Raw genomic sequence first — 72,089 nt, forward strand, 5'->3', positions numbered from 1 at the left:
AATGAGGCTCTTTCTAACACTTTTAGAATGATTCATGCTGCTAATAACAAGCATTCTGGAGAATTAGTTGTTAAACAATGAGATGAATAGTTCAGAAATATGTGTTAAGAAATGTGGCTACTTTGCCAAAACCGGTTTGGCTCAGTGGATAGAGCATCGGCCTGTGGACTGAAAGGTCCCAGGTTCGATTCCGGTCAAGGGCACATAACTTGGTTGCGGGCACATCCCCAGTAGGAGGTGTGCAGGAGGCAGCTCATCGATGTTTCTCTCTCATCGATGTTTCTAACTCTCTATCCCTCTTCCTTCCTCTCTGTAAAAAAATCAATAAAATATATTTTAAAAAAAAAAAAAAGAAATGTGGCTACAGTGGACCCTTGAATAACATGAGGTCTAGGGGTGCCAACTCCCCACAGTAAAAAACTTCATATAAATTTTGACTCCCCCAAACTTAACTACTAAGAGCCTACTGTGGACTGAAACTTACCAAAAACATAAACAGTCTATTAACACATATTTTATATCTATATATATATAAAACCCTAATATGCAAATAGACCAAATGGCAGAACAATCAAACAACCGGTCACTATGACATGCGCTGACCACCAGGGGGCGCATGCGGAACATGGCAGGCATTGGCCACAGGCAGCAGAGTGCAGAACATGGTGGGCGTCGGCTGCAGCGGGATGGTGGAGCAGGTGAGCGGGGGTGTCAGACCAAGGCAGGGTGCCGGTTGCTGTTATTGGGGTAAGCCTCTGGTGGTTACTGAAAATTCTTTGCTCCCATGCACTGCGGTCCTGCCCAGTGCTTGCACCCACAGCCGGCGCTGGAGCCACAGCTTGCACCTGCTGCCAGCGCCGGTCCCAGTCACTTGGTGCTGTCAGTGGATGTGAGCAGTGGCTGCTGGCCCCAATTGCCCCTCAGGGCTTCTCCACCTCCCCCTGCTCCTGAGGGGTGATCAGGGCCAGCAGCTGCCTCTCACACCCGCTGCCAGCGCTGGCCCCACTCGCACCCGCAGCTGACACCGGAGTTGCCGCTCGCACCCACTGCTGGATCCAATCACCCCTGAGGGCTTCTCCACCTCCCCCTGCTCCTGAGGTGATGGGGGCAGCAGCCACCATTTGCACCCACTGATGGCGCTGGCCCCACTTGCACCCACTGCTGGCGCCAGCCCCAATCGCTCCGCGCTGTCAACACATGGGAGCAGTGGCAGTGGGAGCAGGGCTGCTGGCAGACAAGGGACAGGGTGGGGGGACCACGGCGGGAGGGGCTGGGTGGGGATGTCGAGGATGGGCTGAGATCCGCCCCTGTGCCCACAGCAGCCTCGCGGCCCACAGTTCCTTTCAAGGTGCACGAGTTCATGCACTGGGCCCCTAGTGTTATATATATTATATTAGAGGCCCGATGCACAAAATTCATGCAAGAGTAGGCCTTCCTTCCCCCAGCTGCTGGCACCGGCTTCCCTCTGGCACCCAGGACTGAGGCTTCCCTCTGGCTGCCTGCAGACACCCGGGACCCGGACTTCCCTCTGGCTGCCTGCAGACACCCGGGACCCGGACTTCCCTCGCGGCCCTGGCTTCATCTGGAAGGTCGTCCAGAAGGACTTCCAGAAGGACGTCTGGTCTAATTAGCCTATTACGCTTTTATTATTATAGATAGTGAGTGCATTTATGTTATATATATTATATGGGTTCCCAGGAGGGTTTGGGTCTCTCTTCCCAAATTCTGATGTATCGGCTACACACATCAGTGCATTCTTACAAGTAAGTCATCTATAGAAAAGAAAATGTTAATAAGAAAATCCTAAGAGAAAATACATTTACAGTACTGTATGTATTCACTGAAAAAAATCCACATGTAAGTGGACCCATGCAGGTCACACCACATTGTTCAAGGATCAGCTGTAGTCCCATATTATGAAAGAGGATGGAGAAGCATCAAGCAAGGTGCTAGCAATTACAGGAGACCTCATTTTATTACACTTTGCAGGGGTTGCGTATTTTTTTCAAAACCATCCACTAACAAAAAGATTACAACTTGCTTTATTGCGATATTCACTTTATTATGGTGGCCTGGAATGGAACCTGCAATGTCTCTCAGGTCTGCCTGTATGTATTCAATGTGCCAGGCTCAAGGCAGTCTTTCATATGATGCTCCTCCTTTGACCCTTTCCAGACGCTGTGGTGTAGATCAGTACGTCTCGCATTTTATGTGCACACGAGTCACCCGAACTCAGAATCTGCATTTTTGACAAACTCGTGGTTGATGATGAATTCAAGGATTACACTAGGAGTAGCCAGAGGTATCCCCATTTTTCAGAGGCAAAGTGAGGCCCAGGTGAAGTGGCTTGCCCTATTTCACACAGCCAGTGAGGGTCAGGGCTGGAATGGGCACCAGGATCCGACTGCAGAGTTTTGACAGCTGGGCTTTGTAGAATGCCACCTGGAGTCTGATCAGGAAGGGCCCCTGCACCAGGCAGAAGAACAGCATCTTGTTCTGAAGGCCCTGGACAGGCACTGAAGTGTTTTAAATGGAGCGACAGCAGGGTGAGGTTGGGATTCTAGAAAAAGCCCCTGATGGCCTAAGTAAGAAAGGCTTGGAAGGAGAGATCCTGGTGGCTGTGTGTGTGCTTGTGGGGGGAGCAGGGGAGGATCTAGGAAGGTCTCCCAGAGGAGGCACTTGATTTCTTTGGGTTACATGTTGCCCACTAGGCTCCTCTTTTCAAATGCAGCAGTTGGGGACAGGGGTGACAGGTGTCCCATACATGGATGAGTTTTTAGCCACACCAGACCAAGGGCCCAGAGGATCCCAGTAGAGGTTCAGGCTCCTGGATCCTCCAGCTCCCTTAAACACACAGGGGAAACTATAGCTCTCTCCCACTTGGGGAATGCAGGAAGCCTGCCCAGAAGTGGCATTAGTTACTGAGCTGTCCCATTGTCCTTAAGCTGGACTCCATTGTACCTTCCCACATGACCAAGGGAAATAAATGCACAGGCGGATGGGGGAAGGGGTCTGACCCTGCTCAGCTCTTTATGAAGTAAATGCTGAGTCTGGGTCCAACAGAGCCAGGACCCCAGGGTTAGGCTAAGGGAGAATGGGTTCCCAGGAGGTTTGGGTCTCTCTTCCCAAATTCTGATGTATTAGCTACATACATAAGCTCCATCAGCCCCCAAGTAAGTTTGGTGGTTAAGAGTAGGGGTGCTGGAAGCAGATACCAGAGTTCAAATCCTGACCTTGCACCATTCTAGCCATGTGACCTTGAACAAGTTACTCAACCTCTGAGCTCTGTCTCCTCATCTTCCAATGGGGATGAGAGAGAAGCTGCCTCATTAGGACTGCCTGGAACACAGTAGGCCTGCTCTGCGAGTGTGTTTTAATAAATACAAGCAGGAGTAAATGAGAAACTGTGAACTCTATCCTTCTGCCCTTATTCCTGGGAAGATAATTACATTCTCTTCACACCCGAGGGAAGACAGAACCTGGTGCAAGCTCATTTTGCACATAAGGAAACTGGGGCTCAGAGCTCATGGGCACATGGCTGGTGAGGGCTGGTGCCTCAGAGGGCCAGGCTGGGGCCTGGGGGAAAACTTGGTATATGGCACTTTCTCTGGAGAGCTGCTCTAGGCAAAGCCCAGTGGTGATCAGTGACCAGAGCAGTGGACAGGAACCAAAAGGCCTGGGTTTCAGTCCTGCTACATGACCTTAGGTAAGTCATTTGACCAATCTGGGACTGAGTATCTTATCTGCAAGGTAGAGATCACTCCTACCACAGAGGTCAAGGGTTCAATTAGATAAGGTAGCCTATTTCTGGTTGTCACAACTAGAGGAAACTGGCATCCATCTAGTGGTGGAGTCAGGGATGCTGTAACATTCTACAACCCATAGGACAACCCCACGACAGAGAATTATCTGGCCTCAATGTCAAGAGCATGAGGTAGAGAAGCCCTGGGTTAGAACTTAGTAATTACCTATTCAATGCACTCATTACTATGAGAAAATGAAAGTATCCTGGTGTGTGGTACATATATATTACTCATGACAAATTAACACCTGTCTTTCCAGAACATAGCCCTCTTCACCAAGCAGATCAGACACATCTAACCTGTGATGTCCACTAGAAATATAATGTGCGTCCCATATGCAATTCAAATGTCCAAGTAGCCACGTTCTGCAAAGTACGAAGAAGCAGGTAAAATTAGTTTTAATAATGTGTTTTGTTGAACACAACATATGGAAACTACTGTTTCGACATATGATTAACACAACAAATTATTCATGAAATATTTTAAATTTTTTCATACTAAGTTCTTCAAAAATACACATGGCCCCAACCCTAAAATAAGACATAAACAAGTCATGTACCACAAAAAAAGCCGACTGCTAGGGTTCATCACTAATAATAGCGTAGTAACTGCCACCCTGCCCTAAGTCTACATGCCTATTCTATTGTTAATTATATGTTTGTTTATTTTTTTTTTTTATTTCAGAGAGAAAGAGTGGTGGAGGGAGAGAGAGAGAGAGAGAAACATCAATGATGACAGAGAATCATTGATCAGCTGCCTCCTGCACCCCCCTACTGGGGATCAACCATGCAACCCAAGCATGTACCCTGACCAGGAATCAAACTGTGACCCCCTGGTTCATAGGTCGATGCTCAATGACTGAGTCCCACCAGCCCGGTGCCTCATCATGTTTAATCATCCAATAACCCAATGAGGAGGATATGGTTATTATTACTCTTGTCCCCATTTTACTGAGAGAAAACTGAGGCACCGAGGAGGTAAGGACTTTGCCCAAGGTGACTGAGCTAGCAAGTGGTGGGTCCAGGATTTCAGTCCAGGCAGCCTAACCCCAGAGTCTGCTCTGAGCCACTGAACTACTGGGAGAGTCCTCGAGCATGCATTTCTCCAGGAAGGAGGCCCCTGAGCCTGTCATCCTATGACTTTCATCAGTAGGGTCTAGGATCCCTGGAGGGTACCAGCTGCTGATTTAAGATGTCTTCTTTCTCCAGAGAACTTTTCACCATCCTTCTGTCTCAGAGACTGGGGGTGGGGGGCGCACATCGATTTGCCAAACAGCTTAACTGCACCCTCCACACTGTTCTGAAGGAAACCATGTCTTCCTTTGCCTCTCCCATATTTTGGGTGTTCCCTGGAGGATATCCCTTATGTTTGCCGACACCCCACTCTCTCCTGATAGTTCACACTCATCCATGGACCCTCTGGGGAAACTAGCCCCTTCCTTGACCCCAGGCTGTGAGAAAAAAGGCCTGGCCAAAGGGAACACTGACCCTTCTCTAGGTCTTTGTGGGTACTGGGGAAAAAGAAATGAATAGGACAGACTCTGGGGTCCCTCCCTCAAAGAGGGCAGGCTGATCAGGGAAATCTGATATCGCTGGAAAATACTTACCTATTTCCTTATTGATACCTGAGCCCTGCATTCTGCCAGGAGTGGGTGTGGCTCTCAGGGAGCTGGCCTTTTCAGCTCAAGCCTAAGCTGCTACATGACACTTTAAGGAGGCGGGTGAGCGGACGGATTGCAACTCCCCAGGGGAAGTCTTAGGCCATTGCAGCCCCAGTTTCACTTTCTAAAGCTTAGGTCTGTCCCTGTCACTGGTGACACCATATCCACCTGGCCAGCTCTGACCCCAGGATAACACCTCCATCCTTCCTCACACTCTCACTGCTGGTCACTGAACCTCCCCTGATTTCGTTGTTCTTCTCCCCTCTGCTCCCTAACCCTCCCACAGCTTCAGAATTCTCTGTGCCTGGCCTGCATCACCTCTTGGAACTGCTCCATGTGGCTAACAATAATAAGAAAACTGCCCATTATTTAGCTCTGCTAAATATGGGTTAGTCTCAGTTCTCAGAGCCTATGCACTGGCTGTCCCCTGTGCCCATCCATATGGATCCCTTCTTCACCTTCTTAAGGTCTTTAATTAAATGCCACCTTTTCAGTGAGGCCTTCTCTAACTACTTTAAAACTACAATCCTATGTACAGCATGGTGACTACAGTTAATAATACTATCCTGCCAAAACCGGTTTGGCTCAGTGGATAGAGCGTCGGCCTGCGGACTGAAAGGTACCAGGTTCGATTCTGGTCAAGGGCACGTACCTTGGTTGCGGGCACATCCCCAGTAGGGGGTGTGCAGGAGGCAGCTAATCGATGTTTCTCTCTCATCAATGTTTATAGCTCTCTATCCCTCTCCTTTCTCTTCCTCTCTATAAAAAATTAATAAAATATATTTAAAAAAAATAATAATACTATCCTATCTAATAAAAGAGTAATATGCAAATTAACCATCACTCCGATACGCCCACCAGCCAATCAGGAGCAAGTATGCTAATTAACCCAACCAAAATGGCTGCGGCCACAGAGCGAGCAGGAGGCTTGGGTTTCCCCAGCAATGAAGGAAGCCAAACTTTCCACACACCCTGGCTGGCCTAGGCCTCTACTCAAGGCTACAAAGTTTCAATTACAGAAGATAAATAAATCCCAACAAAAATGGTGGCAGCCACGGAGTTGGAGAGAGCAGGAGGCTTGAGTTGCCCCCGGCAACGGAGGAAGCCAAGCTTTCCGCACACCCTGGCTGGCCTAGGCCTGCAATCAAGGTTACAAAGTTTCAATTATAGAAGATACATAAATCCCAACAAAAATGGCTGCGGCCACGGAGCAAGCAGGAGGCTTGGCTCTGCTCAAGGCTACAGTTTCAATTATAGAAGATAAATAAATTCCAGATACCAGGGCCTCCACTTGGGTCGCCGGGGGGCGTGGCTGGCCTGCAAACCACCACAGGCCCCTCGCCCAGGCTGCCCCATGTCCCAAGGGAACCCCCACCCTGATCTGGGATACCCTTCAGGGCAAACCAGCTGGTGCCCACCCATGCACCAAGCCTCTATCCTATCTAATAAAAGAGTAATATGCAGATTGACCATCACTCCAACACACAAGATGGCTGCCCCTATGTGGACACAAGATGGCTGTCACAAGATGGCCAGCAGGGGAGGACAGTTGGGAGGGACCAGGTCTGCAGGGGAGGGCAGTTGTGGGCGATCAGGCCAGCAGGGGAGGGCAGTTGGGAGGGACCAGGCCTGCAAGGGAGGGCAGTTGGGGGTGATCAAGCCTGCAGGGGAGGGCAGTTAGGGGTGACCAGGACGGCAGAGGAGGGAAGTTGGGGGCGACCGGGCCTGCAGGGAAGGGCATCTGGGGAGGACCCAGGCCTGCAGGGGAGAGCAGTTGGGGAGGACCCAGGCCTGCAGGGGAGGGCAGTTAGGGGTGACCAGGCCTGCAGGGGAGGGCAGTTAGGGGTGACCAGGCTGGCAGGGGAGCAGTTAGGCATCAATCAGGCTGGCAGGGGAGTGGTTAGGGGGTGATCAGGCTGGCAGGCAGAAGAGGTTAGGGGCAATCAGGAAGGCAGGCAGGCGAGCAGTTGGGAGCCAGCAGTCCTGGATTGTGAGAGGGATGTCCGACTGCCCTTTTAGGCCCGATCCTGGTGAAAACAAGGGGCAGAGATTCAGTGAGTCCTGAGGGTGAGATGGATGGGACACTTGAGGCCACTTTCCTAATGTGCCACAACTAAGGAAGCCCTTAGGAAGTGTGGGTTTGTGACTCCTTCATGGTAAAGAGGCTGAGGAGGGGTGGGTGGGGTTGGGTAAGGAACCAAGATTCACAGAAGGTCCGTGCCTGGTACAGAAAAGCTCCCTGTAAACTTCTGTTCAAAGCATTTGAGGGAGAGATGTCCTAGCTCTGTGTTTCTGCTGCCCCCGTGTGTCTCGATTCAGAACTGCATGAACTCAGCAAGTCCAGACCAGCACCAATATCCAGCTCTGAGAACGCCCTCCACCTCCCATGACATCAGGGGTCCATCTGCCTGAAAAGATGGCAGCTAAAAGGATGTTGGTGTGTCAGACAGTCTCTTAGATCCCACATATTTCTGCCCACTAGTATTTATTTCTGTGTATTGCTGTCTCCTCTAATGTGTGATTTGCTTCCAACAAATGGAATACAACAAAAAATAATGTCATTCTGAAATTTAGTTATAAAGAGTATGGCTTTTATCTTATTTGCACCCTCATCCATCTCATTTTCACTCATCCCTTCTTCCATCCTCTGTCTTTCCCTCCCTTCTCTCTCTCCCTCTCTCTCTCTCTCCCTCTCTGTATGTCTCTGTTTCTCCCTTTCCCCATCCCATGGAGAGGCCCAGATGTCCAGGAACTGTTGTCTTTGATCAGCTCAAAGTGAAGTTGGAAACAGAGCCCCTAGTCCCTGTCAAGACTTGGGATGATCACAGTCCCTGTGGACATCTTGATGTTAACCTTATGGGGACTGTAAGCCAGTCATCCGGCTGAGCCATCCCCAGTTTCCGACCGACGGACACTATGAGATAAAAACTGCTGGTTGTTTTAAGCCAAGTTATATGTTGGGTTTATAATGCTTACAGAATTTGGATCCACGATTGAGAAGGGACCAAATGAAACATTTTTTAAACAACTCCTTACTTGAGTGCTGAATTGTTTCTGACTTTGCTTGTGCAGCTCCCTCCTTGCGGCACACTGTTCCCTCTCCTGAAGTTGTGGCCTTAACTTCTAAACACAAAACAAGACAGAGATAGTTTGGCTGACAGAATCTTGAAACTTTTATCGGTGTTAAAGCATCTCTCATTGAATAGTGGAGCAAGGGAGCTAAATAAGTACTTCAGCTCAAGCTGAATACAGAGAGAAAGTTTCTACAAACTTTGATGAGCCCCTAAATTCTAATAATTTCCAAGACTATGGATATTCCAGCTCTCTTCATCAGCACATGGCATGAGAATAAGGAAGAGTGTTGTGGTCAGGTTTCACTCAATTTTTGGTTATTAAACAAAATCCCTTACCAGAATCTGGGGTAGTTACCCCATGGCAAACCCCAATATTCTCAAATTCTGGGTTTTGTTCACCAGAATATCCACTAGAAAGCTTCATATTTTTTCTGTCTACAACAGGGCAAGATCTGAAGGTCTCTTTGTTCAACTGAGAAAGTCTAATTTAATCCTCCCTGGAAGGAAAGTAACATAAGCAAATTAAATGTATGATTATTCATAGTCTTTCTGCTTCAGATGTCACCTCCTTAGTACCATTTGAAAATTTCTGGCCCTATTTACAGTCACTGAACTTTCCATTTTAGTTGTAAATATTCATATGAGTATGAGGATTACTTCACAATAGACATAAATATAATTTACTAGAGGCCCGATGCACGAAATTCATGCAAGAGTAGGCCTTCCTTCCCCCAGCTGCCGGCACCAGCTTCCCTCTGGCACCCAGGACCCGGGCTTCCCTCGCAGCCCCAGCTTTGTCCAAAAGGACATCTGGAAGGACATCCAGTCTAATTAGCATATTACGCTTTTATTATTATAGAAGATTGCCTTCATGGGGACTTTAGGATAAGGAAATGAGATAGTGCAAAGAAACATAATATAGTGTGTGGCACAAGATGCACTCAAAATGAATAGCTCTCATTTCTGTCCTAAGCAGTGCTACTACTTAAATGCATCCCACACAAATATGTAGTGATTGAGACATGCCTCAGCTGCCTTCTTATTTAGAGAATCATGACTCAGTAGATTGGTATCACCCTTCATATCCTTGGCTATGCAGTTACGTGCCATCAGGTGGTGGTTCCTCTGTTTCTTAGTGCATGGTCTGAACCTCTTTCTCCCTATGCCTTCCACAACTTTTCCCCAGCACACTCCATCTCACCTCCCCAGAAGACAGGATAGGAGTGAGGGGGAGGGGGAACATATATCTCATTCACATCCTCCCTGACTTTTGTTTCTGGAAGTCAAATTAATGGCCTGGTTGTTATTGGAAAGACAGAACTCTTGGGTTGATCCTAAAGCTCTTCTTGATGTGGCATTTCCCAAGTCAGCCACCATAACTAGATTTTCCACTTCACAAATGCATCTTCTCTCTCTTTCTCTTGCTCTCTCACATTTCACATACTGTTTCTCTGTCTGAGACACTCTTACCCCTCATATTTGCCTTGAAAATACCATTTTATCCTTTGAGATAAGACCTAACCTTCAGACTTTGCTGGGGAGTTTCTGTTACATCATATCTTTTCCCTCATGTTTGTATTTCATCCTACTATAATTACACGTACAGTGTCTTCTCCTACACTCGCCTACAGGGATCTTCCAAACTATAGGTATCACATTTCGCCTGCTCACCACACTATGGCTAGCATCTACATCAAACCCAGAGGTGGTACTCAATACAGACATACCTTGTTTTGCTGTGCTTTGCTTTATTGTATTTTGCAGATACTGTGTTTTGTTTTGTTTTACAAATTGAAGGTTTGTAGCAACCACCAGAAAAATAATTATGATTAGCTGAAGGCTAACATATGGTTAGCATTTTTAGCAATAAAATATCTTTCATTAATGTGTACATTTTTTTAGACATAATGTTATTGCACACTTAACAGACCACAGTATAGTGTACACATAACTTTTACATGCACTGGGAAACTAAAAAATTCATGTGATTCTCTCTATTGCAATATTTGCTTTAGTGCAAGGGTCTTAAATTCAACCCATCCTATCTCTGAGGTATGCCTGCAAATATTTGTTGAGTGCTAAATGGATTCTGAACCAGGGTAAATCCAATCTGGTAGGACTAGACTGATCCTTCTGGAAATACAGAATGAGATACACCAAAAAGAACTCTAAGTGGTGCCAGTAATTGAGAAAATAGTGACAGGACTATCTTGAGGTTTCCTTTCAAAATTCTGTCATTCAAGTGCCAAACTTGTTACTCTCTCAACCCAATGTCATCCCAATAAGTGTAATGTTTTTAAAATTTTGACTAAATTATAGAACAGCCATCATTGAGAACCGCCTGAAGAGTAGCTGAATAGAATTCCTATACCCACAAAGAGTCCTACAAATGATGGACCTAAAGAAGCCCACACTAATACATATCATAATTGATATGGCAAAGATTAATAACAAATAGGGAATCTTGTTAAGTTGTATGAGTTCTTTATATATTTTGTAAATTAACTTCCCATCAGATGTGTCATTGGCAAACAAGTTCTCCCATATAGTGGGCTCCATTTTCATTTGTTGATAATTTCTTTTGCTGTGCAGAAGCTTTTTATTTTGATGAGTCTCATTGGTTTATTTTCTCCTTTTTTCCCTTGCCCTAAGAAATGTATCGGCAAACATACTGCTATGACAGATGGCTGAGATTTTGCTGCCTATTGTTTCTTCTAAGATTTTTATGGTTTCATGACTTACATTTAAGATTTTTATCCATTTTGAGTTTATTTTTACATATGGTGTACACAAGGAAGACAAAAAAATCCAATTTAAAAAATGGCAAATAGACACTTCTCCAAAGAGGTCATACAGATGGCCAAGAGACATATGGAAAAAACCCTCAAAGTCACTAATCATCAGAGAGATGCAAATTAAGACTACAATGAAGGCCCAGCCAGGTGGCTCAATGCTTGAGAGTTGACCTATGAACCAGAGGGTCACAATTAGATTCCCAGTCAGGGCACATTCCCAGGCTGTAGGCTCAATCCCCAGTATGGGGCATGCAGGAGGCAGCCAATCAATGATTATCATTCATCATTGATGTTTCTATCTCTCTTTCCCCTCTCCTTTCTTCTCTGAAATCAACAATAACAAAACAAAACAAAAAAAAAACTACAATGAGGTATCACCTCATACCTGCTAGAATGGCTACCATCAACAAATGACAAGTGCTGGTGAGGATGTTAAGAAAAGGGAACCTTAGTACACTGTTGGTGGGAATGCAGACTGGTGCAGCCATTATGGAAAACGGAATGGAATTTCCTCAAAAAATTAAAAACTGCCTTTTGACCCAGTGGTCCCACTTCTAGGAATATATCCTAAGAAACCCAAAGCACCAGTAAAAAACAATATATGCACCCCTATGTTCATAGCAGTGCTATTTACAATAGCTAAGATCTAGAAACAACCCAAGTTCCCATCAGTAGATGAGTGGGTAAAAAAGATGTGGTACATTTACATAATGGAATACTATTCAGCAGTAAAAAAGGATCTTTTACCCTTTGAGACAGCATGGAGGGACTTGGAGAGTATTATGCTAAGTGAAATAAGCTAATCAGAGAAAGACAAGTATCACATGATCTCACTCAAATGTGGAATCTAATGAACAAAATAAACTGATGAACAAAACAGATCCAGAAACACAAAAGCATGGAAAGACTGAGGAATCTCAGAGGGAAGGGGGTGAGAGCAGGAAGAGATTAATCAAAGAACTTATATGCATAAATGCATAACCCATGAAGGCCTGGGGTGGGGGCAGGGGCGAGGTGGAGAGGGTCAATAGGGATAAGAAGGGGGCATCTTTAATACTTTCAACAATAAAGATAAATTTAAAAAAACAACATAACAAACAGAATCTTAAAAGCAGCAAGAGAAACAGTTACCTACAAGAGAGCTCACATAAGACAGCTGATTTAGCTGATTTCTCAACAGAAACTTTTCAGGCCAGAAAGGATTGGCATAAAATATTCAAAGTGATGAAGATCAAGAACCTACAACCAAGACTATTCCACCCAGCAAAGCTATCATTTAAAATCAAAGGACAGATAAAGTGCTTCTCAGACAAGACAAAGCTAAGGAAGTTCATCACCATCAAACCAATATTACAAGAAATGTTAGAGACTGCTTTAAAAATGAGAAGAAAAAAGAAGACTGTAAATATGAGTAATAAAATGTCAATAACTAAGTTTCTATGAATAATCACTTCAATGTAAATGGATTAAATGCTCCAATCAAAAGACATAGGGCAGCTGAATGGATAAGAAAACAAGACCCATATATATGCAATCTACAAAAAAACCCACTTCAGATAGAAAGACACACAGACTGAAAGTAAAGGGACGGAAAAAGATATTTCATTCAAATGTGGAAAAAAGCTGGGGTAGTATTGCTTATATCAGTCAAAATGGACTTTAAAACAAAGGCTATCATAAGAGAAAAAATGGATATTTCATAATGATTAAGGGTTTGATCCAACAAAAGGATATAACTTTTGTAAAAATTTATGCACCCAACATAAGAGCCCCTAAATATATAAAGCAACTATTGACAGATATAAAGAAAGAACTCGATAGTAATACAGTCTATTATGACTTTTTGGTGACTTTAACACCACATTGACAAAAAAAAAAAAATGGATAGATCTTCCACATAGAAAATCAACAAGTGGCCTTAAATTACACATTGGACCATATGAATTTAATTAATATTTTTAAAGCATTTTACCCCAAAGCAGCAGAATATACATTCTTTCCAAATGCACATGGAACATTTTCCAGTATAGGCCATATGTTAAGCCACAAAGCAAGTCTAAATAAATTGAAATTATATCAAGCATATTCTCTGACCACAATGGTATGAAACTAGAAGTCAATTACAAGAAGAAAACTGAAAAGCACACAAACACATGGATGCTAAATAACATGATACTAAACAATGGATGGGGTTAACAAAGAGATTTAAAAAAAGAAATCAAAATGTATTTTGAGACAAATAAAAATGAAAACACAATGACTCAAAATCTATGGAACACGGCAAAAGAAGTCCTAAGAGGGAAATGTACAGCAATAGAGGCCACCTCAACAAACAAGAAAAATCTCAAATAGACAATCTAACCTTAACAGAAGCCATGGCAGCCAGAAGGAACAGTCACTGTAAACTGCCAGCATCAGGTACACAGAGGATACCAGTGTTAGGTACTAAAGGAACTAGAGAAAGAACAATAAAGCCCAAAGTGAGTAGAATGAAAAAAATAATATGATCAGAGTGGAAAGGAATGAAATAAAATTTAAAAAAAAAGATCAATAAAACCAAGGGCTGGTTCTTTGAAAAGATAAAATTGATAAACCTTTAACTAGACTCATCAAGATACCCCAAATAAATAAAATTAGAAACAAAGGACAACAGACACCACAGAAATACGAAGAATTTTAAGAAAACTAGAGGCCCAGTGCACAGATTCGTGCACAGGTGGGGTCCCTCAGCCTGGACAGCAGGGAAGGGGCCAAAACTGGCTCTCCAACATCCCCCAAGGGGTCCTGGATTGCAAGAGGGGGCAGTTCTTGGGTAACACACCCCAGAATTGGGCTCCCTCCTCTCTAGTTCTGGGTGCTTCACCCAAGAACCGCAGCTGCCAAGTCACCGCAGTTTGGCAGTTCCTGTGTTGAGCATTTGCCCCCTGGTGGTCAGTGTGTGTCTTAGCTACCAGTCAGCCAGTCGAATGGTTGGCCAGTAGAACGGCTTTTATATATATAGACGAGGGGCCCAGTGCACAAATTTGTGCACCTTCAAAGGAACTGTGGGCCATGAGGCTGCGATGGGCACAGGAGTGGGTCTCGGCCCATCCTCCATGCCCCCGCCTGGCCCCTCCTGCCACAGCCCCTGGTCCCCTCTCTGCTGGCAGCCCCACTCCTGCTGCTGCCGATCCCACATGCTGACAGCGCCAGCCCCGCTCGCATATCCGACGGCGCAGAGTTATTGGGGCCAGCACCAGCAGTGGGTGCTAGCGTGGCCGGCGCCGGCAGCAGGTGCGAGCGCCAGGTGGGACCGTGGCACGTGGGAGCAAAGAATTTTCAGTAACCACCACAGGCTTGCCCCTGCTCACCTGCTCCACCATCCCACTGCGGCCAATGCCCGCCATGTTCCACGCATTCCCCTGGTGGTCAGTGCACATCATAGCAACTGGTTGTTCGGTTGTTCAGTTGTTCTGGTTATTCCACCGTTTGGTCTATTTGCATATTAGCCTTTTATTATATAGGATAGCTACTACAAATAATTATATGATAACAAATTGGACAACCTGGAAGAAATGGATAAATTCCTAGAAATATATGATCTTCCAGAGTAAATCAAAAAGAAACCACAGTCAGATAACTGTTACCAAAATAAAGCAATCAAATCAGTAATCAAAACACTTCTGACAAAAAACACAAAGTCTGATAAATAAAAGTCCTAACCAGATGGTTTCAGAGATGAATTTTAGCAAACATTCAAGAACAATTAACTTCTATCCTTCTCAAACTTTTCTAAAAAATTCAAGAGAAGGGAAGGCTGCCAGGCTCATTTACCAGGCTAACATTACCCAATCCAAAACCATACAAAGACATTACAAAAATAGACAATTATAAGCCAGTATCCCTAATGAACACAGATGTAAGAATCCTCAACAAAATATTAGCAAAACAAAGTCAACAATATATTAAAAAGATCATACAATAGGATCAAGTGGAATTTATTTCTGGGATGCAAGCTGGGACAATGTCCACAAATCAATTAACATGATACACTCACATAAACAAAATAAAGAATAAAAATCATATGATAACATCAATAGATGCAGCAATAGCATTCAATGAAATTCAGCAACCACTTATGATAAAAACTCTCAGCAAAGTGGCAATACAGGGAACACACTTTAAAATAATAAAAGCCATGCATAAGAAACCTACAATTAACATCATAATCAATGGGGAAAAGCTAAAATCATTTTCCTTAAGATCAGGAACAATACACTTTTCACCACTTTTATTCAACATAGTATTGGAAGTCCTAGCCACAGCAATCAAACAAGAGAAAGAAATATAAGGCATCCAAATTGGAGAGAAAGAAGTAAAACTCATTATATGTAGGTGACATGGTACTGTACAGAGGGAAGCCTAAAGATTCCACCACAAAAAACCTACTAAAGTTCAGCAGAATACAAAATCAATATTTAGTAATCGACTGAATTTTATACACCAATAATGATTAATCACAAAGATAATTAGGAAAACAATCCCATTTACAATTGCATCAAACAATAAAATAAAATACGTAGGAATAAATATAACCGAGGACCTAAAAAAAACACACCACATATTTGGAAAATTATAAGATATTGAAGACAATACAAACAAACGGAAGCTCCTGGATAGGAACAATTAACATTGTTAAAATGCCCTAGCACCCAAAGCAATCTATAAATTCAATGAAATTCTATAAAAATACCAATGGCATTTTTCACAGAACTAGAAAAAATAATCCTAAAATTTATACAGGACCACAAAAGACCTCTAATAGTCAATGCAATCTTGAGAAAAAAATAACGAAGTTGGAGGTATTATGCTACCTGATATCAAGGGTATAATAATGAAAAAAGCATTGTACTAGCATAAAAACAGACATAGATGAATAGAACAGAATAGAGAGCCCAGAAATAATCCCACACCAATATAGTCAATTAATCTAGGACAAAGGAGGCAAGAATATACAACGGGGTAAAGGCAGTCTATTCAATAAATGGTGTTGGGAAAACTGGACAGATACATGCAAAAAAGACAAAACACAAAGAAACAAAAACTAGACCACCATATACAAGAATAAACTCAAGATGGATTAAAGACTTACATGCACAACCCCAAACCATAAAACTCTTAGAAGAAAACATAGGCGGTAAACTCTCTGACAATGCTCCTAGCAATATTTTCTTGGATGTGTCTCCTTGGACAGGGGAAACAAAGGAAAAAATAAATAGAAGCAACTATATATCTCAAACTAAAAAGGTTTTGCATGGCAAAGTAAGCCATCAACAAAACAAAAAGACAAATGTTGAAAGGAAGAGGATACTCACCAAGGAAACATCCGATAAGGGGTCAATATGCAAAATTTACAAAGAACTCATACAATTGAACACCAAAAAAAATAAAAATAAAAATCACAAACCCAAAACAAAACAAACAAAAGCAATATGCCCGTCAATAGACAACTGGATAAAGAATATGTGGTACATATATTCAGTGGAATATTACTGAGCAAGAACAAAAAATAAAATACTGTATTACCATTTGCAACAACATGGATGGACCTAGAATTATGCGAAGAGAAATAAGTCAGACAAACGAAGACAGGCGAGCTCACCCGAATCTAGGTGGGGCCGGAGCTCACCAGGCCGCCTCTTCCCTCACGCCCCATGCTCACTAGCCACTCTCCGCAGGCAGAGCCCCGCTGGCCCTTTCTCTCTCTCTCTCTCTCTCTTGTCTCCACTGCACAGAGGCTGCTATTGGGCCCGGCCTGTGGTCCTGCCCCTGTTCCTGCTCAGCGTCAGCACCATAGCGCGAAGTCCTGGTCCCACGTCCCGGCGCCAGGCGGCGGCCTCCGACGTCGCGGCCTCCGACGTCGCGGCCTCCGACGTCGCGGCCTCCGACGTCGCGGCCTCCGACGTCGCGGCCTCCGACGTCGCGGCCTCCGACGTCGCGGCCTCCGACGTCGCGGCCTCCGACGTCGCGGCCTCCGACGTCGCGGCCTCCGACGTCGCGGCCTCCGACGTCGCGGCCTCCGACGTCGCCTCTGGCTTCACTCATGGCGCTGGCCAGCTGTGTCTACTCTAGCTGCAGTGGAGTGACCACATCCCGATGTCCTCACTGTGATGGCGATGCTTCCGCAAGGGCCGGAAGCGGGTTCTCCATGGATGGCTATGAGAGCCTGAGGGACTACGCGTCCGGGAAGGCAGCCGCCAGCTACGCTCTTCTGCGGCTTTATCATCTGGTGACCTGTTTCACCCTCTCCCTCTTTGCCCTCCGCGGACCCGAATGCTTGTCTTCCAGAGAGTGATCGGAGGCCCTCTGGCCCTTGCTGCCGTGTTCCAGATCCCCTCCTCGGTAATCTGCCCTGAGAAGTACCCCCAGACCTTCACGCTTCATTGCAGCCCTGCAGTCACAGCTATAACTGGGCCTATGGCTGTGGGTGGGCGGCCACGGTTGTCCTCATCGGCTGTGTCGCCTTTTCTGTTGCCTCTCCAACTACGAAGATGACCTCCTGGGCAATGCCAAGCCCAGGTACTTCCACACATCTGTCTAAGGTGAGGATGGATTCCTGCTGTCGGCACGGATTCCAGAGGAAGAAACGGTTTTCCCCAGCATACTTGCACATTTGGGCGGGGGCAGGGCGAGGGCGGGGGGGGGGGGGGGGGAGCAGAGTTCAAATCATTAGAGGAGTCAAGGTGCTAAAATAAATTTGGAGGAAATATCTCTTAAATGCTGTTATAGTTTCATATTCATTTATGTTTCATAGAATTAAACAAAACCTACTTCTTTTAACTAATTACTGTAATGTGCCAATTATTTCCTTAATACCTATCTATACTATTTATACTGCATTTGTAAAAGAATATGAAACTTACCATTTTATAAGGTAAAAATGAGAAGGCTTCAAAGATTTAAGTGACCTGAGCAAGTGTCTGTTTTTCCCCGATTACATGGACTGGCTCTAGTATGGAAAAAAGAGAAGAGGGTTAAAATATTGGTAAAAATTGTCAGTAACCAAATAGTCTAAGAGAAATGCAAAAAGTAAATATTTTTCAGCCTTCAGCTGCTTTAAGAAGCAAAATGGTTTTCTAAACGCATATCCTTTGTGAGAATTTCTAATTAACACCCTGCATAATTAATATTTTGCTGAGCTTCACGTTAGCTTGATATGTCATTTAGGAAAGTATTCTTCCATTACCAAAACCTGTTGTAGTGGTAAGGTCTTCTTGAGTACGGAAATGCTAAAATAAAATTTTCTCTTTTAAAGTGGTTTGTAGGGTTGGGGTGTGAGGAAATGATATATTAATCTGTACTGTTTTGTGCCTATACGTTCAAGACCAGAGCAGACTGAGTTAAAAGATGGGCTGGATTTAATTCATTGTGACTGGTAGTTATAATTTGCTGGTGCAGTAAAACATTAGGAAGGCCATTCCTATCATAAAAGTAACATTAAAAAAACCTAAGGAGAAGAAATGGCTTGAGTTTTTCATCTCTAATCATGTAGACCAAACTTCTAAAAGATTGCAACTGCAAGCAAAAACTTAAATGTAGTTAAAAACTGGCATTCATGCGGACTGACGGGTCCCGGGTTTGATTCCCGTCAAGGGCACATGCCTGGGTTGTGGGCTCCATGCCCAGTAGAGGGTGTACAGGAGGCAGCCGATCAATGATTCTCTCTCATCGATGTTTCTGACTCTCCCTCTCCTGCCTCTCTGAAATCAATAAAAATATATTTTAAAAAAAACACACACACAACAACACCTGGCCTTCCTTGGTAAACATTTAAAATATCTGGTGTAAAATGTACAAAAGGAGAATTCTTTTGAATGGAAAGTATATATCACATGGGTTATTTTTTAACCATTTGTAGGAACATAATGAAAACAAATTCATATGCTGTAGCAAATGATTTTGTAAGTTGCAGAATAAGTAATTGCAGTTTTCCCCAATAAACCAGATGTGATAAAAAAAATGAAGAACTAATAAACAAAGAAAACAAACAAACTTATAGATACAGAGAACAAAATGAGGGTTGTCAGATGAGTGGGGCTTTGGGGGACTCGGTGAAAAAGGTGATGGGATACAGAAGTACAGATTGATAGTTACAAAATAGTCACATGATATAAACTACAGCATAGGAAATATAGTCAATATATATATAAAACCCTAATATGCAAATAGACTGAAGGGCAGAACAACCAAACAACCGAACAACCAGTTGCTATGACATGTGCTGACCACCAGGGGGTGTGTGGGGAACATGGCGGGCATCGGCTGCAGTGGGATGGTGGAGCAGGTGAGCGGGGGCGCCAGACCAAGGCAGGGCACCGATCTCTGTCATTGGGGTGAGCATCTAGTGGTTACTGAAAATTCTTTGCTCCTATAGGCCACAGTCCCGCCTCGTGCTCTCACCTGCTGCCAGCACTGGCCCTGCTCACACCCACTGCTGGCACTGGCCCCAATTGCTCCGCGCTGTCAGTGGGTGCGAGTGGGGTGGCGCTGTCAGCGCGTGGGAGCAGCGATGGTGCGAGAGGGGCTGCGGGCAGACAGGGGACCAGGGGCCATGGTGGGAGGGGCTGGGCAGGGGCGAGAAGGATGGGCTGAGACCCACCCCTGTGCCCACCGCAGCCTTGCAGTCCACAGTTCCTTTTAAGGTGCACCAATTCGTGCACTAGGCCCCTAGTATTGTAACAACTATATATGGTGTCAGATGGGAACTAGATTTATCATGGTGAGCATCCATAAGCTATAGAGTATAATTGTCTGGCCACTATGCTGCACACATGATACTAATATTAATGTTGAATGTCAGCTATAATTGAAAAATAAAAAAAGACATTTTTCCCTCTTAAAAACAGCAAAGCAGTGCAAACTATGAGATACATTGGTTTTAACTGGCAAGTGAAAACATTAGTTCATACTTGAACTATAGTGCTGAATGTGAATATCTTTAAAACATTTTCTTATTTATTTTATTTTTCAGCTTTACTAAACTATAATTGAGAAATAAAATTGTAAGACAAAGTGTGAAAATTTATTCTTTATAAAACGTTCCTTGTTTAAACATTAAAGAATGAATCAAGAAAATAAGATGTTTCATCAGTGGTATGATGTAGTGGTTTCCCAAATTGTACTGTTTGTAGATAGCATTTTAGTTTTATTAAAATTCACATAGTTACTGAACAATTATTTACATAAAATATTATTATATCAGACATTAATCAAAATTTTACTATCTTTCACGATTATTCCTAAAGAAGAATATAAAATTTTAAAATATGCACTGTGTTGAATAAAACCATAAAGGAGGGAGCAGTTTCACAGAGAGCCCACCAGGTGCCGCTGTTCCGAAGCCAGACCCTTCCAACCTCGCCACAGGGTCAATCTTCCTCAAACCGCCAGATGTGTGCAGCAGGCTCTTCTCCATTTCCAGACCCCACCCTAACCCTATAGTCTATTCACCTGGCACCACATGCAGAATCCTTCCTACAAGCTCTGAACAGTCACTCTTATCTCTTCCACGGTTCCCCCAACATATCCACGGATCCTTACATCAGGACCTTTCTCTGCATGGAATGCCTTTCCGTTTACTGGTGTCCACTGAGAAAACTCATCCTGGGGCCACGTTGCTTAATTCCTCTGTGCCCCAGATTCCTCTGATGGGCAGGCTGGACAGAGGGGGTGAACCAGGGCAAGACCTGAGAAAACCTGAGAGGCAGTGTTGAGCCACAGAGGGTTTGAAACAGGACAGTGTCCTCATGTGAATGGAGAGAAAGAGCACCCTTCCTTCCCCTCCCACCCCTGATCTTTCTAGAGGGATTTTAGGGGTGTTGAATGAGATGCTATAGCTTTGGCCAGCACAGACCCCCTCTTTGGGCTCCTAGTGGCTAGACCAGCCACCTATGTGCCCTCCTGGTGGGGCTGTTTGATCTCTGTTGACGCCCTGAGACTGGACCAACACACAGCACCCGATCCCTAGGCAGACATCATCCAGGGGACAGCCCTGCAGGAAGAGCCTGAGCCATGGGCTGGGGGCTGAGGTGTCACCTTTATGAAAGCGCGGTAACTCCCTCTGCCACAGAGGAGTTGGAAGACAGACCAAGAGGCTGATGTGGCTCCCACAGGACTTGCTGGGGAAACAGCACTGGGAGGTAAGCTCCTCATGCAGATAGAGACCTAGCTGAGCTGGCCAAGGTTCAGGGAACTGGAGGACCTTCGGGAACCCTGCTCCAGACCACCTCCCCTGCCCATCACAGCCCCTCTCTCAGTTTCTCCGGACAATGTACCTTTCCTCTCTCATGCTGTCTCTGAGTCTTTTCCACTCTGGCAGCTTCCCACCCTGTCTCTCTCTCTCTCTCTCTCTCTCTCTCTCTCTCTCTCTCTCTCTCTCTCTCTCTCTCCTTGTCTTTGCTCTCTCCCTCTCTGGATCTCTGGCTCTGAAGGTCTCTGGCTCTTTTTGGGTTTCTCTCTGTGTGTCTTCTGTCCTATGTGACTCTCTGTCTCCGCCAACTTCGGTCCTTGTTGTCCCATCCAACCTCCACTCTCTAAGCAGTGAGAGAGGGATAGGGGAGGCGCCGGCTTCTCCCCCTTTGCCCACCCCCAGGGTCCTCTCCTTAGGTTCTGCCTCCTCTGACACCTTTGCCCTGAGAGGAAGAAGAAAGGGAGATTGTTACCCTGGGGAAGGGGTGGGGTGGGCTGGCTGGTAGGAGTGGGTGCAGGTCCAGGCTCTATTGAATGATCTGTGGGAGCATCAGGTTTCAGACCCCAGTGCTGACTTACATTTTGGGGACCCTCCTGCAGCCACCTTCTCTCCAACACCCACATTCTGCCCAGCTGCCTATCTTCTCCCCGCTGTTCACCCTATGGTTCACCCTCCAGTTCACCTTCTCCCTGGGCCATTTGCCAATCCCCCCTCTGCCACGCCCAACCTTGTACCCACGGTATACCTTGACCCCTCCATCCACCTTCACCTCATGGCCCACCTTCATCCCATGGCCCACCTTCTTATCACTTCTCTCCTTGCCCTTCCTCATCACCAGGCCTCTGACCTCCTCTCATGTCCCTGCATCTTCTGTGGTCTTTGTCCCCACACCGTGGTCCTGTTCTTCACTCGGTGCAGCTGCTCTTGGCAGATTTCCAGCCAGCTATCGCCTTGTCAACACTAATGGAATGAGAAACCGGGGCTTCATGAATTCTGCAAAATAACTGATAGTGTTGGTCCTTGCAAGCGACTACACTTGTTGGTGGGTGTGTGTATGTGGGAGGAGGAGGCTTTGGGTGGGGCGATCATGGTCTCAGAAGATGGTGCTTAGGGACCGGGGAGGGTCTGGCTATTGTGTGCTCCTCTAGGTTTGCCTCTCGGGTTTGTCACTGAGGAGCCCAACTGTGCTCTGGGACGGGGTGGTGAGGTGGGTCCCGCTGCCGTGCAGACCTGTGGTCCGTCTGTTGTGGGGGGTCTGACTACTGTGGGGTCCAGTTCTTGTGGAGATTTGGGGGTGGTTGGGGTCCGGCATAGCTGCTGTGAGGTTCAAGTGGCCGTGCTGATAAGAGTGAACAGTTGTTGCAGACAGTGTGACAGACCTCCACTGTGGAGCCTGTCGTGTGTGGGGTTGTAGTGCCTGGGTTAGTGGCCATCACCTCTCTCTCTCTGCCTGCTCCCTCTCCTTCTCTCCTGCCCTCTCTGGCCTTCCTGCTTTCTCTGTCCATTTCCTTCTCTCTGTCTCTCCATACCTACCTCTCTTTGTGCCTCCATATTGAACTTTCATTCAGATGTTAACTGAGCTATTTGTGTTCACCATCCGGCTGCAGTGGTACCTGGAGGCTCTGGGTCCTGCTCAGATGGGAAGAGGAGGTGGGACATCCCCACCCACCCCGGGTGGGCCCCAAGGCAGGTAATGACCGGTTTATGTGGAGCAAACAGGCTGGATGTTTGTGTCTCGGAGACCTCCCCTCATCCTGGAAAGGGTGTGTGTGTGTTTATATTCTAGATGTTAGAGCTTTGTCAGATATATAATTTGCAAACATTTTCTCCAATTCGATGGATTGCCTTTTGCTCTGTGGAAAGTATCTCTTTTTTTGTATAAAAGCAAGTAAGAATTTCTTGACCACAGCTGAAAACATACTTTAGGGCAGTGAAACAAGGAACGGCTAGTTCTAGAAGCAATAGGAGAGTCTAGGCTGGGCTGCTTTGGCTCTCTGAGAAGTCAGAGAAAAGGGCGAAGAGGGGACCTTGGAGACAGGTTCAGGGGGTTAACCCGGGAGGAACTGCCACTGCCCATTGGTCCCCAGGGGTCTCTTAGAGGTTAGGGGTTGAGGGGCCAAGGGAGAAGGGGAAGGGCATGGCACAGGTGCGCCCCCTGGAGGGAGAGAGCCTGGAAAGTACCTTTGATGGCAGCCCTGTCCAGGCAAGATCCTGAGGATCCGGGGTTACACCAGCATCATTTCTAATCAAGTAGTGGCTGAGCCAGGCCTACCTGGGGGGCAGGTCTTTATGAATCAGCCTGAGATGTGGGCACTTCCCCTAGAGCAGGGTGTCTCCGGCACACAGTATAGACATTTGGGGCTGGATAATCCTGTGTCCTGTACACTGTTGAATGTTGAACACCATACTGGTCTCTACTCAGGAGATAACAGCAGCACTCTCCCCGTGTCATGACATATGTCTACAGACATTGAGGAATGTCCCCTGGGTTTAGAACCACTGCCCTAATGCTGGAGGGTGAGTGGGAGATCACCTGGGGCTGTGAGGTCAGGCTCTGCAGAGGAAGATCCAGGAGCTGGGTGCCACCTCAGGTGAGCCAGCTTCAGTCTCCCCACCTCTAGAATGGGGGTCTGGGGGTCCTGGCAGGACTCAGTGCTCTCATTCATTCATTCTAAAGGATTAAACAAGCACCTACTATGTGTCAGGCTCTGGGGTGGGGCTACACTAGGGAGAAGACACAAAGGCCTGGCCTCATGGGAGAAAGGGATGTTAGTCAGTTAATGACAGGACTGAATGGAAAATGACAGGAGTCATAAATGCTGAGAAGCACAAACACCTGGTGTCCAGTCAGAGCAGAGTAGGGGCACCTCATCTCTCCTGGAGGCCAGGGAGGGCCTCCTAGAGAAACTGCAATCAAAGGATGAGAATGAGGGAACCAGCGGAGGCGAGGAAGAGCGGTCCAGGCAGCAGGCCTGCCCGTGCCGAGGCTCTGTGGTGAGTCGGAGTGGCGGGAAGGCCAGAGTGGTTGGGGCGTGGAAGGGACAGCTCCCTGTAGACTCTGCAGGGCCTCCTGGGTGGGGCAAGGGAGCGTGGTCTTGATCTGTTGAAGGTGTTAAGCTGGAAAGTTCATAATCTGTGGTGAAAAGATCCCTTCCACAGATAGTGTAGGTAAAGTGCTTAGCACAGGCAGGGCCGGGCACCCAGAAATGTCTCTTGTGACGCAGGGACTGAGAGAACTTACAGGGGCCAGTCCCTGCTTGGTGACATTTTGGGAAATCATAGTACGTTCTAAATTTGGGGTGGGTGCTAGGAAAGTGGGGTGCATATGCTTTGAGTGCAGTTTGGGAGGTGGGGGAGTGCAGCCATTCCTGGGGGCAGGGGCAGGGCTCCCGGGGCCAGAAGCTGCTTCTCTCAGCACAGTCCTGGGCCCATTTCACAGGAGGAAGACTGAGGCCCTGGCCTTCATGGCACCAAGTCCTGAGCCAGCAGCTGCACCCTGGCCTCAAGGTGCCTTTGGGACCTGTCACATTTCCAGCCATGTCTCAGGGCTTGAGAGGATGGGCTCTGGGTCCAGCTGCCCAGGTTCCATACCCCTCCATGACCAGCTGTGTGACCCTGTGCAGACACGGTACCACTCTGAGCCTCTGTGGCAGAAATGGGGAGAATCTGCCTCTCAGGGAAGATGTGAGAATTAAACAACATCCTTCACATTCATTCATTCACTCGACAAATAGGTATTAAGCACCTACCGTGTGCCAGGTGCTGTTCTAGGAACTAGGGACACATGGGCACCATCACCTTCCCCAGGCGCTGGTGTTCTTATGGCAGAGACAGACCCTCAGCTACTCAGTCAGTCAGTAACTAAAAGGTAAGGGGGTGATGAGTGCCCCAAATAAACACAAAGCAGGAAGAGAGGGACAGAAAATGAATGGGGCTGTGGGTGTGGATGGCGATTTAGCCTAGGGGTCAGTGCAGGCCTTGCTGAGGAGGTGAGGCCTGAAGGAGGTGAGGACAGGGCCACATGACTATCTGGAGGAACAACATTCCTGGCTAAGGAAGTAGTCCATGCAAAGGTCCTGAGGTAGCACCGTGCCTGGTGTGTTGGGGGAGCAGTGAGGAGGCCCATGTGGCTGGAACTGAGTGAGTGAGAGGAGGCACAGCCATGAGGCTGTGTGGAGTCCCATGGGCCTGGATGTGATCTAGCCACCAGCAGGGCTCTTTGGAGACTCAGGTGCTTGGAAGAGAGATCCCCCCAACCAGGGCCCGAGCGGGAGCAGGGGCTGGAAGGGTCCTGGCCTAGTCTGGACATGGGGCACCTCTGAGCTTCCTTCCCTGAGTCTGTTATGTGACTGGGGCCAGGTGTCCTAACCTCTTCCTGTGACACCACCTCTGGGCTGGATAGGGGGCCTGGAGCTTCTGCCAGGCAGCGGGACCCCAACCTGCCTGACCACCGAGGATCTGAGACTCCTCTTATTTGGAGGATGGTTCTGGTTTGGGCTGGAGGGAGGGGGGTAGAACAGTAGGAACATGTCTGGCCAGGGGCTGAGGACTTAAGTTCCCCGAGATGAATTTCGTTCACTGTGAGTTTCAAAAGGTGAATTTCCATCAAGCTGACACTCACTCATGACCTCATCCTGCCATCAGATCAGACCCTGTGAACCCTGGGGACCTCTCTGAAGCTCATAGAAATCCAGAATGAAACACCTAGTACATGTTGGGGCTAAGCATGTACCTGGGTTGTTTACCAACAGGCACCAACCTTGTACCCACTTGACAGTTGTAAAGACTGAGGTTCACAAAACAATGTCACTCAGAGTGTGACATTGAAACAGCAGGTGTTGCTGGCTCCAAACACCCTGCTCCCAGGTCCCAACCCCCATCCCCCATTATCAGCCTGTTCCTGGCTCTGGGAACTCCAGCTGCGCTTGTGGTCTGGCTCAGAGTCACCAGTGGCTTCTGGTCTCTCCATGTGCCCCAGGAGGAAGCCAGGGAGGGGAAGGGCCACCAAGTCCCAGGGGCCTTGCATTTTCCCCTTGAAATCTGAGTGCTCTCAGAGGGCTCTCAGTTTCAGAGATTGGTTTCACTGGGGCTTCTATGAAGCAGGGGTTCACTCAGAGTGAGAGTGCAGGGCCCCGAGGCTCCATCGGGCTCCCTGAACCCCGTGAGAGTGTAGCCTCTTGAGACTCCTTGGCACTTCCAAGGAAGGGCTGCCTAGGGCCCTGGGAACAGACCCTGCAGGTCCCTGTCCTCACTAGGAACTTTCTTAGAGGAGAGGCACTTGTAGCAGCTTGGGGAGAAGGGCACCTTCTTTATCCTGGGCCCCCTGAGTCTGGGCAGGGAGGGTGGGGAAGTTGGAGAGGAATTTAGGGAAGCAGTTTTTCACACACACACACACACACACACACACACACACACACACACACACACACCATTGCACAACCCCTGCTGAAATTCTTAGAGAATTCTTTCAGATGCTGCCCTAAACTGCATTCTCCGTGGTCCTCACTCAGCCTTCTGGGATAACACAGAGCACACCCATTTCTCCAAATTATTTTTTCCTGCTGTATTTATCAAGTACTTATCCTGGAAAAGTGTGGGAATGGATGACGTGGGCCTAAAATGATCACTGTAGTGCAGGTGGAAACGCAGAGTGCTGGGAACCCAGAAGAGGCTCCTGGCCTAGCTGAGAGGGGTCAATCTGGTGAGCTTCCTGTGGGAGGTACCATCTATGCTAAGTCCTGAAGGATGGGTAAGATTCAGCCCGGAAAGAAATGAGGAAAGAGAAGAATGTTTCAGGCAGAAGGAACAGCATGTGGAGGTGAGAAAACATCTTTTGTGCAAACGAAAGAGGTTCTAAGTGGCTAGAACGGTGTGCTTGATGAGGGATATTGGTCATGCTGAGGCCAGAATATAGAGATGCCAGGAGCAGTGATTCAGGTGGGAGGGAAGTGACACCTTCATTTCTCAGAGGTTATGAGTCCACCTTTATTTCATATCGCCTAATTGCTTTTCCAGGAAGCAATTCACACCTCCACCTTCTAGGTATACAAGTGCCCATCTCACCACATCCTCGTCAGCATTGGGTTTTATCATTTTTTAAATCTTTGCCAATTTCAGTCGAAAAAACAACAACAACAGCTAATTGTGAAAATAAAAACAAATGAGTGTTTCTCTGGTAAGTGATGGGGTGGACAATTTTTTCATATATACATTGGCCACACAAATGCCACCTCCTGCCCTCGAATGTTAGCAGGTCTTACGCCCAATGGAGAGGTTGTGGTCATTTCTAGTTCCTCTCTTAGCATGAAACAAAAGGAAACTTGTAGGCTGCCCTCTCACCACATCGATGGGGAATTTGTAAGGCACCGTACCCACTGTCTCTCTATATGCATTTATTTATTTTTTATTAATCCTCACCTGAAAATATTTTTTTCCATTTTCAGCAAGAGTGGAAGGGAGGGAGAGAGAGACAGAGAACAACATCGATATGAGAGAGACACAAGGACTGGCTGCCTTGAACAGGAGCCCCGACTGGGGGTAGGGGGAGGCAGTGAACTCAGGTATGTGACTTTGACCAGAATTCAAACCCACGATCCTTCATGTGTGGGCTGACACTCCAACCACTGAGCAACACCGGCTAGGGCTCTCTCTCTCTCTCTCTTTTTAATTTACATTTTATTCAATTACAGTTGACATATAATATGATATCAGTTTCAGGTATACAGCATAGTGATTAGAAATTTAACTTACAAGGTGATTCCCTCAATAAGTTTAGTACTCAACTGGTGCTTTACATAGTTATTACAACATTATTGACTATAGTCCTTGTGCTGTACTTTATATACCCATGACTATTTTGTAACTTTCAATATGTACTTCTTAATCCTTTCACCTTTTTCTCCCTGCCTTTCAACCACCTCCCATCTAGCAACCATCCATTTGTTCTCTGTATCTATGAGTCAGCTTCTGTTTTTTGTTTATGTATTTTGTTTTTAGATTCCATAAAATCACATAGTATTTGTCTTTCTTTGTATGATCTATTTACCTTAGCATAATACCCTCTATGTCCATCTGTGTTATCACAAACTGTAATACTTCATTCTTTTTTATGGCCAAGTAATATCCCATTGTATATATCTACCACATCTTCTTTAGCCAGTCACCTATCAATGGATATTTAGGTTGCTTCCATATATTGGCTATTGTAAATAATGCTGCAGTGAACATAGGAATGCATATACCTTTTCAAATTAGTATTTTGAATTTCTTCAGATAAATACCCAGAGTGGAATTGCTGGGTTATAAGGTTATTCTATTTTTAAATTTTTGAGGAATTTCCATAGTGTTTTCCATAGTGGTTGTACCAATGTGTTATACCACTAACAGTGCATGAATTCAGCAATACATTAGCAAACCAAAATGAGCAATACATTAAAAAGATCATACACCATGATCAAGTGGGATGCAAGTTTAGGTCAATACCCATAAATCAATTAGCATGATACCACATAGATAAAATATAAAATAAAAATCATATGATTATACCAATAGATGCAGAAAAAGCATTTAACAAAATCCAGTATCTATTTATGATTTAAAAAAACAAAACAAACTCACAGCAACATGAGAATAGAGGGAACATACCTCAACATAATCAAGGCCATATATGACAAACACACAGCTAACATAGTCAATGTGGAAAAACTAAAAACATTTTTCTTAAATCAAGAACTACACAAGGATGTCTACTTTCACCACTTTTATTAAACATAGTATTAGAAGTCCTAGCCCCAGCAATAAGAAAAGAAAAAGAAATAAAAGCCATCCAAATTGTAAAGGAAGAAATAAAACTGTCATCATTTGCAGATTACATGATACTATATGTAGAGAACCATAATGATTGCACCAAAAAACCATCAGAAGTGAAAAAGAAATTCCATAAATTAACGGGATACAAAATTAATATTTATAAATCAATTGAATTTTTATACACCAATAACAAACTATCAGAAAGAGAACTTAAGAAAATAATCCTATTTACAATTGCATTAAAAATACCTAGGAATAAATTTAAAAGTGGAAAAAGACATGTGTTCAGAAAATTATAAGACATTGAAGAAAAAAATTGAAGAACTTGAAAATAGCCCTAGCCAGTTTGGCTCAGTGGATAGAGCTTCGGCCTGTGGACTGAAGGGTCCTGGGTTTGATTCCAATCAAGGGCACATGCCCGGGTTGCAGGCTTGATCCCCAGTAGGGAGCATGCAGGAGGCAGCCAATCAGTGATTCTCTTTCATTGTTGATGCTTCTATCTCTCTCCCTCTCCCTTCCTCTTTGAAATTAATAAAAATATTAAAAAATAAGTTTAGAAAATAAATGGAAGTATATACTGTGCTCATGGACAGGAAAAATTAACATTGTTAAAATGTCCTTATTACCCAAAGCAATCTATAGAGTCAATGTAATCCTTATCATAATAACAAGGGCATTTTTCACAGAACTAGAAAAAATAATCCTAAAATTTATACAGACCCACAAAAAACCTTGAATAGCCACAGAAATCTTGATGAAGAAGAAAAAAGTGGAAAGTATCATGCTACCTGATATCAAGCTATACTACAAAGCTATAGTAATCAAAACAGCATGATACTGGCATAAAAACAGACACATAGATCAAAAGAACCCAGAATGCCCAGAAATAAACCCATGCCTAGTGTAGTAAATTAACCTATGACAAGGAGACAAGAATATCCAGTGGCGTCAGACTCTTCCATGAATGATGTTAGGAGAACTGGACAGATACATGCCAAAAAAAAAAAAAAAATGAAACTAGACCACGTTCTTACACCATATATAAGAATAAACTCAAAGTGAATTAAATAGTTAAATGTAATACCTGAACCCATAAAATTCCTAGAAGACAACATAGGCAGTAAAATCTTTGACATTGCTCTTAGTAATATAACTTTTAAATATATCTCTGCAGGCAAGAGAAACAAAATATACAAATGGAACGACATCAAACTAAAGAGTTTTTGCACAGCAAAGGAAACCTTCAACAAAATGAAAAAGTCTACTGAATGGAAGAAGATATTCGCCAATAATATATCGAATAAGGGGTTAATATCCAAAATATATAAGAAACTCATACAATTTAACAACAACAAAACAAACAAATAATCCAATTTAAAATGGGCAGAGGACCTGAATAGACATTTCTCCAAATAGAACATACAGATGGCCAATAGACGTATGAAAAAATGCTCAAGGTCACTAATTATCAGAGAAATGCAAATTAAAACCACAATGAGATATCACCGCACACCAATCAGAATGGCTACCATCAAGAAATCAACAGCCCTGGCTAGTGTGGCTCAGTTGATTGAGCGCCATCTCATGCACCAAAAGGTCGCAGATTCTATTCCAGTCATGGCACATGCAAAGGCTGTGGGCTCAATTCCCAGTAGGAGGTGTGCAGGAGGCAGCCAGTTGATATTTTTCTCTCTCTCCCTCTCCCTTCCTCTCTCTAAAAATCAATAAAGACATATTTTAAATAAAGAAATCAACAAACAACAAGCGTTGGCAAGGATGTGAAGAAAAGGGAACTCTTATGCACTCTTGGTAGTATTGCAAATTGGTGCAGCCACTATGGAAATCACTATGGAGTTTCCTCAAAAAATTAAAAACAGACCCAGCAATTCCACTTTTGGGTATATAACTGAAGAAATAAATCCAATTTACTAATTTAAAAAGTTATGTCATGACAGCATTATTTACAATCGCCTAGATATGGAAGCAACCCAAGTGTTCATCAAAAGACCATTAGATAAATAAGATGCAGTACCTGTATATACAATGGAATATTACTCAGCCATAAAAAGAATGAAATTTTCCTCAGTGATTTGGCTCAGTGGATAGAATGTCGGCCCTCAGACTGAAGGGTCCCGGGTTTGATTCCAGTCAAGGACACATACCTCATTGTAGGCTCAGTCCCAGGCCCTGGTCAGGACGAGTGTGGGAGACAACCAATCAATGTGTCTCTCTCACACTGATGTTTAAAAAAAACAAAGAATGAAATCTAGCCATTTCGACTACATGAATGGACCTAGAAGATAAAAGACAAAGAAAGACAAATACCATATGATTTCAGTTATGTAGAATCTACAAAACAAAATAAATGAACAAACAAAACAGAAACAGACTCATAGATACAGAGAACAAACTGATGGTTGCTAGATGGGAGGAGGGATTTGCGGGGGAGGAGAAAAAGGTGAAAGGATTAAGAAGTACAAGTTGCTAGTTACAAAATAGTCAGGAGATGTAAAGTACAGCCTAGAGAATGTAGTCAATAATTTTATCTTAACTATGTATCATGCCAAGGAAGTACTAGACTTATCAAAGGGGATCACTTCATAAATTCTATAAACGTCTAACCACCATGCTGTATACCTAAAATTAACATAATATTGATTGTCAACTGTAATTGAACAAACATTGTTTAAATATACTTAAAAAATAAAAATGTTGGCCCTCACCAACTGGCTCAGTTGGTTGGGCATCATGTCATGCACTGAAAGGTTGCTGGTTCCATTCAGGTCAGGGCACATGCCAGGGTTGCGGGCTTGATTCCCAGTTGAGGGCGTGCAGGAGGCTGCCGGTCAATGTTTCACATCAATGTTTCTCTCTTTCTCTAAAAATCAATAAAAAACTCTATAAAGAAATGTTTTATGTTATGTGAATTTCATGTCAATTAAAAAAAATGCCAATGAGTCTGCCAAGCACAAAGGATAGGTGGGCATCTGAGAGATGAAAGAGATCAGGGAACTGGACGAAGAGTGCAGAGAGGATGTATAAGGAGGTAGCCCCCTGTCCGTCCGGTTGGTTCCAGCCTGGAGACATGCCACCCAGGGAATGGGGGTGAGGGAACTCCACAACCTGGCTTTGAAGGTGTGGGTGGATGGGGATCACACAGTCTCTCTCTCTCTCTCTCTCTCTCTCTCTCTCTCTCCCCCACCCTCTCTCCCTCTCTCCCCCCACTCCCACCATGTGTGGGACCTGAGTAGGGACATAGATCACACCCATGAACACATGTGCTAGAGCTTGGGGGTCAAGAAGCCTCCAGTCTCCTTGCATATGTGGCCCCCCACTCCTGGTTGTGGAGGCTGTAGACTCGAATTAAGTGAGGGATGGAAGAGGGAGTAGCCCTTTCTTATAAGCCCATCAGTATTGGGCCTGAGCTCTGAGTCAGGCCCCACATCTCTCCTTCTCTCCCTACAGCTGTGCAGGTGCTGGGAGTAGCCTGTCTTCCCCTCCCCCATCATACTGTAAGTTCTGAGAAGTCCTACCTGTGGTTTGGCCTGGCCCCTCCTTCCACTCTCTGGCTGGATTGTCCTGGCCACTGTCTTCCTGTCTTGGGGCCTGGGTAGGAAAAGTCTAGGAACTGCCAAATCCCAGCCCCGGTCCCCAGGCACAGGGGTGAGGGCTCTGCAGTGATTCTGGGGCCTTCTAATTGTTTCTCTTGGCCTCAGTTTCCCTTCTGTAGAATGGAGATAATAACAGTGCCTGCAAGTAGAACGCTAGTGTAGCTAGCCTCTGGCAGGTAGGAAGCCCTGATTCATGCTGCTGCTATTTTTACCCACTTCCTGCCTCTTGCTTTCCCTTGCTCCAGCCTCCACACTTTTACCCTTGCTGTGCCTCCACCCAGAATGCCCTCACTCCTGTCCCCTGTCAAACCCAGGAGTCACTCAAATCCCATTTCTTCAGGAAACAGGGGAGAGCAGTGGGACCAGCTGGTGTGAAAGGCAGGGAACATGGGTTCGAATTCCAGCTCTGGCCCGGACACACTGGACAGCCTCAGACAGGGCACTGAGAGGCTCTGTGCCTCAGTTTCCCCTGAACATCAGTCAGGCTCTGATGTTCTATGGTTCTAAGCCTCCCTGATGGGTGAGTATCCTGGGATCCGCACCACACACACCGTACCCCAAACTTACTCTCCCCTCCTCATCTGAGCCTCCTTTCTTGGCTCTTCTTGCCACAAACTAAAAAATTCTTGGAAATGATTGTGCCCAAGGTTTGGGGACCTCCAGAGACCCACCACTAACTCTCATGCTTCTGCCCCCTTGCCTTCCAAAATGCAGCTTGAATTTGCTCACTTCCCACCTGGGCTGCCAGCTCCCTCCTCAGCCCTCCCCCAGCCCCCCAATCCACTGGGTTGCCCTCACCAGGCCCCTTCCCTGCTCTCAGCCCTCCCATGGCTCCCTCTTGCTTCTTGAAAAAGGCCAAAATACTCCCTGTGGCTGTGAATAAAGTATCAAGTCGACTTAGTCAGGAGAGCCTTATTCAGAGGGTTTCTGCAAGGGCAGAGGAAAGGGCTGTGCCACAGCGAGAGCTCTGACAGGAGGCCTGCAGGCCTCTCCAGAGTTAGGGCAAAAAGCCTTATTTATTATTTATTTTAATAGAGAGGAGGGGATAAGGTTGGAAAGAACCAGGTGTGGAAGGTGGGATGAAAGGATGGGGATGGGGGATGGGGAACGGGACAGCGATCAGAGGATGTTCAGCCCTGGACTGCCTGTCCTCAGGAGGGGCTGTCTGCTGGCTGGGGTGTGGGGTGGGGGTGCTAAGTTCAGAAGTCTGGAGGAAGGAGAGGAGCTTAACCAAAGCTCAGTTAGCAAGCATTTTGTTCTGATTGGTCAGTGGGGACAAGCAGTTCAGCTAATCAGTTATGAGGCAAAGAATGGGAATTTTGAGCTGGCCTTGTCACAGGTAAACCAGCATTCTCCAGAGACAGATCCATTAGGATGGGTGGGTGGATGGATCTAACTATTTAATTATCTATCTCTTATCTATCTATCTATCTATCTATCTATCATCTATCTATTTAACTTACCTCTATTTCACCCTAAAACCTATCAGTTATCTACCTATTTATCCACCAATTATAAATCTATAGTTTTATATCTCTATCTCACTCTATAGCAATATATATAGATAAAGAAGGATATATAAACAGATCTATCTCTATATTTATAGATATCTATATAACATATATAATTATATAGCTATTGATATATAGAAATATATGCTGATATCTATCTATATATATAAAAGGCTAATATGCAAAGTGTCCCCTCAGGAGTTCGACCAGGAGACCGGGAGTTCAATTGCTTGCTATGATGTGTGCTGATCACCAGGGGATGGCGCAGAATGAAGAAAGGCCCGGGCCGGCAGCAAGAAGGCCCCAATCAGCCCTGATCGCCGGCCAGGCCTAAGGACCTTACCTATGCATGAATTTCATGCACTGGGCCTCTAGTCTATATACAAAAGCCTAAGCAATCAGCCGACTGGCCAGTAGCTATGACATGCACTGACCACAAGAGGGCAGATGCTCAACGAAGGAGTGGAAACCACAGGCATGGAAACATGAAACAGACTGATGAATCTCAGAGGGTAGGGGGGAGGGGAGAGGGCGAGAAGAGATTAACCAAAGATCTTGTATGTATACTAGAGGCCCAGTGCACAAAATTCATGCATGGACTTGGGGAGGGGAGATCCCCTCAGCCCGGCCTGCACCCTCTCGCAATCCAGGACCCCTCAGGGGATGTCTAAACCAGCAGTCGGACATCCATCTCTCAATCCAGGACTGCTGGCTCCTAACCGCTTGCCTGCCTGAATCCCCTAACTGCCTCTGCCTGCCTGCCTGATCACCCCTAACCACTCTGTCTACCTGATCACCCCTAACCACTTGCCTGCCTGCCTGATTGCCCCTAACCACTCACCTGCCTCCCTGATCACCCCTAACCACTCTGCCTGCCTGCCTGATGCCCCTAACTGCTTGCCTGCCTGCCTGATCACCCCTAACTACCTCTGCCTCAGCCCCCGCTGCTGCAGCTTCATCCAGAATGACAACCAGAATGATATCTGGAAGGTCGTTCAGCTGTCCGGTCTAATTAGCATATTACACTTTTATTATTATAGACTAGGGGCCTGGTGCACAGATTTGTGCACTGGTAAGGTCCCTCAGCCTGGCCTGCAGGGATTGGGCCGAAACTGGCTCTCCAGCATCCCCTGAGGGGTCCCAGATTGCGAGAGGGCACAGGCCAGGCCGAGGGACCCCACCAGTGCATGAATCCTATATAATAGAAGCCCAGCGACCGAACAGCGGAACAATCAGAACAACCGGTCGACCAGTCGCTATGGCACGCACTGACCACCAGGGGGCAGATACTCAATGCAGGAGCTGCCCCCTGGTGGTCAGTGCACTACCACAGTGGGAGAGCCACTCAGCTGACCGAGGATGAGCAACTGCTCCCACTGCAAACCTGGGGCCAATGGGGAGGAACCCAGGCTGTGATTGTCGCCTCCTCGCCCCAGGCTCCTCCTCCTTGCTCCCTGCAGCCTCCTCTGGATGCCCGCAGGCTGTGCAGCGCCGCTGCCGGGCTTGCAGAGCTGAACCCAGAGACTGGGAGGCAGGTTTGTGGCCACCGTGGGATTGAGGCCTACTCCACCGCCTTTCAGTGTTATTGTCCCTGGGCCCAGTCCAGACCGGGTCCCCTGAAGAGGCGAGTGCTCCAGCTCCATAGAAGATACCGGACCAGGAAGCAGCCACTCAGCAGGTGGGTCCACAGCCATTGGGCTGACTGGATGAGCGGTGCTCCCACAGCAGGCCAATCCCCACAGGCCACGCCCCCCACCAGTGCACAAATCCCATGGACTGGGCCTCTACTGTTATATAATATCTATATTATATATTTAAATATAGGTATTGATCTAAATTAATTTATCTTTTGGCTATCTACAGATAGATGTAATTGATATAGATATATAAATATACATATCAATCTATATCTATCTAGATATATATTTATATCCCAGCATCTATATTGATTGATAGGAATTGGCCACACAATTATGGAGGCTGTCAGATCCCTAGATCTGTAGAGTGAGTTAGCAGGCTTGAAACCCAGGTAGAGCTGATGTCTCAGTTTAAGTCCAAAGGCTGGAAAGAAGCCGATGAGCCAGTCTGAGGGCTGTCAGGCAGGTAAAATTCCCTCTTACTCAGAGGAAGGTCAATATTTTTGTTCTATGCAGGCCTTAGAACTGATTGGATGAGGCCCACCCACATTAGCAAGGGCAATCTGCTTTACTCAGCCCATGGTTTAAATGTTCCTTTCATCCATAAATACCCTCACAGACACACCCAGAATAATGTCTGATCAAGTATCTGGGCACCTTGTGGCTGGTCAAGTTGACACATCAAATAAATCGTCGAGTGGAAATCTGTGAGTCTCATCTAAGTCATATGGGTGGGTGGTTCCTTGCAGTAAGCAGTTTCCCATAACATAAAGGGATGAGGGAAATTCTTAACCTTCACTGGGCTGGGTACAGTTTAATATTGTCACGTTCTACATGGCCCTGCATGATGTGCTTCCTCACTTCCCTGCTCTCACCTCCTCCCTCTCTCCCGCTCACTCACTCCACTGTGTTCCTTCAACATGCCAACCTGGTCCTGCCTCCAGCCCTTTACCCTTGCAGTTCCTCTGCCAGGAATGCTTATCCTCATTTCTTAGGTCCTCTCAGATCACCTGTCTCATCACCCAGTTTAATTTTTCTCAGGGAACTTATTACCACCCATTTTTTTTTTTGTATGTGATTATTGTCCATTTCTTCCACTGGGTGGCAAGCTTTGAAATCATCAAGTAAGTGTTGACTGAGGACTAGTACATGCCAGTTCCTGGATACGGTGCTGGATATCTCCTGGAACACACAGTCAGCTTGGGGAGGCCAACGTGGGTTGGGTCGCACATGCAGATATACTTTCCGACCCTGATAAATGTTAGGTTCGACTGAAGCCTGGTGCCCAGTAGGCCTGACCACCTGGGCAGTAATACAGGTGACCAGAGGTTTGAAGTGGGGCTAGCATTACTAGGGAAAGATAGAAGGAAAGAACGTGTTCCAGGTAAAGGGAACAGTTTGTGCAAAGGCCCTGAGGTGAGAGGGAAAGTGCTGAGTTCCAGGGACAGAAAGAGGCATGTGGGAATGGTTTGCAGACTGAAACGGGAACCATGGAGTTAGCAGGCTTTGGACCAGTGGTAAATGGGGTTATGGGAAAATCGTTTAGCTCCAGGCATGGGGAGCCATCAAAGGATATTGAGCAGGAGAGGGGCATGGTCAGATTTGCTTTTTGCAGAAGAGAGTCATGGGATTCCCGGGTTAGGGGAAGACTAGAGAGGGGAGGGGAAACACTGGATCCAGCCCATGGAGGGGTGGGGGTTGAAACCTGGACTCGGGGGAGGCATGGGGCTGGGGAGAAGGGGATGGAAGAGCTGAGGCCCAGGAGGTAAGATGACCCACCTGTGGATAACTGCCAGCCAGGTGGGCTGGGCCCAGGTTTTCCACTCATTGCCCAGTGGCTTGGTCAGCCATCAGTGGGGTTCTCGGAAAATCAATTAGCCCCTGATCTTGAAATAGGCTCAGCCTCCTTTCCTTTACTTTCCCATATCTGGCAGCCACATCTGTCCCTACAAAGTTTCAGGAGGCCAGGTGACCACTGGGGGTAAGGAAATAGGTATGTGTGTGGCTGTATAAGATCCTGCTCAAACCAGAATTCCCTGTCTGTCGGAATTAAACTTGTCCTCCTCTGGGTTGTGTTGAATCTGCTGTGCAGGGATGAGATGTTGGCCAGGTGCCCCACCCCAGTTGGGGGCAGTGGTGTCAGTGCTTTCCTGGTTTCTGTGGAGAGCAGGCCTTGTGGCTTCCCCTCTTGAGGTCTCTCCCCTCTGGCCAGCCTCCTGCAAACAGGCTCAGCTCCTCCAGCCTCCGGGTGTCTGTGTCCCTGAAGCTGGGATTAGGGTCAGGCAAGTGAGACATTCCCCTGAGCAAAATGTCAGGGGGTGCCCCAATCCCAGTAATAAAAGTAAATAACATTCTCTTTCCTTCCTTTTTTAATTGAAATATATTTTATCTATAATCATGTTTAAATTTAAAGGGTACCACATGTAATTTGACACATTTACATGTTGTCATATGTTTGTCATAGTAGGGATAATTAGCACCTCTACCACATTCTATAATTATCTTTTCTTTTTAGTGACTGGAGGGATTAAGCCAGGGGTGGGCAAACTTTTTGACTGGAGGGCCACAATGGGTTCTTAAACTGGACCAGAGGGCCGGAACAAAAGCATGGATGGAGTGTTTGTGTGAACTAATATAAATTCAAAGTAAAGGAGCGGAGGGGAGAGCAAGAGAACCCTCTGCTCTTTCGGCTCCGCGGGCCAGATAGAACAGCCAAACGGGCCGGATTCGGCCCGCGGGCCGTAGTTTGCCCACGGCTGGATTAAGCTCTAGTCTCTTAGCAATCCCGATGACTACAATTCAATACTGTTGTCTTTATTCACTGTACTGTGCATTAGATCTCCAGGCTTATAAAGTAAATATTTCTGTGCCATGATTTGGATTGAGACTGACTCCATACCATTCAATTCCCCGTTGAAAGTGTAAGATTCAGTGAACAGTTAGGACATCTGCACCTCCATCACCTCTGTCTAATTGCAGAAGAGCTTCATCACTCCAGAAAGAAACCCCATTCCCACTGGCTGTCTCTCCCCATTCACCCCTCCCCGAGCCCCTTGCATCAATGCAATATTTTAAAAAGCCAAATTAATGCAAAAAAATTCATGATGACTAAGCTATCGATTTTTAAAATGAAGACACATTCTCACACTGCATTCTTTGACCCCATATCACTCAGCAAACCCTAATTTCCACCCAGTCTGTGATTTGCCTGGTGGGATGATCGGCCTATTCCAAATATTTCCTCTCTTGGGTCCTCCAAAGAATGGGAGATCAGGGGGTGAGGTCTGGGTGGTGATTTAGTGGGTCCTCTCTCTGTGGCCAGTGGTTGGCTGGATGACTTGAGGCCCCTCTTTGGCACACTCTAGTTGAAACAGCAACCTTATCACCATTTATTTGGCACTTACTGTGTACTGAGCACGTTAAGTCCATTTTATTCATGTACTCAAAATGGTTTTAGGAAATTATTTCTATAGAGGCGCTCACATTGGGAAACATTCAAACAATACATTAATATACAGAGTAAATGTGAAATCCTTCCTTCCTCCCACTACAGTTTCAAAGAAAACTGCAGTTTGAGACGTGTCCTCCTTACTGCCCTGAGTTCCTGTGTGATACTATGTAATCCTTACAAAGCCCCCCATCATTTTACAAGTGACTCAGAGAGGTCAGGTTGTGCGTCCAAGGTCACACAGCATGTGTAAGGGCATGTCTCAAATCCATTCTTATCTGGTTCCAATGTCAGGAGGAAGAGAGGGAGAGGGCTCCCTACTTGGGAGGATTCCTCTCAGCTCAGCCAATGTTGTGGCTCATTCATTCAGTCACTCAGCAAACATTAATTGGGCGTGACTGTGTGCCAGGTGAATGATACACACGGGGCCCCTGCCCTCCCAAAACTCATGGCTGAGACAGGAGACACCAGCCATTGACAAGGACTCAAACAGAAGTCAGATGAGCACAGCTAGGGAGAGGGAAGGAAACAGAGCTGCCTGGATGGATGCCAGAAGAACTTAGAGAAACATCTTTATTTTTAAAAATACATTCACAAGATTCAAAATGCTAATAGTTCAAAGGCCAGGCATCAAGAAATCTTCTCATTCAGATGCCCTGGCCCCTGGTGACCCTCAAGAACATCAGTCCTTACTGGAAGTGATTATCACACCCAAAGGGGTGAAAATTGGTTCTGAGGTGTGGGCAAAAAAGTCTGTTTTTATATATAAAATACAGATATAGTAGATATTTCAACTTGTCCTGCATGGGATTTGTACCAATTTCTTTCTTTGCCATCAAGCTAAGAGAGTGCACGATCTCACCAATGTAGTATTATCAAACCTTTTGATTATGTTTGCCTTATGAGGTAGAGAATCTTCTGTGACTAAGAACCCTTTGTCTTTCTCTGTGAGCTCAAGATTTGTATGCTTTACTAACTTTTCCATGGACTGTTGTAGAATTTTTCTTACTGTTTGCAAGAGTTCTTTATATATTATGGACATTATCCTTTTTTGTTATGAGTTATAGTTTCCTCTGTCATTTGTCTTGATTTCATTCAGGGTGATTTTTTTACCTTATAGATTTTCTTTTGATGTTTACATGAAGTCACCTGTTTAGACATTTCTTTTATGGCATCTGAGTTTTGTGTCACACTGAGAAGGTGGCTACCTTTGAAAAGGTGGAAGGTTGGAAGGAGCATTCTGATAAGACAGAATATCAGGTGCGATGATCTTGAGGTAGGAGGGGAAAATGGTTCGTATATTACTCAGGGTTCTCCAGAGAAACAGAAACAATAAAATGCATGTGTAAAGAAAGAATGATTTACTTTTAAAATTTTTTCCCACATGATTGTGGAGGCTGACAAGTCCAAAATCTGCAGGGTAGGCTGGCAGCCTGGAGACCCACGAAGAATTGTGGTTGAAGTCCAAAGGCAGTCTGCTGACACCCTCCTTCTTTGGGTGAAGTCAGTCTTTGTTCTATTAGGGCCTTCAACTGATTAGATGAGACCCACTCACATTATGGGCAATAATTCATTTTACTCATAGCCTACTGATTTAAATGTTAATCGCATCTAAAACATATCTTCTCAGAAACATCCAGACTGGCATTTTATCAAACATCCCAACACTTAGCCTAGCCAAGTAGACAAATAAAATTAACCATCACAGTCCACCGCGTCCCAAACTTGGCACACATACATCTCCTTAACTCATACTTTCATAGTACACGATGTGGGGCCATGCTTCTCCCACTGTTCCCACGGGGCCCAGCAGGACAGAAAGGTGCACAGCAAGGCCAGGATGACGCCCTCCATCCACATGGAGAGAACAGACTCCAGGGTTGTATGTGGGCAGAGAGGAGATCAGAGGCTGGTGTTTTCGGTGCTCTGGGTGGAGGAGTGGCCGGCAGAGAGTGCAGGGGTTACCCATGACTCCTAGGAAAAGGGGAGATTGCTCACAACAGACTTGGGAGTGTGCAAATGGGAGGGGCACGTGTCTGAAAGGTTGTAGAAGAAATTTATGCCACAGGTAGGGTTTGGAGCTAGGGGAATCTTAGCCTGGTATAAATGAGAGTCCGCCCAGCAGTCTACGGTGGTGAGGGTTTCTTCATCCTCCTCACTTCCTATAGCATTAGAGACAGCCTGTCCCACATTCCTTCTGTGTGTGTGTGTGTGTGTGTGTGTGTGTGTGTGTGTGTGTGACTGGAAGTGCCTTGGCACCGTGGTGTGAGGTGGGTTTCTCCTGAGGTCTGGGATGACTGGTCTGTTGCAGTCATTGCAGTTCTAAATTCAAGGTCCTCATATCTTGAGCTTCGAGGTGCTGCCCCTGGTGGGAAGAATAAGAAGTTTCCCCTCACTACCCTGTAACTTCCTGCGGGTTCTTGAGGATTCCACAGATTGAAGCTGCCTTGCCTACCAGGTGGGGAGGTGAGGCATGGGGTCCAATACTACGTGTTTGTGATCTGGAGATCTCGGCCTAACTGTGGGGCCCTCCCTCCAGCTGACCACCACCTGCTATCCAGGAATGGGACTGGACACAGTGGAACAGGGTCGGGGGGATAGCTAGGGCCCTCACCCTCACCTATAGTCTGATAGTATATGTGGGGGATGGGCGGGGTGGCCTCCGTGCTCCACAAATAAATGAGTTTCCACTCTGGAAAATTCCTGCTTATGAACAATACTGGCAGGTGAGTCACAGACACACAGAAAGACCCAGGGTGAAATAGTGAGAGACAGCCTATGAGAAAGGCTCAATAACAATTGATAGGTTGAATGAATGAATGAAGCCTTGGACTGGGGAGGAGAGGACCCAATGCGAATACAGATAAGCTCTGGCAGCTTGTGCTTCTTTTATTGATACACTGAGAAGATGTGTCCAGGCTGAAGGATGAGGTTCTGATTCTTGTTGTGCTGAAGGGCCTGAAGGCAGAGGGTCCTGCCTTCGTCAGGACTCCAGGGTGCCTGAGGATGAGGACAGAGGGAGGAGCAGAGACCCATGGTACACTGTGGGGAGAATGTCCAGCCTCCTAGAAGGCTGGACTCCAGACCCTTGCAGGGAAAGGATGGGCTGGGAGAGACCTCTATGGCATCCTCAGGGCAGGTTCCAGAGAAAGCCCCTAGGAGCGTATCTCAGGAATAAGACAAGGGTCTCAAGGTCTTCGCATTTCTTACTAAAGGCTATTCTTACCAAATGCTATTCTTGATAAATGTTAAAATGTAACAGTATTTTGCAGACCTAACAGTATTTCTTTATGAACTTGACCAGAACTCAGGTAAGATATTTAACTAACTGCAAAGAAACCAACATGTAATTAACAAAATTTGGATGAATTTAGCCAACTGCGAGAGAAATCAACATGTAATTAACAAAATAGTGTATATAATGATGACTAAGCCTCTTTTCTAAGAGACAGATGTGAATCCAGGTGTCCTTTACTTGCTGCAAGTAAATAGTAGAACTGTAACAGGGTTGTAAGAAGCTAGCAAACTTCCTCAGTAAGTATAATAGGGAAACAAGAAATTAAACAAGATCAAACAGTTTGGGCAACTCGCAGCAGGTTTGCAGCAAAACCTTATGGTGAGAACAAATGGCTAATCCTCTCCTCACTAACTGAAGAATGCAGGAAGGGAGGGGAGTTTTAATGCCTCTTCTTCCTAACCAAAGAATACACAACGTAAGTCACCTTGGAACTGCTAAGGCAGGACTGGAAAGGGGGAAGGAGGAGAGGAGAGGGAGTTTTCATCTCACTGTCTAAACAGAGAAGCCAGCAGTCTCAGGGCCTGTTAAAGATCAAGTCATCAGATGCTTCTCATCACTTCTGGGAAAGCCATAACGAAGTAAAAGGGAGACCTTGAGGGTTACTCTGTACTAAAATATCTGGCACAGGACTTATAAAACCTATAGACAGAAAAGTATAAAAATACTAACCTCCCATCAGACTCCCTCCTCACATTAACCAAGAAAGCCCATCTGTGCTTCATAAGCTGGATGCATTTGATAGATTTGCTTGCCTTGCTTTTTTGGATAAATTTACTTGGTTTATTTCTTTAATAAATTTGTTTACTACATGAGAATGACAAGAACAGGGGAGAGGGCAGCTTTCTCTCCCTCCGACTCAGGGGGCTGTCCGATGACACTTTTCCTGGTGCCTATAACAAATGGTGCCTATAACAAAACTACCGAAGGACAACCACGTCTCATTCCTGAATGGGGCTGGGGGAGAGGTCCTTTCCTGCCCCCAAAAGCACCTGGGGCCCTGGTACTTAAACAGTAGGGGGCTGATAGGTTTCAGAGGGCCTAGCATAATACCATCGATATGATGGATGGTCAGGCAATCAGATCAGCCTAACGAGTTCAAATTAATCCAGTGTTATCTGTTCCTTGCTTGATTCACTAATTCAGTAGTGGTGCCCTGAACAGAACACCTCAAGCTGTGAACCCCTTGAGGTTTGGTAACAGGAACAGGCTGAGCAAGGTCTGGGGAGATGGAGTGAACTTGGAATGAACTACTAGCAGAGTGGAGGGATATGGGGACAGACAGTAGGCCACTGGGGACCTGTGTGGGGGTGGAGGGAAGAGCCAGTGTCCAGGTGGTGACCCCACTGGGATATTTGCCCAGGTCATGGGGGGCTGGGCAGCCCTCAGAACAACACTGCCTATTGTTGTCTCAACTAATGGGATGGGGTCCAAGGACTGGTTCTGGGGTTGGGTTCTGGGGAGTCTGAAACTCCAGGGTGGGGTATCCTGGATGTCCATCTTGGGGCAACACTGGAGGAGGGTCTTTGGGGGTCAGAACACAGGGGATGGCCTAGGGCAGTGGTTGGCAAACTCATTAGTCAACAGAGCCAAATATCAACAGTACAATGACTGAAATTTCTTTTGAGAGCCAATTTTTTAAACTTAAACTATATAGGTAGGTACATTGTTATTAACTTAATTAGGGTACTCCTAAGCTGGCCTTTGCTAAAAACTCAAGGGGCCAAAGAGCCGCATGTGGCTTGTGAGCCGCAGTTTGCTGACCACTGGCCTAGGGCATTAGTGGGGTCACTACAGGATGATTCTGGAGGCCAGATCCTTCAGGAGGGGCTGAGAAATTGCGTTAGGAGGTTCGTTGTGATGGGCCATTTGAGTGTATTTCTGGGGCAGACTTAGTGCAAGGGGTTGAGCTGAGAGCAGTGGGGGCCAAACTGGGGCGTTGGGGTTCAGAACATGGTGTTCTTAAAGATAAAGATAGGGAATGGGCTCTGGATGGAAGGAAGAATTCTGGGGAAACAAATCATGCTGGGAGAGGGTTAAACTTGGGGAATGGGCTCTGGACACTGGAGGTCCCTTAGGGAGCCATTATAGGGGAGACCCTTGAGCATAACATGAATCTTTGTGGTGTATATGGGAGTTTGGCACTTGTGAGGGGGACTTAGTGGGCACTCAGAACATCAGGGTGCTGGATAACATTGGGTAAGAAGAAAGGGGAAACCAACCAGGAGATGGGTTTGGGGTGCTTAGAACCAGGGATTTCTTGGCATGTGGATTCTGGAGGGGCTATGTTTGCAGGCATTAGAAATAGGGGGCAGATTATATAAGGGTGCACCCAGGGGCTGGAGCACTCATGGAAAGATTCTGGGAGGAGGGTTTGAGCATTCTGGTGCAAGTTCCTTGGAGAGGAACAAGTTATGGAAGTGGGTTTGGGGATCTTTGATGAACATATCAATGGTGTGAATTGGGGGGTGAGGGTGGGGTTTAAAGCCCAAGGGAATCATGGGGGATTATATAAAAAACAGCAGTTCCTGGGCGTGAGAGATTAAGGTATCCAAATCTGGGAATATCTGGGGAGTGCACTTGGGTGGGGTCCTAAACCGAGAGTGCCTTGGGGTGCGCTAATCATGGGAAACGGGTTTGACAGGGTTAGTGGGTCGGCGTCTGGGTGGGGCCAGGAGTGGACCAGACTGACCCTGGGGAAAGGCAGGGCAGAGCTGGCTGGGTAACAAAGCTTTACTGCCCCACCCCAAGTCCCTGCCATACTCAGTAGCATTTGCGGTACACGATGTGGGGCCCCTGCTCCTCGTATTGTTCCCTGAGGACCCAACAGGACTGGAAGGCCCGCAGTGAGGCAAGGATGGAGCCTCCGATCCACACCGAGAAGTTCCGGCAGGGCTGGGCAGCCACCACCACGCGCGCTTCAGGGCGCAGGCTGTGCAGCAGCTCCTTGCGGAAGCGGCCCTCTAGTCCCTGGAAGAGCGAGGAGCCACCGCACAGCAGCACGTTCTGGGCCAGGTGTGCCCGCACCTCCAGGGGCACCTTGTTAAGACTCCGATTTGCCATGGTGGGAACGCCCACAGGCGACAGCCCGGGCATCTCCGGGGGGCTGAACAGCAGCTCTGGACACTGGAACAGCTCCTTACCCAGCGTAACCTTCCGGCCGTCGGGCAGCTTCAGGCTCCGCTGGCACTCCTGCTCGGGCCGGGCCTGTGCCTTCTGGAAGTCAGGGGCCACGTAGCAATAGCAGTGCTTGATTTTCTCCACCACGTCCAGGTCCTGCTGCCCCAGCGGCAAGCCGGAGCCCAGCAGCATCTCCGCCAGGAAGGTAGTCAGGTGGGTGCCTGCCAGGTCCAGGCGCTCCGTGGCATGGGGCAGGTGGTAGCCCTGGAAGACGGGCACCGTGGAGGTGACTCCGTGGCCCATGTCCACCACCAGCCCGCTGACCCGCCCGTGGGCGTAGACAGACAGCACTGACTGGGAAGCCACGTACATGGCGGGGGAGCGCATGGACTCAAAGGCCACCTCCACCAGCTTCTCGCGGTTGGTCGGGGGGCTGAAGGGCTGGTCGGAGAACAGCAGCGGGTGGTCCTGGGTGGCAATGCCGAGGTCGTGCTCCAGCAGGTGGCGCCAGATGAACTCTGCCGCCAGCCAGTCCACCAAGATGCCATTCCTTATGGGCTTTACCAGCGTCAGCTCTGGACGCACGAGGGCGGCCTCGCCAATGAAAGTCTCCAGCACCATCTGCCCCGTGGTGGCCGGCTTCTTGGGCTGGCAGCCCACGATGGTGGCCACCGTGTAGGTGGGCCGGGCCTGCCCCGCGAAGCCCACCTTACAGGTGCCTGTGCCCATGTCGATGACCACCGCACTAGTCTTTGGTGGCAACCTGTTGCCCACCATGCTGGGGTGTCCTGCTGTAGGGTCTTGTTCACCAGGATTGAGTTGGGGGTCACCCCGGGCCTGGGGGCCTCTGAGACTCAGAGAGGTTGGGGTGATTTGTATCCATAGTTTCAGGTGGGTGGGTGGGTGGGCTGTTGGGCAAGGCTGACCTCTTTCCTCTGGGGAGAAAGGTTGAGGTTGGGCCAGGGGCAGGCACAGGCAGAGACAGGGAGAGGAGCTGGTCTATGACATCAGCCAGCCTGCTGTCCCCTTCAGAAGACTTCACAATGCAGGGCTAGGGGTGGAGTCCCTTCCTGCCCCAGAAAGCTCTCAGGGCCTTGGTACTTAAACAGTAGGGGGCGGATAGGTTTCAGAGGTCCTAGCATAATACAGTCAATATGATGGATGGTCAGGCAATCAGATCAGCCTAATGAGTTCAAGTTAATCCAGTGTTATCTATTTCTGGCCTGATTCACTAATTCAGTAGTGGTTTAATAATAATGATATTCGTGTTCTATCATCTTCTTTTCATTTATTGGCTAGAGTATTCTTTTTTAATACATATATATTGATTTCAGAGAGGAAGGGAGAGGGAGAGAGATAGAAACATCAATGATGAGAGAGAATCGTTGATCGGCTGCCTTCATCCCACACTGAGGACTGAGACCGCAACTCAGGCATGTGCCCTGATTGGGAATCCAACCATGACCTCCTGGTTCATAGGCAGATATTCAACCACTGAGTCACGCTGGCCAGGCTAGAGTAATTATTCTTTATACATCTTATGTATCCTTGCACAGTAAAGAAAAAGTGAGTTTTAACACAACCTTCCCTGAAAAAGTTTCCCTAACATATTGAAGTAACAACAGATGACATCAATGGGAAATTCACCAAAAAACCTTGACCTTTAGTTTTTGATTTTGGATCTAATTTGTAAATTATCTTTTTAAAAAAAAAAAAGATTTTTAAAATTGATTTTTTAATCTTTTTTTCTTTTCTTCTTTTTTTTTTTTTTTTTTTTTTTTTTTTAGAGAGAGAGAGAGAGAGAGGAAGGGAGAGGGAGATAAATATCATCAATCAAACATCATCAATCTGCTGCCTCCTGCACATCCCCTCCCCGGGTTAGGGGGCTGAACCTACAACCCAGGAATGTGCCCTGACCAGGAATGCAACCTGGAGCACGGGAGAACATCCAGCCAACTGAGCTACACTGGCCAGGGCACTAAATTATCTTGACTGCTGACTTCTCTTTTGAGATTAGTCCATTTGGGATTATGTAGGTGTACAACCTCATGGCATTTGAAAAAATAGCGGTGGGACTCTTCGACAATGTTTGTTTCATTCTGTGTGTGTGTGTGTGTGTGTGTGAGAGAGAGAGAGAGAGAGAGAGAGAGAGAGAGAGAGAGAGTTTATCGCATCTTGAGGGAGGGGTTTCAGGGTAGAACCCTTAGGTTGGGAAAAAATTTTTCCTGACCACTTTCTGTGGGTTTTATTTTCACTCATGTTTTGACCAGAATGTCAAGAGTAGCATTAAACAGTTCATTTTATAGAATTTAAAAAAATTAACACTCATATTAGATATAGTAAAAACAAAGAAAGATACCATAAAACTATGAGCTGGCCCTGGCCAGTATGGGTCAGTTGATTGGAGTGTTGTCCCATACACCAAAAGGTTGTGGATTTGATTCCTGGTCAGGGCACCTACCTAGGTATTGGGTTCAGTCCCCAGTTGGGGCAACTACAAGAGGCATATTTCTCTCTCACATTGATGTTTCTCTCTCTCTCTATCCTTCTCCCTTCCTCTCTCTAGAATCAATGAACATGTCCTCAGGTGAAGATTGAAAAAAGAAAAAAAAAACTATCAGCTGATTCCTCAACATAAACTTTGCAGGCCAGAAGGTATTGTCATAAAATATTCAAAGTGAAGAAAAGCAAAGACCTATGTCTAAGATTACTCTACACAAGAAGGCTATTATTTAGAATCAAAGGAGAGGGGGTCTCACAAGATGGTGAAGGAGAAATGATCTGGAGTAGGTTTTGACTTTAACCTTGAGCTCTCTGTTCTTGACCTAAATCTTCTTTTATTTATTTATTTGTTTGTTTGTTTGTTTATTTATTTTTAATCCTCACCTGGGGATATTTTTCGATTGATTTCTTAGAGAGAGTGGAAGAGAGAGGAAAAGACAGAGAGAAATATCGATGTGAGAGAAACACATCGATTGGTGGGTTGCCTCCTGCATGTGCCCTGACTAGTGCCTGGGCTGGGAGGATCCTGCAACTGAGGTATGTGCCCTTGCTTGGAATTGAACCTGGGACCCTTGGGTCCACCGGCCGACACTCTATCCACTAAGCCAAACCCTCTAGGACAAATCTTCTTGATGATATCCCAGGACAAGGTCACATCTATCCCCAGAGGGAGGGAGGAAAGGTGGAATTACAAAAGATCAAAGCTAATTATCTAACAATGGAAGGCTTCATTTATCATTGGGTTAAATTCCATGTTTATTTCTACAGTGTAAGAGGAAAATAAGTATGATGGTCAAGACTTCACAGAGAATGAATTGTGATTATAGAAAGCTTTTTAGTTTGATGTGGTCCTGGTTTAAGCATTCCATCCTTTTGAGAATGTCCAGTTACAAATCCTAGAGGTTACTAGAATCATACTCATCCTGGCAATGAGGTCAGATGCCATCAGAGGGAGGAAACCTTGGATAAAATTCCAACAGGTCTGCTGGCAAGGACCCCAGGCTTGCAGCAGCAGAGGACAACTGTAAAGTACTTGTGACCTTGTCAAAGCCTTGCCAAACTGACACCAGGTGTTCTTGAAGGTGGTCCACACTTCAGCCCCATGCCCATGCCTGCTCAGTCTTCAGATTTGGCAGAAATGATTTCAGGAGTTGGTCTGGGTATCTCTCAGCTCCTCTGCAAATCATTTCTGGTATCTGAGGAAGATATTAAGAAACAAAAAGAATGTAAAAACAGCAACAGGGAGACTGGTGATATAGCATTGATAGTAGATTGCTTTGGGCAATATAGACATTTTAACGAGGTTAATTCTTTCTATCCATGAGTATAGTATATGCTTCCATTTATTTGTATCTTCTTCAGTTTCTTCAGGGTCTTGGTTTATTGAATACAGGTGTTGTTTTTTTATCTCCATGATTAAATTTACTTCTAGGTATTTTATTTTTTATGCAATTATAAATAAGCTATTTAGAAATTTTTTCTTTTTGATCATTTTTTAAATGTGCATTTTTATTGATTATGTGAATGAAGAAATATTTCATATATTTCTTCATTTAAATTCTATGAGCAAATGTTGATGTATCTTTTTTATTTCTTGTTGACAGTATTACTGATGACCCCCATTTTTCCCTTCCAACTCTTCTACCCAGTCCCTGCACGCGCCCCCCCCCCCCCCCACACACACACCAGCTATCATCACACTGTTGTCTATGTTCATGGGCTATTCATATAAGTTCTTTGGCAAATCCCTTCACCTTATTTCACCCAGTCCTCCCCATCCCTTCCCTTCTGATCTCTGTCAGTCATTTCTGTGTATCCATGCCTCCGGTTCTATTTTATTCATCGGTTTATTTTTTTCCACCAGATTCTACATATAAGTGATATCATAGGTATTTGTTTTTCTGTCTGGCTAATTTTGCTTAGCATAATAATCTCCAGGTCCATTCATGCAGTCACAAAAGGTAAGCGTTCCTTCTTTTTTACAGCTGCATAGTATTCCATTGCATAAATGTACCACAGTTTTTTTATCCATCCATCTGCTAATGGACACTTGGGCTGTTTCTGAGTCTTGGCTATTATAAATAACACTGCTATGAACATAGTAGTGCATATATTCTTTTTGATTGGTGTTTCAGGATTCTTAAGATATATTCCCAGAAGTAGGATCACTGGTCTAAAGGCAGTTCCATTTTTAACTTAATGAGGAAACTCCATACTGTGTTCCACAGTGGCTGCAACTTTCTGCATTCCCACCAACAGTGCATGAGGGTTTTCTTTTCTCCACAATCTCCTTAGCACTTATTTGTTGATTTATTGATGGTAGCCATTCTGACAGGTGTGATGTGACACCTCATTGTGATTTTAATTTGCATCTCTGATGATGAGTGATGTTGAGCATTTTTTTCCATATCTCTATTGGCCAGCTGTATGTCCTCTTTGAAGTAGTGTATATTTGGTCCTTTACCCATTTTTTAATTGGATTGTTTGTCTTCCTGGTGTTGAATTGTATGAGTTCTTCATATATTTTGGAAATGAAGGCCTTAATCAGATGTATTATTGGAAAATAGATTCTCCCATACAGTGGGCTCCCTTTTCATTTTATTGATGGTTTCTTTTGCTGTGAAGAAGCTTTTTAGTTTGATGTGGTCCTATTTATTTATTCCTTTGTTTCCCTTGTTCTAGGAGATGTAGAAGCAAAAATACTGCTATGAGAGATACCTGAGATTATACTGCCTATGTTTTTTTTTTTCTAGGATTTTATGGTTTTGCAACTTACATTTAAGTCTTTTATCCATTTTGAGTTTATTATTGGGTATGGTGTAGGCTGGTGGTCTAGTTTCTTTCTTTCTTTCTTTTTTTTTTTTTTTTTTGCATGTATCTGTCCAATTTTCCCAACACCATTTATTGAAGAGACTGTCTTCACTTCATTGTATGTTCTTGCCTCCTTTGTCAAATATTAATTAACCATAACAGTGTGGGTTGATTTATGAGCTCTCTATTCTGTTATATTGGTCAATATGCCTATTCTTGTGTCAGTACCAGGCTGTTTTGATTACAGTGGATTGTAGTCTAGTTTGATATCCGGTCTTTTGATCCCTCCAATTTTGTTGTTCTTTCTCAAGATTGCTGAGGCTATTTAGGGTCCTTTTGGGTTCCATATAAATTCTTGGAATATTTTGTTCTATATCTGTGAAATATGCCATTGGTATTTTAATAGGGATTGCATTGAATCTATAGATTGCTTTGTGTAGTATGGACATTAATTATGTTAATTCTTTTAATGCATGAATATGGTATATGCTTCCACTTGTTCAGATCTTTCTCTATTTTCTTTTACAATGTCTTATAGTTTTCTGAGTATAAGATTATTATTGAGAGGTATTTATTTATTGTCATTTTTTCTTTATACCTATCATTACTTACTCTATTTCTTCTTCTTCTTTAGGCAGACCCTTTAAATTTTTTTCTTGCAATGCTAGTTTTCTGGTAATGAACTTCTTTAGCCTTTTATTTTACCTGGGAAGCTCTTTATTTATTTATTTATTTTATCAATGGGTTTTCTTTTTTTTTTTAAATAAATCTTTATTCAGATTATTACAATTATTTCTCCTTTTTCCCCCCATAGCTCCCCTCCACACAGTTCCCACCCCACCTTCTGCCCTTACCTCTCCCCCACTGTCCTCATCCATAGGTGTATGATTTTTGTCCAGTCACTTCATGAACGCCCCCATACCCTTTTCCCCCTGAGAATTATCAGTCCACTCCCTTTCTATGCCCCTGATTCTATTATATTCACCAGATTATTCTGTTCCTCAGGTTTTTAATTCACTTGATTTTTAGGTTCACTTGTTGATAGATATGTATTTGTTGTTCATAATTTTTCTCTTTACTTTTTTCTTCTTCCTCTTCTTTAAGAATACCTTTCAGCATTTCATATAATACTGGTTTGGTGGTGATGAACTCCTTTAGCTTTTTCTTATCTGTGAAGCTCTTTATCTTCCCTTCAATTCTGAATGATAGCTTTGCTGGGTAGAGTAATCTTGGTTGTAGGCTCTTGCTGTTCATCACATTAAAAATTTCTTGCCACTCCCGTCTGGCCTGCATAGTTTCTGTTGAGAAATCAGCTGACAGTCGTATGGGTGCTCCCTTGTAGGTAATTAACTGTTTTTCTCTTACTGCTTTTAATATTCTCTCTTTGTCTTTTGCTCTTGGCATTTTAATTATAATGTGTCTTGGTGTGGTCCTCTTTGGATTCCTTTTGTTTGGGGTTCTGTGCACTTCCTGGACTTGTAAGTCTATTTCTTTCACCAGGTGGGGTAAGTTTTCAGTCATTATTTCTTCAAATAGGTTTTCAGTATCTTGCTCTCTCTCTTCTTCTGGCACCCCCATAATTCTGATGTTGGTACGCTTGAAGTTGTCCCAGAGTCTTCTTACACTATCTTCAACTTTTTGGATTTTTTTTTTTGCTTTTTGTTTTTTTGGTTGAGTGTTTTTTGCTTCTTTGTGTTTCAATTCTTTGACTTGATTTTTGTGTTCCTCTTGTCTGTTTTTGGGTCTCTGTATAATATTTTTTATTTCAGTCAGTGTATGTTTAATTTCTAGTTGGTCCTTTTTCATATCTTCGAGGGTCTCGTTATATTTATCGGCCTTTTCTAGGATATTCTTAAAAAGGCTTATAACCGTGATTTTGAATTCTATATCCAGTCGTTTGTTTTCCTCCATTTCTTTCGTTTGTGATCTGATTCTTTGACGCCGCATTTTCACTGATTCCCTGAGTTGGTAAGGTAGATTTGTGTGCTAGGTTTCCAATATGGCCCAGTGGGTCTGCCTCCCCAGTTAACCTGAGGTGGACACTCTTGGTGCACCCCTTTGTGGACTGTGTGTACAGCCTTGTTGTAATTAAGTCTTGATTGTTGTTGGTATCACTGGGAAGAATTGACCTCCAGGCCAGTTGGCTGTAAGGATCAGCTGTGTCTATGCTGGGAGAAGTTCGGTGCTGGAGACAGCCTTATAGGATTAGACTTGCCAAATTGCAATAGCCTCTGTGCTCAGCTTGGATGGGGTGGAGTCTCAGTCTTGGCTTCCTGTCAGCCTTACCCTTGCACGCACTTGCGCGCCTTCAGACCTCCACCTTCCCTGGCTCCTGAGTCTCTGCCTGAGATTTCAGACTCCCCCCACAAGAGCGTGGGTCCCCAGGGGCTCGCCTGGAACCGGGGTTCAGTGCAGTCAGAACTGGGGCCCAGTGGAGTCAGGAATCTCCGACTCCCTTCCACTAGGGAAAGCCTGTGGCAACCTCCGCAGCCTTTGTGCGCACTGGCGTGCGTGCGCGCGCTTTCAGTCCTCCGCCTTCCCCGGCTCCCGAGTCTCCGCCCGAGAGTCCAGACTCCCCCCGTAAGAGCGTGGGTCCCCAGGGGCTCGCCTGGAACTGGGGTTCAGTGCAGTCAGAACTGGGGTTCAGTGCGGTCGGGGGCTCCCTTCCCCCTTCTGCCAGAGAAGGTCAGCCAGGCTCTCAGCCGCCCTTCCTCTCTGCACGCACAAAGACCCTTTGCCGTACCTCCAATTCTCTGTGAGCTTTTCTCTTTCCTTCTAGTTGTAGAATTTTCCCTCAGCCAGCTTTCCTGTGGTTCTGGATGGTGTCCGTTCTGTCTTTTAGTTGTAGTTTTGAAATTGTTGTGTGAGGCAGCAGTTTAGGTGCTTACCTATGCCGCCATCTTGGTTTCTCCTACCTGGGAAGCTCTTTAATTTGCCTTCAATTTTAAATGATAGCCTTTCTGAATAAAGTAGTCCTGGATGCAGGTTCTTGCTTTTCGTTACTTTGAATACTTCATTTCAATCTCTTCTGGCCTGAAGTGTTTCTGTTAAGAAATCAGCTGACAGCCTTATTGCAACTCCCTTTTAGGTAACTGTCTCTCTCGGTACCTTTAAGATTCTCTCTTTGTCTTTAATCTTTGCCATTTAAATTGTGATGTGTCTTGTATGGGTCACTTTGGGTTCATCTGATTGGAGCTCTCTGTACTTCCTGAACCTGTATAATTTTTTTCTTTACCAGATTAGGAAATTTTTCTGTCACTATTTTTTTAAACAGGTCCTCTATCCTTGCTCACTTTCTTCTCCTTCTGGTGCATCTATGATGCTGTTAAATTCCATGTTGTCCCAAAGTACCCTTAAGCTATCCTCATTCTTTTTAATTTTTGCTGCTCTTATTGGGTGTTTTTTTCTACCTTGTCTTCCAAATCGCTGATTCAATCCTCTATTTCATCCCACCTACTTTTTACTCAAATGTATTCTTGATGTCACTCTTCATTTCTGACTGGTTCTCTTTCAGGATTTCTATGTCCTTTTTCATGTTGCTGTAGTTCTCACTAAGTTACTTGAACATCCTTATAACCATTACTTTGAACTCTATATCTGATAAATTGCTTGCCTCCATTTCATGTAGGTCTTTTACTGGAGATTCCTCCTCTTCTTTCATTTGTGGCCTATTTCTTTGTATCCCCATTTGGCTATCTCTTTATGTTTGTTTGCATATATTAGATAGAACTGCTATGACTCCCAGTCTGCATGGGATGGCCTTATGTAGAAAGTGTCCTGCAGGTTCCAGTGTTGCAGTCTCCTTGATCTCCTAGCTGGGTGCTCTAAGAGTGTCCTTTGTGTGGGTTATGTGAACCCTTCTGTTGTAATTGGGTCTTGATTGCTGTTGGCCCATTCGTGGGTGAGATCAATCCTCAGGCTGGCTGAATGTGATGCTCAACCCTGACAATGGCATGCAAGTTGGTGTACAGGTGCAACCTCAAGGTGTCTTGTTGGGCTCAGTGGCACAATCTTCCAGATCACTTGAACTCCATGCTCTAGCAATGTCTCTTGTGGGTTATGTGCACCCCCTCTTTTATTTGAGGCTTGATTGCTGTTGGCCCTTTTGTGGTTGGAGTTAACCCTTCAGGTTAGGTGGCTATAGGGGTAAACCTTGATCATCATGTATTAGACGCAGTGCAGGGGCTGCCCCCTAAGGAGGGGTTGTTCCCAGGAGGGTCTGGTGCCTGCTGGGATCCCCCTTTGTGTGTGCCGCTTGTGTGGTTAGTTGGGAGAAGCTCTGGTGTGGTCTGAAGCCCAACCCTGGTTGTACTGGTTCTGGGTCCACTGGGGTGAGTTTCAGGTGCAGCTCGCTGCCAGTCACTGTGTCTGTGTCTACTAGATTTTCATGTGCTTGGGAGGAGCCAATCTTTTCAAAGAAGCAGCTCTTGGTTTCATTGATCTTTCGTATTGTGTTTTTAGACTCTATTTTGTTTATTTCTGCTCTGACCTTTGTAATTTCCTTTGTTCTTCTCACTTTGGGCTTTGTTTTATTATTCTAGTTCCTTTAGGTGTAAGGAACTAGATTGTTTATTTGGTATATTTCTTGTTGTGCTTTTTCTTTTTTTAGGTAAGTCTCTGTTTTGTTATGCAGTTCTCTCTTAGGATGCTTTCCCTGTGCCCCATAAATGTTGGGTCATTGTGTTTTTTATTATCATTTGTCTTAAGGTATCTTTTGATTCCCCCCACCCCTTGATTTCATTGTTAACCCATTCATTGTATAGTAATATATTATTTAGCCTCCTTGTGCTTATGTGTTTTTCTGTTTTCTTCTTGTAACTGATCTCTACTTTCACACCACTGTGATTAGAGAGGGTGCTTGCGTGACTTGAATCTTTTCAAATTTATTGAGACTTATTCCGTGATCTATGCTGAATAATGTTCCATGTGTACTTCTAAAGAATGTATTATATTCTGCTGCTTTGGGATGAAATGTCCTACCTCTGAGCCTGGAAAGAGCTTCTCACTCAGCACACCATTTAGCTAGACCTTCTTAATTGGATTTGAAATTTGTCATGAAATCTTATTTCCAAGTACTAAAACAGAAGTCAGAGTAGTGGTGACAGTCTGCATGAAGATAAGGAGTTTCACTGCTTTAAGCGCTTCACTTCACCCCCTTGATATGTCCACGACGGACCCCAAACCCACCCATAACCTGTTCCTCTCCAAGGAACATGCACCAGGTTCTCCAACTAACCCCCCAGAATCTTTCTATAAGTGTTCCAATCACTAGGTCCACCCTCATACTTTGTCCCCTGTTTCCAATGCCCCCAAAAGATAGCCACAAAATCCACTTGCCAAGACATCCCTGATTCTGAGCAAAAATCCACCTCCTTGTTGGTTTCCCCCACCTGATTATCTAATGTTCTCTGACACCCTGATGTTCTTGAGCCCATCCTGAATCCCCCAAGTGCTGAAGCCCCATATCCACCACAAAGATTCATGTTCTGCTCAAGAGTCTCCCCCACCATAACCCCCTGAAGGATCCCCTCAGTGTCCATAGCCCATCCCCCAAGTTCTATCCTCCCCCAAAATTCTGCCCTCCTGTTTCCCCAGAGTTCCTCATTCAGTCCAGGTCTCCCAGAACACATATCCTATATCTATCCCCAAAGGATACCATGTTCTGAGACCCCAAACCCTCATGGTGGTGCTCATTGCTTTCAGCCCCAGAAATACTTCTACATGAACTTTCTCATAGTGCACCTTCTGACCCTGTTCCTCAGCCTCTCAAATCCTCCCAAAGGCTCCACCCCCAGGACCATCCCAGGATGACCCCACTAATGCCCTAGGCCATCTCCTGTGTTCTGACCCTCAAAGACTCTCTCCCAGGGTTACCCATGATGAACATCCAGAACACCCCACCCTGGGGTTTCAGACTTCCCAGAACCCACATCCCAGGACCTAACCCTAACCCTAATCCTGAGCCCTATCCCTTTAATAAGACACTTTTAGCAATGATGTTCTGGAGGGCTTCTCAGCCCATTGTGGCCTGGGGCAGATACCCCAGGTGGGGCCTCCACCTGAATAGTGGCTCTCTCCCCCAACCCTCATTAGGTCCCTAGGGGCCAACTGTTCTGGGCTGTCTCTCCCTATCTCACCCTATTCCATTAGTTCATTTTAAGTTCACTCCATCTCTCCAGACCTCATTAAGCCTGCTCCTGCAACACCAAAGTCCCTGCCTTAAGGATACCCTTCAAGGCCTCTCCTTCTCCATACTGTCCCTAAAAGGGCCTAGAGTGGGAGTCCAGCCTCTCAGGATGGGGAAATTTGGCATTCTCCCCACAGGGTGCCCTGGTCCCTGCTCCTTCCTGCACCCTTGTTCTCAGCCACACTGGGCCCCTGCTGGAGGCAGGATTCTCTGCCATTACATCATCCAGCCCATCTAATCTCAGGATTCCCCACCCAGCAGCCTGGACATATCCTCCCAGTTGATCAACAAAATAAGAAGGAACTGCCAGAGCTTATTTATGTTCATGTTGGGTATTCTCTTCCCCCAGTCCAAAGAATCATTCATCCTCCATTCATTTAACCAGTCAATATTTAGTGAGCATCTCTCACAAACTCTCTTTTTTTCTGTTTCTTTCTCTCTCACTCATCTTCCAGCACTTTCTTTTCCAGAGTGACAACTCATTTATTTGTGGAGCATGGAGGTCACCCCACCCATCCCCCACATCTACCATCAGAAAATGGGTGTGTGTGAGGGCCCTAGTTATTCCCATGTGCCATGTCCCACTGTGTCCTGAGGGCTGACAGGGCTCTAATCCCATTCCTTGACAGAGGGTAGTCCTCAGCTGCGGGGATGACCCACAGTCAGGCCAAAATCTGCAGATCACAAATATGCAGGGTTGGACCCCCCTGCCTCATCTCTCCACAAGGCCAACAGCTTCAATCTACAGAATCAGCAACAACCCACAGGAGGTTACAAGGTAGCGACGGGAAACATCTCCTTCCTTCCACAAGGGGGCATAATCTCCAAGCTCAAGACAAATAAGGCATGGCATTTAGAACCACAATGACGGCAGCAAACCACACATGCCAGACTTGAAGTGAGACCCACTCCACATCACACTGTCAGCCACACACACACACACACATGCACAACCAGAAGGGATGTGGGACAGGCTGTCTCAAATGCTACAGGAAGTGAGGAGGATGCAGAAACCCCCACAACCCGTACGCTGCTGGGTGGACTGTCATTTAGAACAGACTAAGGTTCCCCCGACTCCAAACCTTATCGGGGGGGTAGAAATTTCCTCTACAACCCTCAGGTCTTGTGCCATCATATCTGCATATTCCCAGGGATGGGGAGGTCGCTACCTCAAGTATTTTTTTTAGAAATCACATCTCTACACCCTCTGCCTGCCAAACCCCCACCCTGAGCACGGAGAGCACTAAAGACCCTGAACTTCCTCCCTCATGCCCACACACATCCCTCGAGTCTGCTCTCTTTGTGTGGGTTATGGCACCTTCTTGGCCTTGCTGTGTGCCTTTCTGTCCTGCCGGGTCATGAAGCAATGGCAAAAGCGTGGGCCCCACAGAAGTATGGTTTAAGGGGATGTGTGTGTGCCAAGGTGATAAGAAGTGGACTTGTGATGATTAATTTTATGTGTCTACTTGGCTACCAGGTGCCCAAATGTTTGATAAAAGGCCAGTCTAGGTGTTGCTGAGAAGGTATATTTTTTTAGATGAATTAACATTTAAATCTGTAGACTTTGAGTAAAACAAATTATCCTCCACAATGTGGGTGGGCCTCATCCAGTCAGTTGAAGGCCCTAATAAAACAAAAACTGACTTTGCCCAAGGAAGGAGGACTTTTGCCAGCAGACTGCCTTTGGATTCCAACTGCAACTCCTCCTGGATCTCAAGCCTGCCAGCCTACCCTGCAGATTTTGGACTTGTCAGCTTCTACAATTTATCTCTTTCTCTCTGCATCTTATTGTTTCTGTTTCTCTGGAGGTCTCTGACTAATATATATGCCAAGCCCCCTGCCTACCTCAGGACCTTTTCCCCTGCTATTTCCTCTACTCAGAATGCTTCTTCTCATGTCTTATCTTATCAAAGGTAGCCCCATTCTCAGTATGACATAAACCTCTGATTCTATAAAAGGATGATTAAAACAACTGACTTCATGTAAACATCCAGAAAAATCTGCAAGGTAAATATCACCCTAAACAAAGTCAAGCCAAAGGACAAATTAAAAATAAATTCAATAAATCATTTAAAAAATAAAATGACAGAGTATACTATAAATAATAAAAGAAAGGGATAATGTCCATAACATATATAAAGAGCCTTTGGAAAACAATCAATAAGAAAAAATACTACAACAGTCATGAAAAAGTTATCAAAGAATACAAATCTTGAGTTCACAAAGAAAAAACAACAAATGGTTCTTAGTCACAGGAGAAGATTCTCAACCTCATAATGAAAATGAACATTAAAACTATACTGTGATACCATTTTTAACCCATCAGATTGGCAAAGATTAAAAGGTTTGATAACACATCATGTAGGTGAGGCTGTGGGAAAATTGGCAGCATCTTACCGTGATGATGAAGAAGGAAATTGGTACAAATCCTGTGCAGTACAAGTTGCAATATCTACTTAAATGATAAATTCACACACCTTCTGACACAGCTATCACACCTCCAGGAATTTCTCCTTCAGATACAATCACTCTTATGTGAAATTACTTAAGTGCAGCTATCCAGTGAACACTGAAGCACACACAACAATGTCATGTGTTTTCATGAGAAAGGGTTAAATAAATTTCATTAAGACATAGAGAAGGCTACACATCTATAAAAAAGAAACTAGAAAGCTGTGTTCACTGACATGGAGTGATCGCCAAGATATATTTTAAGTAAAAAAAAGGAGGGGGAAGAGGAGGAGGAGAAAGAGAAGAGGAAGAAGAAGAAGAGGAAGAAGAAGAAGAGGAAGAAGAAGAAGAAGAAGAAGAAGAAGAAGAAGAAGAAGAAGAAGAAGAAGAAGAAGAAGAAGAAGAAGAAGAAGGAGAAGAAGAAGGAGAAGAAGAAGAAGAGGGAGGAGGAGGAGGAGGAGGAGGAGGAGGAGGAGGAGGAGGAGGAGGAGGAGAAGAAGACTTGGAATGATCTGTTATTATTTATGTAAAAACAGGAACAAATGAATGTGTAGATATTTTTTGAAAAGGCCTAGACTATTTCTGGAAGATCTCACAAGAAACCTGAATAGTGGCTGCTTCTATAATAGTTTCTAAGATTTATTTCATTATTACACACGAAGGAGCAATCATTTTTAGACATTTCCTCTAATTGCCTCCCATGAACATTTAATACTGCAGATCTATTGTATACATTTTTATATATTCTATGTGTATCTGCACTTTATACATAAAAAATGGGTTTGTTTTTTTTTTGCCCACTACCAGAACCATTGTTTACCCTCTTGGGGGTGATAACACCCCCATTGAGGACTGGGAGTCACCAGGGGCCTGGGCATGGAGGTGGGCAGGAGATTCTCATTGCCTGCCTTTTTTTTTTTGTACACATTTCGTTTTATTGTAACAAAGCAACTTGTACACTTTTAATGTTTAAAACTGAGCATCATCTTTTCTTTCCAGTGAAACAAAAAGAAAATTTAAAAATAAACAGGAACAAAATTACAATAGAGAAATGTCAATTCCAAATAAGATCCTACAGGTTCTGCTGATTCTCCCATCGAGTGGCAGGGCTCAAGTCATCATTAGGAGAGAATTTTATTTTAAAAGTGCCATCTTAGACTGCAAGGATGTCCATTAAACATGACAAAGGAGAAGCCATGTTGTCAAAATGCCCACTTAACCCACCCAAACATCTCAAACCCACCCTTTGCTCACCTTCTATAACACCCCCCCCTTTTTTTAAGTTTTTTTTTTCTTTTTTTAAACAAGAGAAAGTAGACAGATACATGTTGGTAAATGCTAACTGTCCATATTCACATAGAGACACAGTGTAATCTCTGAGCCCAATATACAGAGAAAGGAGGAAAAAAGGTAGAATTCTATGCACTACTACACAGGGGCCTAGCAACCTGCAGCTCCCAGCAGAGCTAAGGGAGCAGGTGGTTTTTCTTTTTTCCCACAGAGCACGGTGGTGTTGATTCCATTAAGTTTTTCTTGAGACAGGAAGGGATAAAAATGAATTTGGAACAGAAAGGGGCAAAGATTCTTTTCCCACTGTATTCTGCTCAAGGTACATCCCCCCCCCCCAAAGAAGGTGAGAACCATGGTGTAAAGGAGAGAAAAAGAGACCTCAAAAACAGGGCAACTGAGCACAAGAGGGGGGCGGAAAAAGAAAAAGGAAAAAAAAAAAAAGACTGCAACTTGCTCCCAGGGACTGGAGAAAATTAAAAAAGTTTGGGATCCATCAGTGTTCATTAGTCATCTTCTCCTTCATCTTCCTCTCCTTCTTCCCCCTCATCATCATCTTCATCTTCTTCACCTTCATCCTCATCCCCTTCTTCATCAATATCTTCCAACCCTTCCTCTTCTTCATCATCATCATCATCTTCTTCTCCTTCCCCTTCTTCATCATCTATGTCAGGAACCAAGTAGTACTGTAAAGGATTTGGCCAAATGTCATCTTTGGTGACTTCTCCTAACTCATCTGCACCTGCATCAGAATGGTCAGTAAACCTGGTAAAGAAGCTTTGTGGTTCCTCATGCTGTCTCTTCCTGCTGGCTTTATTCTGTGTTTGACTTGAACGTTTTGTCAAATCCTTTCCAGATTTCCATTTGATTTCAGTGGACTTTGAAGATGGATCACCACTCTCATTCAGATGAAACTCTTTGGAGAGAACTTTATTTTCAAAGTAAGGATTTTCATCAAAATAAAAATCTATTCTGTAACCTGATTTAATATCTTCAAATTCTGTCACTTCAACTCTTGTCAAATAATGCAGCGCCTCTTCATCCTCTTCCCCAAGCAGTGCAGACACTTGTGGATGGTTGACAAATGTTGTTACCCAAAAATTTGGGATTTTGGCGATCAATTCTGACCTCTTCTGAAAAAATGGTTGGCGAAGTTTGTTATATTTCTGTTCTACTTTCAAAATCTCCTCACGGGCTTATTCATTAAGTCTGTCTATTTCATTTTGTACTTTATCAATATGTTCAATCGCTTCTTGCTGTTCTTTTTCTCCCTTCGGCACGTCCGTCCGGAGGGGTCGGCTTCTTCTCCGGCTTGGGGGCTGGAGCCAGTTTCGGTTTCTTCTGAGGTGGGAGCGAGGACTGGCGTTTGGGGGCCATGCTGTGAGACAAGTGAGGATCTGGTCGCTGGGAAGTGGCCGGGCTCGAAGGCGCGCTGAGCACTCTGCCCTTTTGAATTATTAGAATTTTGAATCGTGTGAGTGTATTTTTTAAAATATGGATGTTTACTTAAGTTCTTCTGGCATCACTATGGCAGCTCTGTTTCCTTCCCTCTCCCTAGCTGTGCTCATCTGACTTCTGTTTGAGTCTTTGTCAATGGATGGTGTCTCCTGTCTCAGCCATGAGTTTTGGGAGAGCAGTGGCCCCGTGTGTATCATTCACCTAGCACACAGTCACGCCCAATAAATGTTTGCTGAGTGACTGAATGAATGAGCCACAACATTGGCTGAACTGACAGGAATCCTCCCAAGTAGGGAGCCCTCTCCCTCTCTTCCTCCTGGCATTGGAGTCAGAGAAGACTGGATTTGAGTCATGCCCGGTCACATGCTGTGTGACCTTGGACAAGTGACCTGACCTCTCTGAGCTTCACTCAACACCTGTAAATGAGGGTAATACCAGTGTCACTTCAGGGGGGCTTTATGAAGATTAAGCAAGATCACACAGGCCTCTAGGAAGTATGGAAGGACACTTCTCAAACTGCGGTTGTATTGGGGGCTGTGACTGGAAGGAGGGGTGTGATTCACATTTACCCTGTATATTTATGCATTGTTTGAAAGTTTCACAGTGCAAATGACGACAAGGAAATAAATTTTTTAAAACTATTTTGAATGATGAACAAAATGGACTTGCTCAGTAGACAGTAAGTGCTCAGTAGACAGTAAGTGCTGCTATTTTGACTAGAGAGTGCAAAATAGTATCCAAAGTCTGCCAGCCAGCCACTGCCACTGAGACCCTCCCCCAAGGGTTTAAGCAGAGAGAGGACCCACCAAGTCACCTCCCAGACCTCACCCCAGACCCAGATCCCCTGTTCTTTGGGGGACCCAGGAGAGAGACTCTTTGGGGCACGCAGGTCATTCCAGCAGGCACATCACGGACTGGGTGGAGATTAAGGTTTGCTGAGTGATACGAGGCCCAAAAGTGCAGTGTCAAAGCTTGTTTTCATTTTAATATTTGACAGCTTGTTCCTCATGAAATTTTTTATGATTAATTTGGCTTTTTAAAGTATTGCATTGATGCCAGGGACTGGGGGAAGGGACTGTCACGGAATCCTACGCTTTCAAAGGGGGAATTGAATGGTATGGAGACGATCTCAATCCAAGTCATCTCACAGAAATATTATTTACTTTATAAGCCTGGACATCAAGTGCACAGCATGGTGAACAAAGACAACAGTATTGTACTGTAGTCATTAAGCTAGCTAAGAGACTAGAGCTAAGTTACTAAAAAGAAAAGATAATTATGGAATGTGGTAGAGGTGCTAATTATCCCTAATGTGACAATCATCTGACAACATATAAATGTGTCAAATTACATGTGGTACACCTTAAATTTAAACATAGTTATAGATCAAATATATTTCAACTAAAAAAGGAAAGGAACAAATATTCCCCTTACATTTTGCTCAGGGGAATGCCTCGCTTGCTGGCCCTAATCCAGCCCATGGACACAGACACATGGAGGATGGAGGAGCTGAGCCAGTTTGCAGGAGACGGGCCTAGGGGGGAGAGACCTGAAGATCAGGCTCCTGGAGACTATGGTCCAGGGCTCCTCAAGAGGGGAAGCCACAGGGCATGGTCTCCATGGAACCCAGGAAATCACTGACACCACTGCCCCTAACTGGGGTGGGGCACCTGCAGCTGCGGGGCCCACCCACCCAAGCCTCTGCCCCAGGAGCAAGAGGGACCAGGCCAACACCTCACCTCAGCACAGCGGCTTCAACCCAGCCCAGGGGAGGGCAAGTTTCATTCTGACAGAGAGGGAATTCTAGTCTGAGCAGGATCTTATACACGTACATACACACCACTTACCCCCTCACCCTCAGCTGTCACCTGGGCCTCCTGAAACTTTGTGGGACACATATGGCTGCCAGATATGGAAAAGCAAAGGGTGGGGAGGCTGGGCCTGGTGACAGAGTTCAAGATCAGAAGCTAATTGATTTGCCCAGAGCCCCACTGATGACCAAGCCACTGGGCAGTGAGTGAAAAAGCTGGGCCAGCCCACCTGGCTGGCAGCTATCCGCAGGTGGGTCATCTTACCTCCTGGGCCTCAGCTCTTCCATCCCCTTCCCCCAGCCCCATGCCTCTCCACAGTCCAGGTTGCGACCCCCACCCCTCCATGGGCACCTAGTATTTTCCCCTCCCCTTTCTTGTCTGTCCCACATTTGGGAACCCCGTGAATCTTTTCTGCAAAAAGAGAATCTGACCGCACCCCTCCCCTGTTCAATATCCTTTGATGGCTCCTCATGCCTGGAGCTAAACAGTTTCCCCCAAACCCCACTGACCACTGACCCAAAGCCTGCTAACTCCATGGCTCCCTTGGCAGTCTGCGAACCATTCCCACATGCCTCTTTCTGTCCCTGGAAGTCAGCACTTTCCCTCTCACCTCAGGGCCTTTGCATGAGCTATTCCCTCCACCTGAACTAATGCCCCACTTGGGCAGCAGGGAGAGAAATCTGTTTATGGCGCTTGTTGAATAGAAATAAACATATTATAAGTCAAGTATTCGGGGACTCCCCTTGTTTTTAAAGGATGTAGGTTCCTCCTTGTGGAAATAACAGCCCATCAGGGCTGTTTTCAGTCTCCCAGCTTCCAGTTCACCCTCATGGGACCCATATCCATTTATAGTGCCCTCCTTGGGGCTCCTAGACCAGGTCAGGTTCCCCCATCTCACAACTTGGTGACCCTGTTTCATCAGCAATCTCTCATTTACGGGCCTTCCAAACCTCTCTCTCTCTGCCCATTCTGGCCGCTTCACACACAAATAGATAAATAGATAAATAAATAGATATAGATATAGATATGTAATATATAACAGATATTATAGATATATAATATATAGATATAATTATATATCTATAGATTAATAATATAAATATTGTTAAATATAAATATAAATATAAATATAGATAGAGCTGTCTATATACCCTTTTATATCTACACTAGAGGCCCAGTGCACAAAATTCATGCACTCGGGGGGGAGGGTCCTTCAGCCTGGCCTGTGCCCTCTCACAGCATGGGGGATGTCCGACTGATGGCTTAGGCCCAATTGATGGGGAGCAGCCTAAGCCATCAGTTGGACATCCTTAGCACTGCTGCGGAGGTGGGAGAGGCTTCCACCACTGCAGCTGCACTCACCAGCCGTGGGCCCGGCTTCTGGCTGAGCGGTGCTCCCCCTGTGGGAGCGCACTGACCACCAGGGGGCAGCTCCTGCATTGAGCGTCAGCCCCCTGGTGGTCAGTGAATGTCACAGTGACCAGTTGTTCTGCCCTTTGGTCGATTTGCATATTAGTCTTTTATTATATAGGATGTAGATATAAAGTGAGATAGAGAGATAGAACTATAAATTTATAATTGACTAGTGGCCCAGTGCATGAAATTAGTGCATATTAAAAGGGGATTAATTAGAGGAAATAATTTAATATTGCTATTTGCCCTTTCTCTATAATAGAAGTGTCAGAGATGAAAGAAAATTAGTAAAATGTATATGTAAACCTTCCTCCTGTCAGAGTCTGGGGTGCACCACGGGACCCAGAGTCAAGTCCCCGCCCACCCACATGCACCTCAAAATCACGTGAGACCTAGACCCAGCCAGGCCCCCCCTCCCCATTGGGCTAGATACCGACCTGGCCAGTCCCACCCTTGTCAAGCCCTGCCGGGCAGGGGGCGTAGCCTCAGGTCCCCTGGCCCGGCGCCAGGATGGGAGCATGGCCTGAGGTCCCCCAGCCCAGACCGGGGAAGGGGGAGTGCCTGAGGTCCCCCGTCAAGCCCTACCAGGTGGGGGACATGGCCTGAGTCCCCTGTCAAGCCCTGATGGGTGGGGGGCATGGCCTGAGGTCCCCCGTCAAGCCCCACCAGGCGGGGGGGTGCAGCCTCAGGTAACCCATCAAGCCCTGCTGGGTGGGGGGCGTGGCCTGAGTTCCCCCGACCCAGCACTGGGGGTGCACCTTGAGGTCCCCCATCAAGCCCTGCAGGGCCGGAGGCATGGCCTCAGGTCTCCTGGCCTGGTGCTGGGGCAGGGGGCGAGGCCTGAGGTCCCTTGTCAAGCCCTTCCAGGTGGGGACACGGCCTAAGGTCCCCTGTCAAGCCCCACGGGGGTGGGGGAGGGCGTAGCCTCAGGTCCCTGCTGATTGTCCGTTAAGGCTCCTTATTGGAACTTGACTTCAGCTGTGGGTGCCGCCATCTTTGTGACAGAGTGATGGTCAATTAGCATATTCCCTCTTTATTTTATAGGATGGTCCTGGCTTGTTTGGCTCAATGGATAGAGCATTTGCCTGCAGACTGAAGTGTCCCAAGTTCGATTCTGGTCAAGGGCACATGCCCGGGTTGCGGGCTTGATCCCCAGTGGGGGGCGTGCAGGAGGCAGCCAATCAATATTCTCAGCATTGATGTTTCTCTCTCTCTCTCTCTCTCTCTCTCTCTCTCTCTCTCTTTTCTGCTCTGAAATCAATAAAAATATATATATTTTTAAAAATTATAATTGATAGATAAATAGGTAGATGACTGGTAGATAATAAAGTGATATAGAGGTAAATTAGAGAGATAGATATATAGATAGATGATAGATAAATAGCTGGATAGATAAGAGATAAATAATTAAATAGTTAGATTCATTCATCCATGGTTTACCTGTGTCAAGGCCAGCTCAAAATTCCCATTCTTTGCCTCATAACTGATTAGCTGAACTGCTTGTCCCCACTGACCAATCAGAACAAAATGCTTGCTAACTGAGCTTTGGTTAAGCTCCTCTCCTTCCTCCAGACTTCTGAACTTAGCACCCCCACCCCACACCCCAGCCAGCAGACAGCCCCTCCTGAGGACAGGCAGTCCAGGGCTGAACATCCTCTGATCGCTGTCCCGTTCCCCATCCCCCATCCCCATCCTTTCATCCCACCTTCCACACCTGGTTCTTTCCAGCCTTGTCCCCTCCTCTCTATTAAAATAAATAATAAATAAGGCTTTTTGCCCTAACTCTGGAGAGGCCTGCAGGCCTCCTGTCAGAGCTCTCGCTGTGGCACAGCCCTTTCCTCTGCCCTTGCAGAAACCCTCTGAATAAGGCTCTTCTGACTAAGTCCACTTGGTACTTTATTCACAGCCACAGGGAGTATTTTGGCCTTTTTCAAGAAGCAAGAGGGAGCCATGGGAGGGCTGAGAGCAGGGAAGGGGCCTGGTGAGGGCAACCCAGTGGATTGGGGGGCTGGGGGAGGGCTGAGGAGGGAGCTGGCAGCCCAGGTGGGAAGTGAGCGAATTCAAGCTGCATTTTGGAGGGCAAGGGGGCAGAAGCATGAGAGTTAGTGGTGGGTCTCTGGAGGTCCCCAAACCTTGGGCACAATCATTTCCAAGAATTTTGTAGTTTGTGGCAAGAAGAGCCAAGAAAGGAGGCTCAGATGAGGAGGGGAGAGTAAGTTTGGGGTACGGTGTGTGTGGTGCGGACCCCAGGATACTCACCCATCAGGGAGGCTTAGAACCATAGAACATCAGAGCCTGACTGATGTTCAGGGGAAACTGAGGCACAGTGCCCTGTCTGAGGCTGTCCAGTGTGTCCGGGCCAGAGCTGGAATTCGAACCCATGTTCCCTGCCTTTCACACCAGCTGGTCCCACTGCTCTCCCCTGCTTCCTGAGGAAATGGGATTTGAGTGACTCCTGGGTTTGACAGGGGACAGGAGTGAGGGCATTCTGGGTGGAGGCACAGCAAGGGTAAAAGTGTGGAGGCTGGAGCAAGGGAAAGCAAGAGGCAGGAAGTGGGTAAAAATAGCAGCAGCATGAATCAGGTCCTCCTACCTGCCAGAGGCTACACTAAGTGCCTGGCAGGAACTATTATCTTTATTCTGTAGGAGGGAAACTGAGGCCCAGAGAAGTGATACAAAGGCCTCGGAAGCAGTGCAGTGCCCTCTCCCCTGTGTCTGGGGACCCAGGCTTGGAGGGGGGCAGGTGTATCCTTTGTCCCTTTCACACCTCCCACCCAGGCCCCAAGACAGGAAGACAGTGGCCAGGACAGCCCAGCCAGAGAGTGGAGGAAGGGCCAAGCCAAACCACAGATGGGATTTCTCAGAATTTACAGTATGATGGGGGAGGGGAGGCTGGGGCTGCCCCTGGCACCTGCACAGCAGCAGGGAGAGAGAGGGCAATGAGGGACTCCGGATCTGAGCTTGGACTCCACACCTGTATGCTTATGAGAGGGGCCTCCCCTCTTTCCCATTCACCAACTCCCTTGAGCCTACAGCCTCCAGGACAGGGCATTGGGGGCCACATATGGGGAGATATGAAGGGGCCTCTTGCACACTCAGGCTCTATCATATGTGTGCATGTGTGTGTTTCATGCTTCCACTCGGGCCCCAAGCACACATGTGTACATGCATGTGTCATTTCACACATGCACAGGTGGGAGTGTGTGTGTGTGTGTGTGTGTGTGTGTGTGTGTGTGTGAGTGATCCCCACCCAGGCAGGCCCAGGCACATCACCTCCAGCCACCCCCACTCCCTTAAAGTTCTGCATCCACTCTGGGACCCGCCAGGGGCTCATCTCCTTCCACCTCTCCTCCGCACGCTGTGCCTAGTTCCATCATCTCTCTCTCAGATGGCCACCTGTCCTCTGTGCATGGAAGACTCATTTTTTTAACATTTAAATCATATATCAAAGTTTACATTTTAAAGTGCACAATTCAGTGGCATTTCGTTCATTCACAAGGTTGTTCAGCCACCACCCATATCTAGCTCCAAAACATCTCACCCCAAAAGGAAACTCAGGACCGATTTAGCAATCTTGCCCCTTCCCCCAGCCCCCACAACCACCAACCTCTTTCTCTCTCTGTGGATTTGTCTCTTCTGAATAGTTCATAGAAGTGGAATCATATGGCCTTTTATCACTGGCTTCTTTCACTCATGTTTTCCAGGTCTTGGTTCAAATGTTTCTGCCTCCAAGGGACCTTCCTTGACCTCCCCCGTCCCTGAATGCCCCAGCCCTCTGCTTCATAAACTCATGTCTCTCAGCAGCATATGACATAATCCTGACACATCTGTCCACTCAGTGGTTATCCATCTCTGTCTTAAAGCATAAGCTCAGGAGGGCAAGGAATTGGTTTCATTCTCTCAGAAAGTTGTGAATAAATGAAAGAATGAATGAGGAATGAATGAAAGACCCATGTGACACCCTCCTTCTTCCTTGTCTCCTTCTTCCCATCATGTGGTCCTGGGTTCTTTGTCGAATCTCAGATACAATTCAACAACATTTAGGGCACACCTACTGTGTGACGGGTCCTGTACCAATCACCAGGGCTCCTGCACTGGAGGGACAGGCTCCCTGTCCCTGTAACGTCTTCATCCTCGAGGTGGAGACAGACTACCGATCCTGGGGACACAGGATTTAACTGCTGTCAAAGTCGTTACTTGGAAGACCAACAGTTCATACCCAACTCGTTTATTTCTTCAACAAATATTTATTGAACAACTACTATGCGTAGCACCAGCATAAATAACCACAAGTATTTTAGAGCGGATGTTCATGGAAAGCCTTTCCTTAGGAAGTAGCATGTGAGCCAAGACCTGAATATGGAAAAGGAGACTCATGTAAAGGCTGAGGATGTTAACACAGGATTACTAGACAGAGGATTACTAGACTTAGTGGGCTGATCACATTGTAAGGTATAAAAATATCTAATCTCTAATCGCACACCTGAAACTAATATAACTTAGAGACTATTGTATACCAACTATACTTAAATAAAAATAATTTTTAAAAATTAAAATAAAAAAGACGGAAGGAAAAGCATTGCAGCAGAGGGAACAGCAAGCAAGAAAATGAGGCAGAGAAGCAGTTCAAGGAAGAGAAAGTTGGCCATGATGCCAGTGCAGTAATGAGGAAGGAAAGAGCTCATTTGCCGATGGCTCTGTGATGTTAGGCAAGGTATGTAACTGCTCTGAGCCTCAGATTACCCACCTATTAATGAGGATAATAATAATGAAGCCTTTTGCAGAGGATGAAACAAAACCCAAGGCACAGGCACTGGCCCAGACCAGGTGGCAGGAAAGGAGGCCACTTGTCCCGAGTGACAGACAGACCTTGGTGTTCATGGTAACTGTGTGGCAGGTATAATTCTCTACCTCCTTCTCACCCTGTGGTCTTTCAGGGCTGTCCTCCCCACTGTCACAGGCTAGAGCCGCCTTATCTCCAGCTCATCTCCAGCTCTTCCTGTTTAGCTGAACCCACCCTCCCACGCTGTCCAAAATGGCTGTTTAGTGGAAGGGGGCTTTATAAAGAAGAAAAGAGAAACATTTGCCTTTTCCTTCCATGATTCCACTTCATGGAGCAGCTTTACCTGCCCCTCCCTCATATCTCAGACAGAGTCAGAGGCAGGGACTGGATGAGGATTTTGCTCAGGGGCCTGTGGGTCACCTGTAGGGGGTGAGTTACAGTAACACTGTGGTCAGTCACCCCCTTCCTCAGATGATGAGCCAACTCTCCCGTGCTTGTGGGGTGCATTTACTTATTTTTCACTCAGCCTCACACATGACAGGATAGAGTGGGGGAGGGAAGGGACAGTTACAGGAGAAATATGCTCAGAAACTCCCCGGCATCCCCATCTCACTCAAAGAGGAAGACAGAGTCCTCACCTGGACCCACAGGCCTTGCATGACCTGCCCCCATCACCTCCCTGTCTTTACCTCCTCCCTCTCTTCCCAGCCAGAAGGGCCTCCTCCATGTTTCTCCAACTCGTCGGGCACTTTACACAGACTGTTCTCTCTGCCTACTGAGTCCTCTTCCTCCAGCACATTCTTCACTCACTCAAGTCTCTGCTCAAATGTCACCTTCTCAGCAAGGCCCTTCCTGACCTCTTTATTTTAATTCTTATAACCCACCCACCATTACCTCTCCCTTGTCCCCTATTTCTTTATTCTCCATGACACTTACCACCATAGATTCTACTATGCTTTTTTTCTATCTGTCTCCCCCACTGGGCTGTAAGCACCACAGAGGCAGGAGCCACATCTATTTTGTTCACTGTTCTTTCCTCAGTGTCTGAGACACAATATATGATCAATAAATATTTGCTAAGTGGATAAAGGAATTTTTAGAATAAATGAATGAATTGCTATTATGGTTGAGCCAGAAATGTAGCTCTGAGGCCCCTGGTAGCCAAAGCAAAAAGGGAAATAGGATTACATTTACCATGAGAATAAAGCAACCCAGTTCACAGGGAAAGGCCCTGTGCCAAGCCATTTATGTACTTCTCATTTACTCTTCATAAGAAGTCTCTCAAGGGAGACTCAGTGATGTGTGCAAGACCGTGAAGCCAGGTGGAATGCCAGTCCTGCCCTGCACTTAAACCATCTGGTAAACACTAAGCCAACTTTTACCAACTAGGATTAT

The 72,089-nt window shown here is 45.8% G+C and overlaps 1 protein-coding gene and 2 pseudogenes across 3 annotated transcripts; 1 reads left to right on the plus strand and 2 right to left on the minus strand.

The window, feature by feature from the left end:
• Positions 1 to 16,625: 16,625 nt before the first annotated feature.
• LOC308251721 (p53 apoptosis effector related to PMP-22-like) lies at positions 16,626 to 17,912 on the plus strand (annotated as a pseudogene). Its single transcript has 3 exons — positions 16,626 to 16,633; positions 17,155 to 17,395; positions 17,444 to 17,912. The product of its transcript is annotated as a p53 apoptosis effector related to PMP-22-like (transcript).
• A 27,722-nt stretch (positions 17,913 to 45,634) lies between these two features.
• On the minus strand, positions 45,635 to 46,809 carry ACTL9 (actin like 9; the record flags this gene model as incomplete). Its single annotated transcript, XM_080675567.1, has 1 exon — positions 45,635 to 46,809. Exon 1 carries the CDS (start codon positions 46,766 to 46,768, stop codon positions 45,635 to 45,637), a length of 1,134 nt encoding a protein of 377 aa, XP_080531693.1. The 5' UTR covers positions 46,769 to 46,809.
• Positions 46,810 to 61,735: 14,926 nt separating this feature from the next.
• LOC308251238 (protein SET-like) lies at positions 61,736 to 62,606 on the minus strand (annotated as a pseudogene). The gene has a single exon. The product of its transcript is annotated as a protein SET-like (transcript).
• Positions 62,607 to 72,089: the final 9,483 nt, after the last annotated feature.

Source organism: Plecotus auritus (assembly GCF_963455305.1).
Source record: "Plecotus auritus genome assembly, chromosome: 6".
Lineage (NCBI taxonomy): Eukaryota > Metazoa > Chordata > Mammalia > Chiroptera > Vespertilionidae > Plecotus > Plecotus auritus.